The 72,089-nt window shown below is 39.3% G+C and overlaps 3 protein-coding genes across 4 annotated transcripts; 1 reads left to right on the top strand and 2 right to left on the bottom strand.

The window, feature by feature from the left end:
* Window positions 1-13,896: 13,896 nt before the first annotated feature.
* On the bottom strand, window positions 13,897-17,395 carry LOC135698428 (probable ATP-dependent RNA helicase ddx20). Its single transcript, XM_065218404.1, has 2 exons — window positions 17,089-17,395; window positions 13,897-17,022 (listed from the first exon to the last, which is right to left on the bottom strand). The coding sequence occupies exons 1-2, from the start codon at window positions 17,267-17,269 to the stop codon at window positions 14,120-14,122; spliced, it is 3,084 nt and encodes a 1,027-aa protein (XP_065074476.1). The 5' UTR covers window positions 17,270-17,395; the 3' UTR covers window positions 13,897-14,119.
* Window positions 17,396-19,663: 2,268 nt separating this feature from the next.
* On the bottom strand, window positions 19,664-31,343 carry LOC135698456 (zinc finger protein 436-like). The gene is made up of 6 exons (XM_065218455.1): window positions 31,263-31,343; window positions 21,371-21,729; window positions 21,154-21,307; window positions 20,975-21,094; window positions 20,623-20,917; window positions 19,664-20,559 (listed from the first exon to the last, which is right to left on the bottom strand). Exons 2-6 carry the CDS (start codon window positions 21,719-21,721, stop codon window positions 19,740-19,742), a joined length of 1,740 nt encoding a protein of 579 aa, XP_065074527.1. The 5' UTR covers window positions 21,722-21,729; window positions 31,263-31,343; the 3' UTR covers window positions 19,664-19,739.
* Window positions 31,344-31,570: 227 nt separating this feature from the next.
* Hsepi (D-glucuronyl C5-epimerase) lies at window positions 31,571-53,547 on the top strand. Of its 2 annotated transcripts, none has more exons than XM_065218454.1 (4): window positions 31,571-32,170; window positions 46,056-46,218; window positions 46,292-47,707; window positions 47,878-53,547. In XM_065218454.1, exons 1-4 carry the CDS (start codon window positions 32,114-32,116, stop codon window positions 48,027-48,029), a joined length of 1,788 nt encoding a protein of 595 aa, XP_065074526.1. In that variant the 5' UTR covers window positions 31,571-32,113; the 3' UTR covers window positions 48,030-53,547. The 2 variants fall into 2 exon arrangements, with proteins under 2 accessions (XP_065074526.1, XP_065074525.1); XM_065218453.1 differs by having other exon boundaries at window positions 46,289-47,707.
* The last annotated feature ends 18,542 nt before the right edge of the window (window positions 53,548-72,089 follow it).

Below are 72,089 nucleotides of genomic sequence, written 5' to 3'. Positions count from 1 at the left end.
GCCCTAATTTTGTTCAGATTTTATTTTCGTTAATAGGGGAATTTACGTATTGTCGGCAACCTAAGCAGCGACCTTCTTTCTATAGTCTTTTTCTCTATGGAACGCACACATATGCAGTATTGGTTTGTTTACAATCTTTTGCTGCCAGCTGCTCTAACAATTTCAGTCGAAAGAATTGTCAAAAATTGTTTTGAAACGCTTTTACAAAGCTCCAATCTTCTTTAGTGAGAGCGAGTATTGTCGGCAACCAGTTTTTCTTCGGCAACCGTTCCATTTGAACTGCATGTAAATCTGCTGTTCTATTATCGGCAACTCGAAATCAGCTACAATTTGTAGTGCGTGTGTTTCATGTCAAGAAAACCCTGCTAGATTGCTTTTTCTCAGTGGTAAAAATATAGTCAAATTGAAGCTGAAAGCATAAAGAATCGTTTGCATGCATTCAGCGAAGTGTTTTCGTAAGAAAATCCAGTGAAAATAGTGTTTCAATTTGGGTTGCCGAAAATAGTCTGTCATGCCGAAGCCGTCATTTCCCCTATCTAATTTCGATTTCCACTAATTCAATAATGATTGTGCTACATTTCCCCGAATGTCGTTTTCCCGAACGCCATTTCCCCGAATCCCATACAAACATATACCCCATTTCCCCGAATGTAATTTCCTCGAATGAAATCCAAAAATTTATAAAATACCTTGACTGTACTACCAACAATCAATACGAAACTAACGATTTTAAATTGGCTCACCACTTTAGTAGCCTATTGGTCCCAAGCAAACGATTAACGTACCCTATTCTAGACGAAATTCTAGTACTACGCAATGTTTGTTTTGATTCGCTATGAAAGTTTGACAGATAAAATGAGGGGTTATTGATTTTTCCTATGTTTCGAGGGGTGATTCGACAAGCATGGGACCGAAGATAGTACCAGAGGTGAGCCAAAAAGTTGAGCACGTTTCTTTGGGACCTACTTGTCTTAGAGTTACCTCTATGGTACTACATTTCTTAGGTTGGTTTCGCGAGCATTACGAAGACATCTTTGAATATTGCAACAATTAACCCTAAAAGAACAGCTCATGATTAAAAGAAGGGAAAATCTATGTTCAAAGTAAATCAATGGGGCGAGAGTGTTTTAGCCATGGACCCAAAGGTCAGGATCGTGGAAGGAATTTATCGAAAAATCATGGTTCTCGGTAATAGAATGGAAGTGCACGCCGAGGTGCACGCAGTAGTTGTTGGTAGTAGGTTTTTTAGATTTGTGGGTAGTTATATTTTTGAGTGCATGGGGGAATGCTGTCAACAATGCTGTCGGTTTGTTTACCAACAATAGCTGACGTTTTGTTTTAACCTAACTTTTTTCCTAACCTGAACTTCAGAGCTAGGATTAATGTCATTGTTGATGTTGAGCAAAATGGTCAACGCGAAAATGATTTTAACACATCAAATTTTTCGTAAAAACACTTTCTCGGTTTAAATTCGCAAAACGACCCTTCTTCTTCTTCTTCTTCTTCTGGTTATGGGTGTTGTCAAAACAACCCACTGATAAATGGCACAGCATTTTCGCTATAACGCCAGTCGGTTTTTCATTGGGAGTAGCTTTTTTGTTTGTGTTGTCATTTGAATCAGTGCATTACAATCTTATAGCATTATATGTTTAGACTGATTTCCTTAAGAAACTTACATATATCTTTCAGAGTATCAATGTTTTTGTCATCGTATGCTTCTTGGATTGAGTAATATTTATCAAGGTTGTGTTTATCTCTGGGTATTAGATATTTTATACAGTGGAAAATTATGTGTTCAGAGGTGTTTAAACAGTCGCATAATTGGCAGTACATCTCATCTTTAATTTTCATCCTGCTGAGCCAGAACGGCGAATAATCGTGACCGGATAGCAGCCTGTTGAGTGTTCTTACTTCGGAATTGGTTAGCGGCAGGTTGTGGTACCATGATTTCAAATTTATTCCTGTTTGAAATTTAAAGAACTTCCTTCCTTTGCCATGTTCCTGTGTGTAGTTAACATACCATTGTTGAATATTTTCAGTGATATCGCTTTTAATCCAATTGATGGCATCGTGTGGTAATATCCGATTGTTGGCTATTTCTTTCGTATGGAGTGCAGCTTTCGCCAGTCTATCTGCAATCTCATTTCCTTCCAGGTTCACATGTCCTGGGATCCATTGGATACAGGTGTTACTTATTGATGCTTTTTCAATGATGGTATGTATAACTTCGTCTCTTTCAGTTGATTCAAGTTGACTTTTTATGAATTCGCATCCCGACTTCGAATCGGTGAGAATTACAGCATTTTCGATTTGATTCCTTTCCACGTATTGTAACGCCACTACAATTGCTTCTAGTTCCGCTGACATCGTACATACAGTGTGTTTCAGCTTCAAGCTAATCTTGCATTTGTTACTCTCATCGAAAATACCCACGCCGCAGTGTTCGTCGTCCTTCGACGCGTCCGTATAGATTTTCCGGCAATCCTTATATGGTCCGTGTATTTTCCCCAAAGCTAGTTGTTTTAGTGTTTTTGCGGATGTGTTCCTTTTGGTCCATGGCTTATTGTCCAATTCGGTTTCGACTCGTATGGTTGTTGAGATTGGTTGAATCAATACTGTATGCGTGACCTCGTTGAAGACATGTTTGTAATCCTCGAAAATCTCTTCTTGGAAAGTTAACTTATGTGTTGTTGCATCGTTGGATACATTCAACTTTTGTAGTTGTGACCAGACCGGAGTCAGAAATTGTGCGTGTCTCACTATTTCATTAGCCGTTATCAACTTTCTACGAAATTGTAGGGGAGGTTGGCTAGCTATAGCGCATAAAGTATTAATTGGTGTGGTTTTTGAACATCCTGTAATCTTTCTCAAACACGTGTTGTTGGTTATCGTGAGTTTTTCCAGGCTACATTTCGATGTGTTTGCATACACAGAAGCACCATATTCTAAGTAGCTTCTTACTATTGCATTGTAAAGAAGGCTTAGAGTTTGTGGGTGACCACCACACTTCGTGCTGCTTATTACCTTCAGCATGTTGATTCTGTCAGTAGCGCGACTCTTAACTTCTCTGATATGGGCTCCATATGTTAGCGATCGATCCAGTGTAACTCCTAGATATGATATTTGTAGGTGTTTACTGTTTCCAAGTCCGTGTTTCCTATACTCAACTTTAATGATTTTTTGTTCCGTTGAAATAGCATGACTTTTGTTTTGCTTTTGTTTATTTTCAGGTTCAGTTGTTCCGATTTCTCCTTGAATTCATCTACAAAAGTCTGCGCCCGGTGTTGCACAGTTTCAACGTTTTTACCTTTTACGATTGCCATGAAGTCATCAGCATATTGAACCAAAATCACTCCATCTGTTGTTCCATTGTGTAGTTGTGCCGTGTAGATGTTGAACAATATTGGTGACAAGACATCCCCTTGAGGCAGTCCATCTTTTACTTTCCTTTCTAGATGTTGTGCGCCTACCTGTATTTGAATGGTTCTGTCGAGGAGAAAGTTTACTATCCAGCTTGTCAGTTCCAGTGGAGTACCGTATTCGTAAAGCACTTGTTCAAGTGTCCCTGTTTTAACGGTATTGTATGCATTAGACATATCTATGAAGATCGCCGCTGCAACGCTACCTTCTCTTTTAATAGAGTTTAGGCTGTTGATGACGTAGTTCAGACATGTAGTAGTGGAGTTGTGCCTTCGGAAACCAAAAGATGTTTCTGGTAATATTGCATTACTCTGTATGAATTGATTTAGCTCAACTAAAACTGCCGTATTGATCATTTTCAATGAGCAGTTAAGCATAGAGATCGGCCGTAAGTTGCTGATAATTTCTGGATTTCGTCCCGGTTTTGGAATTGCAATCACTTTAATTCTGTTCATATTTTCATCAGTTCTTCCGCATTTCCACATTCTATTGAGATCCTCGATTACGCTGTCTCGAACATCAGATTTTAAATTTCTCAGCATTTCATAACTGAGACAGTCCGGGCCTGCCGCAGAGTGTTTTTTCTTCTTGTTCAAAATTTCGTACCATTTTTCGACATTCAATATGTCATAGGTTGCCTTCGCGCTGAAGTTTGCATCGTAATTGTCACTAAAAGGGAAGTTATCATTCAGGAATTGAATTGCTGCCTCTTCGTCTTCATGTGCGATCGTGGGCTGATTCCGTTTCTTCTTTTTTCCGGTTAAGTTATTTATTTTCCTCCACAATTCTTGGCTGCTCGTACTTGGATCAATTTCTTTGACATAGTCTTCAAACTTCTCTCGCATGAATTTATTTTTGCTCTTTTTGAAAATTCCTTCACGTCTTTTCATCTCCATTAGATCATCTAGTGTGCCACTACGGTTGAATTTGGTCCTAGCTTCGTTTTTACTTCTCCATGCATCTTCTATTTCCGCGTTCCACCAAAACTTTGGCTCATACCGGTTCTTCTGCTTCGCGTTTATCATACTTCTTCTTGCCTCCTGCTGTAGTGCTGCTAGTCCTTTCACCTGATTCGTGTCCAGCTTCCCTACTTCTTCCATAACTTTCTTCCGGTTGACGAAAAATCTGTTAGGCGATACTTGATCGTTCGAGATTGCTATGTGTATAATTAGATGTCTACCGCCTATTCCGTATTGCAATACTTCCATCTTCGTATCTTGAAATAGCCCCGGAGATACCAGAACTAGATCAATTACAGAAGGCTTTTTGTTTAATTCCGCTTGAATAAATGTCGGATCGCCATTGTTCATCAAAATTATGTCCTCGTCATTGATGATGTCGAACAGAACTGCTCCTTTTGCATCCGAATGATGTTGATCCCATAAATGGTGGTGTGAATTAAAATCACCTCCGATTAATACCTTTCTGAAACCTTCAACGCATTTGAACAGTTTCGTCAAGAAGTTTTTCAATTCGTACGCCGATGTGCTAGGTGCAACGTATATCGAAATTACCGCTAGATCCATTTTGGTTATATATCTGCCTACACATTGTATATTCTCCGTCGAATCTAATTCAATTTTCCTACTTTTAACTGCTTCATGTACAATAATCATTGCACCTCCATACCCATCTAACCTTGAACAATAGAAATTGTTGTAATACGGAATTTTGTATTTGGTATCTTCGTATTCTATTTTAGTCCAACATTCTGAAATTAATCCTATTGTGTATACTTCCTGTATCATTACTCTGGCTAACTCTGATTTATTTTTATCTAGACTTTGTATATTACACTGTATAATCTTACATGCCATTTCTGTTGTTAATTAGCTTTATTGTAATCAATTCTTTGTTTTATGCTACTCTCAACCGACTGGCTTACCTGTGCTAGTCCTGCGTGGTCTCCGTTGATCTGATCTTCTTCATCATCATCCATACTGAGCACCTCCTGTGACGTGTTAAACTGCTGTACAGCTTCATGTGTCTTCTGTGCTGCTTCTCGCATGTGGTTAAGTTTCCACTGGAATTTTTCGAATTCGTCTGTCTTGTAGCGATTGAACAGTGCCACTCCGTTCGTGGTTTGTTCATGATCCGTTTTTCGCTTCTTGTCGTAGATAATTTTTACCTGGTTTCCGATGTTTTCCGTGTTCGTTGCTTCTCCTGACGATCGCTTCGGTGTGTGCACTTTTCGGTTTCGCTCAATCTGTCTTATCTGGCTTTGGTTGCTTGTGAGTTGAGATACCTTCGCATACGATTTAGATAGCGTTGGGAAATCCTCAATGTTTTCCAACAGGCTAAATTGGTTTTGGGTGTAAATTGGATATTGTTCTTGCGCTTCCAGTGTCGTGAGGTTTGTTTTCGCCATTATTACTTTCAGGTTGTTCTGTCGCTCGCGTTCGGGGCAATTAGCATCGCCTGATTTGTGACCTTCCTGTCTACAGTGTAAGCATCTTGCTGGCATGGCGCATTGTCCATATCCTTGTTCATCGTGATTTCTTCCACATGTTTCACATCTCTGTCTAGATCGACAGTTGTTCGTCCGGTGATTATATCGCAGACAGTTTTGACAAAAAACTGCCTTGCTAACAAATGGCTTAACTTGATTTGTACAACAGAACATTCGGACTTCCAATGGCAACTGATTGCATCTGAATGTCACAGCGATCCGTGTGGTTGGGATTTTGTTGTCATTCTCATACTTATGCAGTCGTGTTACACTCAGAATTGGCATATTGCAGGTTATATTTTCAAAGATTTCCTCCGGTGTCATCTCCAATGGAACTCCAGTAACAACTCCTGCTACCGTCATGAAGTGCTTTGGAATGTACGCCTTGTAATTTTGTGCCCGTAGTGTTTTGTCAGCCTGGATTTTGTTTGCCGTTTGTGGAGTTTTTACCAATACCAGCACTTTGTTTTTTCCCATAATTTTGAGGTTCAGTACGTTTACCTTGTATTCCTTCGTCTTTGTTAGAATTTTACCCACTGCTAGCTTGTTAATTTGTGCGTCGTCACGATTTTCGTTCAGCTGAACGATCACCCTGTATGGTCCGGCGTCTGTTTCGTTGTATTCGTATGTCAGCCATTGCTTTCCATTAGAACCACTTGGTATCGTTCCGCCTCCGCCTCCTGGATCCGGATCGCCCGGTCCAGTCATTTCTCCAATCTTTCTACTCACAGGTCTCCTTTCAAAGAATTCGCTCCTTTCAAAATAAAAAACTTTTCTTCAATCGGAATTACAAATTTCCACCTCAGTTCGATCAGCAATTACAAAATGTCCGCTCAACACAACACGTGTAAACTCGCCGATGGCTTAACCGCGAATCGCAAAACGACCCTAAAACCAACAATCAATACGAAGTTGAAATTCTATTACTACACTATGTTTGTTTTGATTCGCTAGGAAAGTTTGACAGATAACATCAGGGGTGTGTGGATTCATGCAGAACATGCAGGGGTGAGTGAAATAGCTTGGGACTGCTTGGGACCGTTGTTCTGGTACTGAGTGAGCCAAAAATAATAATGATTTTCTTCGGGACCCAGTGGTCTTAAAGTTACCTCTATGCTAAAACCTGCGCAGGAATAAAGTTATAAAACAGCACAAAAACGTTAAAAACAATCTTAAAAATGCCAGAATAGCCCAAAAGTTGCAAAATTCTCTTATTTAAATAGTTTGAAATTTAAGCCATTTTTTCCAGCTTATTAACTCAATTTCGAAAACACAAGACCAAGTTTCCTGAGTTTCTGTGACCCACCAAATCACAGCTCACGACCCACCAGTGGGTCGCGACCCATAGATTGAGAAACGCTGCTATAAGTCATGTAGTGATTTAAATTTTGAAAGATCTTACAGTACATATTATAATTTCTAGAATTTTCCAAAGACTTCTAAGATTCATTGGAGCTCCAGCAGATCCTGGCAGTTCTGAGAATTCTTGCAGTTATAGAGCTCTAGAATTTCTTGGAGTTTAAAAGCGTTCTGAGGGTTTCAGGTCACCAAGAAGATCTTGAAATTCTGTTTTGAAAGTTCTCAGAGTACAGATAGATCTCGATTTTGGCAACATGTCTGCTTCATCTATGTTGTCAAAGTTGAGATTTTTTTGACATGTCACAATTGAGTGCTAAAATGGCTTAACAATAAGAATCAATCCTAAGTGGAGTGTTGAAATTTTTTAGAAAAAAACCATTTATGATTATCTAAAAAAAATCGTGTTGCCAAAATCGGATACCTTTGGGTCTCGATTTTGGCCACATTAACAAATAAAAAACCTAAAAATGACGTAATATCATTTATAAATACTCCCCAGTATATAATTTCATCAAACGTAGCATTGTTTAAAAAATATAATTTTAGATTTTTCAGATTTTTTTGTGTTGCCAAAATCAAGATCCATCTGTACTGGAATTCCTTAGCCTGCTCAGAAGTTCTGAGGTTGCTGAAGTGTCAGAAGCTTCTGGAGTTTTGAGATCTCTTGCAGTTTTTAGCGCTCCAGTATTTCTATAAGTCTTTCAAATGTAGAGTTATTTAAAGTTTTCATAGTACCGGAATTCTCCAGGTAAAGGGTCCCAAGTAGCAATTGGGGTTTTATGAGGGTTCTGTAGACCACAATTTAGACTTGAAGAATGCTTTAAAACCTCGATAAAACTTGAATTGTTACTTGGGGTACCGAGGGAGATCCAGATATTCGAAAAGATTAAACAGTTCCAAGTGGTTCCAAAATTGCCCTGGAGTTTAAACACCTTTTTACACAAACTAATCTATTGTTGTTGAGAAAATCAAATCACGATGTCCAGTATTGTATATTTCAGTTAGTTTTTCAAAATAAAAATTGTATTTGCGCAATACACCTTGTGAACATCGAGTTTTAATGTAGGGCGAGTTGATTTCTTGCTTCGTTTACGCGGTATTAGAAAAGATTAAACAAACAACGGTCTCACTAATTTCCATTTGGTCACGTTTTTGAAGAACTGCATATTAATAACCGGGAATATTCTGAGGAACCGGGAAAACCGGGAATTTCAAAATTAAAATTCACTAGCCACTCTGCCAGATGCCGTGCTAAGGGATATCACACACCTCAATCTAACTGCCACGGCAGCGGGTACCGCGCTTTTTTTTTTGTTGGCAGTTGTGCTGTCTGTGTCACTTTTGACACCTGTTCTGGTACAAATTGCTGTCTTTCGCTCTAGTACCATAGAGGTAACTCTAAGACCACTGGGTCCCGAAGAAAATCATTATCATTTTTGGCTCACTCAGTACCAGAACAACGGTCCCAAGCAGTCCTAAGCTATTTCACTCACCCCTGCATGTTCTGCATGAATCCACACACCCCTGATGTTATCTGTCAAACTTTCATAGCGAATCAAAACAAACATAGTGTAGTAATAGAATGTCAACTAGAATAGGGTACGTTAATCGTTTGCTTGGGACCAATAGGCTACTAAAGTGGTGAGCCAATTTAAAATCGTTAGTTTCGTATTGATTGTTGCTAGTACCGAGTGCACCAGGTACACTTAAAAAAACAGCTAGGTGAACAAAAAAAAAATCGCGTGAAGGAGGTCCTTACCCTTTGGGTCCATGGTACCAACAATCAATTCGAAACTAACGATTTTAAATTGGCTCACTACTTGACTAGCCTATTGGTCCCAAGCAAATGATTAACGTACCCCATTCTAGTCGAAATTCTAGTACTACACTATGTTTGACGATGAGGGGTTCATGGATTTTCTTATGTTTTGAGGGGTGCATCGATTAGCTTGGGACCGAGCTGAGCCAAAAAGTTGAGGTCGATTCTTCGGGACCTTCTGGTCTTAGAATTAGCTCTATAGTTGTACCAACAATCAATACGAAACTAACGATTTTAAATTGGCTCACTACTTGACTAGCCTATTGGTCCCAAGCAAATCGCAAACAACAGTGTACCATAGAGGTAACTCTAAGACAAGAAGGTCCCGAAGAAATGTGCTCAACTTTTTGGCTCAGCTCTGGTACTCTCTTCGATCCCAATCTAATCTATTCACCCCTCGAAACATAGGAAAATCCACTAACCCCTTATTTTATCTGTCAAACTTTCATAGCGAATCAAAACAAACATTGTGTAGTACTAGAATTTCGGCTAGAATAGGGTACGTTAATCGTTTGCTTGGGACCAATAGGCTAGTCAAGTAGTGTGCCAATTTAAAAGGTATTAGACAGATAAAATTAGCGGTTCGTGGATTTTCCTATGTTTCGCGGAGTGCATCGATTAGCTTGGGACCGAATAGAGTACCAGAGCTGATCCAAAAAGTTGAGCACGTTTCATCGGACCGTCTGGTCTTAGAGTTACCTCTATGGCCTTAGGCTCTGAACCATTTGGTAGATTTTTTTAACTTTTGGTTAAAATTTGACAGATAGAAAGTTATCGATTAACCCTGCTATTCGAGCGTGGTTATTTCTGACGGACAAGAAGTTAAATTTTGACGACCGTGACTGAGTTCTGCTCGACAACCGATCGATCGGTAACACAGGGATTTTCGAACATAAGAAATAAGTTATAACTTTCGAAATGTCACTTTTAACCAGGCTTGTAATTGCTCATTACAGCTAAAATGCTATATAGTTTTCGTAATTATTACGCTATGAGATACTATAATAATAATTTTAATTTGTAAGAAGCAAGAAGAGGTGGAAAAGTTTGTGGTTGACATATAAAATCTGTCAATTTTGCTTTCAGAAGGTCACAACTAGCGATTTTATGATCGCTGATTGCTCGCTCATCGTTACAGCTAATCGCTATTGTGACCCTCTGAAAGCTAAATTGACAGGATTTATGTGCTATACACACACTTTACCTTCTCTTCTTGCATCTTGTAAATAACAATCACAGACAAACAGACATAACTCATTGAATATTTCTCACTGTAAAACATCGTCGCTAAAACATTACCGCCATCTGTTGAGTACACTATGGTGGGCACTACGCTGAACAGATGGCGGTAGTGTGTAAACGTCAAACCTGTGCGCGCCACAGGTGGTGGTACTACCAACTACGATACTTTTAAATTGACCGTTAAATGCTTGTTCGATGAACAACTTCCGAGTGTTATGTCTGTTTGTCTGTGTAACAATTATGATTAAAATATCTCATAACATCATAAATCCGAAAAATATATTTTTAGATGTAATGAGCATTTGCAAGCTTGCTTTTAACCACGAGTTAAATTTAACCCGGCAAATGGTTAACAGCCTTCGGCTGTGGCATATTCGGTGAATGTTCACTTAAATTTGACAGATGAAATTTTTTCAAATAAACCTCCCATTCCACCCATTCTACCAGACCTATTTCTGACAGACCAGCAATCAATTTTGACAAACTATTTCTCGAAAATCGGACGATCAACAACAGAGGGATTTTCGAACATTATAATTTATTTTCGAAGAGTCAAATTTTAGTGAAAATTCACTAAATTGTGTACAGCCTTAGGCTGTGAACCATTTGCCGAGTTAAATTTAACTCGTGGTTAAAAGTGACATTTCGAAAGTTATTTTCTATGTTCGAAAATCCCCGTGCTGTTGATCGATCGGTTTTCGAGCCAAGGTTGTCAAAATTTAACTTCTTGTCTGTCAGAAGTAACCACGCTCGGATAGCAGGGTTAATCGATAACTTTCCATCTGTCAAAATTTAACCAAAAGTTAAAATAATCCACCAAATGGTTCAGAGCCTTAGACTGTAATCGAGAATTTTCGAGAAGGTATTTTTTTCAATATGGATTGCTTGTCTGTCAGAAATAATTCTGGTGCAATACCAGGGTTATTTGAAAATTTACCCATCTTTAAAATGTAAGTGAACATTCAGCAATGGAACACAGCCAAATTGAATCCAACATGTGTTCGATTTCGACGTTCTATGGGATTTTAGATTTTGGTTTAGAGTCCTATGCTGAATCAATGATAAAATGAACAAGCAGCTTAGATGTTCCATTTTCATGCTGGTTTCAATCAGCGATGACATGAAGGCACAGACAAACAGACATAACACTCGCAAGTTGTTCATCGAACAAGCATTTAACGGACAATTTAAAAGTATCGTAGTTGGTAGTACTACCACCTGTGGCGCGCATAGTCAATTCCCTTGCGTTTGACGTTTACACACTACCGCCATCTGTTCAGCGTAGTGCCCACCACAGTTTACTCAACAGATGGTGGTAATGTTTCAGCGACGATGTTTTATGGTGAGAAATATTCAATGTGTTAAGTCTGTTTGTCTGTGATGAAGGTATCATGATTTTGTGCATGATAAATGGATGGGTTTGAGGCTGTAAAGCTGTAGTTTTCATGCAAAACAGCTAGACTAGATCATTTCCAAGTCTCGACAATGAATTATGAAGGCTACAGCTCGGGCTATAGTATGTTGAATATTTCAGAAGTATAACGAAAAGTTCAATTCGTCTAACGACTACAAGTTATGAACAATCTCAATTGAATCTTTGAAAACCATGAATTTTGTGATAGCACACATATTATTAAAACGTTAGATAAAAACTCATTGTTCGCCATTAATGTTAAGGTGATACTCTAAGGAAGCCTTAGCATGAAACTTTAAAGGCACAAATGTCAGCTTCCACAAAACATACAAATTTGAAATTGCTACTCCTTGTTTGCTGTGCTACTACAAACAAAGAGTAGCAATTTCAATTTTGTATGTTTTGTGGAAGCTGACATTTGTGCCTTTGAAGTTTTACGCTAAGGCTTCCTTAGAGTATCACCTTAAGCAAAGCAAACATTGTCCTCCTTTATCTCCAAACCTCAAATGAAATTCCCTCTTTTCAAGTTTTTGATATGGTATCCCTAATAAACAAATACCATAAATGAACTGTATCTTGGATGGGTAAACTATCTCACAAATGGTTGTGATGATACCCCGAACACGTCGTTAAGCTCTCTTTTATGGTTATTTGTATTAGGGATGGTAACCCTAATTATTATCCTATTCTTAAGAATCGTAGAAATTTTTTGAAATTCTGCCATTTTCAGAATATTTGTTGTTCCATGTTTTGAAACAGCAAGTTGAGAAAAACACTGTCGATGATTTTTTTTGGGGTTGCATTATAGTCGCTACACAGACAAACAGACGTAACTCTTTGAAAAAGTTTTTCTTGAAAACATAGTATCTCAAAAGATAGGACCTCAGTAGCGACATCTTTCAGGCTTCGCGCGGAAAACAAGCTTGCTCTCTAACTCGCAAACAATATTGCATAAAAGTTCTATAGAATGTATAGAAACGTCAAAGTGATCCGATGCCAGCGCTGCGGCGAGTAGTTCGCGGAACAGATAATATTCAAATCAACCGTTAAATGCGTGAACGAAGATACACAATGAAGAGTTACGTCTGTTTGTCTGTGGTCGCTATATTAATAGTCTGGCGGATAGAATTTCTATCTATCAAAAAGCGGAACCATTTCAATATATTGTAGACCAACAATTGAAAAGGTACTATCAACTTTTATAAATAAAACGTTAATTATTATTCTTTCCTCGCCAATCGAACGCAAATTACCAGTATCATCGGATAGGGGAAACTTTTCCCCAACTCAAAGATGGTGTTAGTTTGCGTAGGCAAGCCTTGAGTCACCAGAAAAGGGTTTCCAAAGTTTTGATCGCAATAACTGATGTGATCTTTTCTGTTGTTGCTCGTGATTTGCTCGATTGGTTCCGCTATTTGACAGCTCAATTGGTTCCCGAGATTCTATCCGCTAGACTATGAATATAGCGACTATAGGTGGCATGTGTGTACGGCCCATACAAATTTCCAATAAAAAAAAATGTATGGACGATTGCCTACACGGGGGGAAATTTTAATCCAAACGGCATGGCTTCTAACAGCACTTTTATAGTTTAGTTATGGTTAGGTTTCTTTATTTAAGATTTCAGGCATTGGCTTAAAAACTTTTATAGTTTATTATAGCTTTATTTACGATATTTTCGTGATTTAATTGATTTAACGCTCCATACAGTTAAACTGTGCGTTGAGAGGGCCTATCATCTTTTGAAAACAAAACTTGTAGGCCCGGTGGTGTTGTTGGTTTGCGCGGAAAGGGCCCTAACAAGTTTTGTTTACAAAAGAAAATTCTCTGATTATTCCAGAATTTTCCATGCAACTTTAAATTTCTTGATATTTCTATCTGGGCTCTGGACTTGCCTCACCGAACTCGCCCGCCATGCAACGATCAACACCGATAGACGACGCACCCAATTACCTGCACACTAAGATGTCGCCTCTTTATGAATTCAAGCTCTTTTACTGCACACTTGTTTTTGCCGAGATGGGCACCACCGAGCAGCTCGGCATTTTATTTTGCTGGATCTCAGTGAAAAACTTGCCGAGATTCAGCTAACCCATCTCGGCAAAAAAAAAATCTAAGTGTGGTGGGTCAATTTTAAGTCCATATTTGTGACAGAAAAGGGCATACTTTAAAACACGGAAGCGACATTTTAAATCCATTTTTATTTCAACTTGTGTTTAGATTACTTCTCTCTCTCTCTCTCCCTAGCTCAAAAAAAGCCTTCATGGCGAACAAAACAAAAAAGAAAAGGAAGGAAAAAAGCAACTGAAAATTAATTCGATTATCGTAATAACATCACATTTCGAAGAAGATCATTACTACTTAGCTACGTTCTCTATCGTAAAATAGTAGTCAGGGCAAATGCAAACGAAGAGGTTCAATTTCCAAAAGCGTTGTGCCGGGCGTAGGCCGCGAATCGCACGTAATCCTGGATCATCGTCATCTGGTTCCAATAGTGGGACGTCCAGCTGGCATACGACCGATGGTAGCGATTGGTGGCATTCTTCGATCGCTTGGAAACCTTCCGTTTCTTGGCTCCTGCCTCCTGTGTTTGTGATGCATCATGCTGCTGCGGCTGCTGTTGTCCCGCTGCTGGCACATTGGCAGCATTTTGTCCGGGCGCTTCCGTTTCCCATACCCGTTGATCGAAGAATGACGAGTTAGAAGATTCGCTGTCATACTGAGAGGAGTAGGAACTTGCATCATCGGCTTCCTCTGTGGCGGATACGGTATCGGGAATCGGGGGCAGAGCTTCCGGTTGATCGCCCTGCTGGCTTACTCCACCGGGGATTACACCGACGGAGTTCGATTGCAGTTCCATGGAATTGTCATCTTGCTGCTGGAAGCGGATCCGCTTGGGGCGGTTATCCTGCGGGACAACGGCTTCTTCGGGTTCGAAAGCGGATCCATGGTTGGAACCGCACGTGTTGGAGTTAAGATCGAAATTGGCAGCTTCCTCTTCTTCCTCCTCGACGGATGGTTGCTGCTGGAGCCGGGATGGATCAAGCGTGATAGCACTTGGAACCACGTCCGGAACGGACCCTTTGCGAGAGTTGATGTCCCGATCGCTGATCGGATCATCGTGCACTTCCAAGCTGCAGCCGTCAATGGAGAACTGTAACGGTCGGTGTTGTTGACCAGCTCCCAGTTCCTTTTGTTCCATGATCTTGGCAAACAGGGCATCGTTATTCACCTCCAGGGGAAGGCAGTTCTGTTGAGTTGGGATTCCTGGGTCAGAAGCTCGATCGATTTCCGACGAATTGTTGGAGCTCGATGAGCTCACCTGATGATCCGGGACAGCACCGCGGATTTCCTGGACTCGAGAGTTCGGGGTGGTGAAATTTGAGCCAACTTCAACCTTTTTGGTGGCGTTTGAGCTGAAAGAACTGTCTGTAGTATAGCAAGATTCGGGTGTTGAACAGCTGAGTTCCGATGATGGCGTGGATGATTGTTTATCCGAAGCTTCCGCTGATGTTTGCTCAAGATCAACTTTCTGCATGGCTGCAAGAAAAAGATCATCGACATTTTTCCCGTTGGAAATAGGGCATTCGCTTTCATCTGCCACCATTTCGACGGGATTTTTGTCCACATTTTGAGATTCTGCGGCATTTCCATTCTCAATGTCGAGCTTTGCTTTTTTCGTTATCTGGATGTTGTCTTCGGACGTTAATGGATCACCGGATTTATCGTTGGCTTCCTCCAGCTCCAACCTGTTCATGGCAGCCAAAAACAGATCATCTACATTAGCCACTGGCATTGACGAGCTTGCTTGATCATTTTCATAGGCATCAAGTACCAGCTGCACTTCACTGTCTCCGAATTGGAGCTTGTTTTGGGAGACCAGCTCCAGATGGTTATGTTGCTGCCCCTCTTCGGCGTCCACCTTTTCAATGGCAGCAAGGAACATATCGTCAATATCATTGGTATCATTCTCGTCCGGGCACCCCAGAGGGAACCTTCGAATTATCACCTCCTCTTCTTCTTCATCTATCTCTTCCGGTTCCTTTTGTTGCTTGGACTCGAGCGAATCAGCTGACATGATGGTATCGACTTTTTGGGCTTTCTCTTCCAGACTATCCTCCAAAACAGATTCGGTCGACTTCTGTCCCAATTCCGTTTTGGAATCCACTTCTATAATCGTTTCCAAGAACGTACGGTCCGCCCCTTGATCACGGATTTCCTGCTCCAATGCCGAAGCGTACAGCTTTGCATATTTGTCGCCATACTGCTCAAAGCTCCAAATTTCTTCCATCTTCTCTGTTGGAAGATGATAGACAAACGTTTCGTTACCGCCAATGTTGTGTAGGATTTTGCGAAAACGTTCCATCTCTTTGGCCGATGATACCAGTGTGATTGAGACGGCTTGGGTGCCGAAACGTCCAGCACGTCCAATTCGGTGGAGATAGATCGAATTGTCCTTCGGAACATCAACATTAACCACCAGGTTTACATTTTCGGCGTCAATTCCTCGTGAGATGACATCCGTCGCGGTCAAAACTCTGCATCGAAACTGCTTCAAGTTTTCAACTGTCTTCAACCGAACCCGTTGCTCCTGTCCACCTCGGATAACTTCCGCAGGCCATCCAGCTCGACTCAAGTAGCTACAATAAGTCTCAGCCTTGGTTTGTGTGTTGGCAAACACCAAACATTGTCCGTACGGAACCTTCTTCAGTATCTGATTTAGTTCGGCAATCTTTGCCATCATCTCCTTAATATTGTCCTTCGCTTCGGGCAATTCCCGGACAAACTGCCGAATTCCTTGAAGCACCGGTATCTCCTTCTTCGGGGTCACTCCGATAAACTTCTCGTTCAAGTATGTACACAATTCGCGATCCCTGTTGTTGTAGAAGGTGGCACTGCACACTACCGTTTGCCGTTTGGTTGGCACCATTTTGACAATCTGATTCACTTCCGATTTGAGCGTCCCGGAAATCAACGAATCCGCTTCATCCAGCACTAAAATCTTGATCTGGCTCGTATTCAACACATTACTCTTTATCAGATGATTGATCCTTCCCGGAGTTCCGACCACTGCCGAACAGTTCTGCAAGTTCTTCCGGTCCTGACTGATGTCCAATCCGCCGATGAAACTTTTAGCCCGGAAGCCCGGAACAGAATACCCGATCCGATTCAACACGTCCTCAATCTGCACCGCAATCTCCCTTGCCGGTACGATCGTCAACGATTGCGGAAATGTGACATCCGGGTTGTGATTCTCGACAATCATCACGGCAAACACCAGTGTCTTTCCGGTTCCGGATTTTGCTTGCACCAACAAATCTAGAAAACAAAACAAAACAAAAATCTCCAAGCACACAAAAATCATGAAAGCGACCAATTCCATACCTAGCCCGAGCTTTGCAAGCGGGATTGCACGTGCCTGGATGGGGGAAGGGTGGATGAAGTTGTTTCGCGTCAGGCCCCGTACCACCGGTTCCGAGAGGAACATTTTCGAAAACTCCAAACTCGGATCAAACTCGACATCTGCCGTGCGAGGCCGTTCGTCATTCAGGTTGTGAGCGGCCATCCTGGATCGGATTTTAATCTGGATTTCACTTTTCTGATTTTAGTTTTTCGCACTTTTTTCTTTGATGGCAGCAAAAGACGATGGATCAAAAGTGATTTGCGTCTGTTTGCTCACACTTTTGCTACTGGAATGAGATGGAACAAGAAAAGAGCTGATTGGCTAGTCGTAGTGCGTGTCATTTGGAACGGTGGTGATCATTTCGGAGAAGCGAAAGAAATTTTTATTATCGATTGTTGTGAGTGGGGATAGGAAACCGAGAAATAAATCATTGCCGACATTTCATTAGGGCGAAATTGCCTCAATGAACAATGGCTTCAACTGCCGATTTCTCGCAAATAATGCGATTCCTTTTTCGGCGTTCATTCTGTCGATCCAACCTACACGAAGAGGCCAAAAAGCAGGTAAAATGTAACATTGTTTTAGATAAATACAAAGATCTACATGTTTGTTTGAAAACAGGTTATCGAGCAGATTTAAACTCGCCGTGCTGATAAGTTTAGTCTCATTCTAGACGAGTGGACTACCCTAATAAAAATGCTATGGTTAATTTGCTTAACGACGTGTTCTGGGTATCATCCAAACCATTAGTGGATTAGTTCAATCATTTGGGTTATCGTTCGTTTATGGTAATTTTTTATTAGGGTAGTCTCCAAAACAGGAGATATCTAAATTGTGTCTAAATGTTAACTTGCATTGTGCAGATGGAACGTCGTTCAATCTTGGATTTGCTAGAATAGAGGGATCTGGTACTGTTGAACATATTGATTTGATTCAGGAGAAATTGGTAGAATTTGATATGACCAGCGCAGATGCTCGCGCAGATGTAATTGGGTCAACCACAGATGGTGCGAAGGTGATCCTCAAGTTTGGTTCTATAACAGATTACCTGCAACCATGGACTTCATTTGGCTTTTTCGACGTCCTTTAGGAAGACGTGTTGTTCAGTATACTGATTCCAGTTCTGATGAATCAGAATCTAAATTCTATAGTGTATGTATCTCAAGATGTATATATACCTGCCGTATACCCCAAGTCAAATCGATCTTGTTGCGTATCAGACATATAGTCAACAATCAATACGAAACTAACGATTTTAAATTGACTCACTACTTGACTAGCCTATTGGTCCCAAGTAAATCGATTAACGTTCCCCATTCTAGTCGAAATTCTAGTACTACCCTATGTTTGTTTTGATTCTCTATGAAGGTTTGACAGATAAAATGAGGGGCTCGTGGATTTTCCTATGTTTCGAGGGGTACATCGATTAGCTTGGGACCGAAGATAGTACCAGAGCTGAGCCAAAAAGTTGAGCTCGTTTTTCGGGACCTTCTGGTCTTAGAGTTACCTCTATGATATAGTGAAGCCAGGGTTACTTCCACTCACTTGCTATAAAAAAATGTTTTTCGGAATTATGTAATCATGAAATAGTTTAATGCTAATAAGTACTTGTAAGTTACAAGAAGAGGTCATGAAGTATATGTCTGACACATAAAATCTGTCAATATTGCTTTCAGTGCGTCATAATCAGCGATTTCACGACTCGTGAGCGCTCACTCTGAGTGAACGTTCACGAATCATAAAATCGCTGATTGTGACGCTCTCAAAGCGAAATTGGCAGGTTTTATGAGTTAAACACATACTTTACACCCTCTTCTTGTTACTTACAAGTGCAACATAGCATTATAACATCTAATGATTGTATAATTCCGAATAATATTTTTTTATAGCAAGTGAGTGGAAGCAACCCTGAGTGAAGCTTTTTAAACGTTCGCCTTTGAAAAATGGACTTCTTCAAAGAAATGTTTCGATAGCTCATGGAAAGGAACTTTTATTGGAAGTATAGACCAGATGGAACAGTGTGGAAACCACAAACGAAGTGACAGACGACTAACTGGCGAAGAAATCCATTTAAATAATGTGGTTCACTGTAATAGAATTTTCTTGGAAGCTTGTGCCATCATCAACCAGATGGGTTAGTTTTTTTGTTTTGATTTGAACGAAGTTGATTTTGTGTACAATGATTCTTTGACAGTGTGCAAAGAGTGCGTATCATTTTGTCATTTTTTTATGCATTTCAGTTTTGAGTAGAGTGAAAGAGATAGAACCAAAACATTCTTGTACATTTGGTGAAAATGCTAGTTCAATCTAGTAGTAGTGTTGCCATGTGGTACAATCCAGTAGTAGTGGTGTTGCCATGTGGTACACTGAAAAATTGCAATAGCATGTTAGTCACCAAAGTTTTCGAGCCGCTCCGTCTGTCACTTCGTTTGTGGTGGAAACTATGCTAGCACACTCATGTGTCGAAGAAACTCTCGGTGAGCTAAATCTCAAGCATCTCTGACAATCTTTATTTTTCTTGGGAAAACATCATCTATATGTTTTAATAGAGCACAATTCAAAAATAGCTGCATTAGGAATAACAATTACCATTATTACTTTAATCACATAAATTCGAACTTCACATGCTCATTTAACTTTCCGTAATTAAAGTTGGTCCAATATCAATCAAATCTTCTTCTTCTTCTTGCTTGATTTCAGTAACCGTGGCTGATGTTTCCTTTGAGTCATTTTGCTCAACTGAATCCGGGTCTTTCTGACACACCAATGGTGTTATAGATGGGTCCGTAAATTGCCCTACTGCAGTAACTAGCATCTTCTTTGGACGACCTCTATTCTTAACATGCACCGGTTCGAGCAGGCTTTCCTGATCATGACTAGGTGTTTCACCTAAATTTCGATCACATTCTCTTGCCACAATCCTTTTCTTGATCTGTAGAGCATCAAAAAGTTGGCAGTTGGTCTGACTTACCAACGGTTTTTCGCATGCATTCGATGTGACTGTTGCAGTGACCGGATTCTTCTTAGGACGACCTCTTTTCTTAACATGCAGAAGTTTGAGAAGATTTGATGTTTCGCCTGATTGTGTAGGATTTGTCCCTTCATCCTGTAGCATAACTGAGTTGGGATCTACGAAATCATTCAACTTTTGCGGGGCCTTACGTATCCGTTTGATCGGTTTGATAAACTCCTTCAAATGACGATCCGGGTTGCGATGGCATTTACTATGGTTGGCAAGGCTTTGCAAGTGAGAAAAGGCTTTCTCACAGAACGAACACTTGTAGGGACGATCGTTCGTGTGTTCGGTCTCTCGATGGGTGCGCAACTCATCGGCCAGTTCAAACGTTTGCGAGCAGTGCAGGCAAAATAAACGACCATCGCGCATGTGCATTACCTCGATGTGTCGTTTCATATTGCAGTCTTGGGAGAAGGATTTATCGCAAATTTCGCATCTTAAAAGAAAAAAAAGGGGCGTTGCGAATAAGGTTTTCAATAGCTTAAGATCTAAGTGATACCTGGAATGTTCTTCAATTCGATGGGATCGCAAATGCTTCCGTAAGCGTGGGATGGTATGAAACCTCTTCGTGCAGTGTCTGCATTGAAAGTTGCGCTCTCCATGAGTTAGGTAGTGATTGGAATATTTCGTCTTAGAATTGAATGTAGCATTGCAGAGCACACAAGAAAAAGTTTTCTCGTTGGAATTATGTGGATGGACAGTTTTCACATGTGCACGTTTTTCTTCTATTTGTGCGAATTCTTCCTTGCAAAACGGACAGGAAAAACGCTTCACGGTGTGAACAATCATGTGACCTAAACCGAAAACTTACATTGATAAAACTCGTTTTGATTGTGCACAGAGCTGCTTACCTTGAAGATCTTTTTTCTGGGGATAACTTTTTTCACAAATATTGCATTTAAATGGACGATCTTTTGAATGTACTTGCTTCTTATGTTTAACTAAATTTCCACTCTCTGAAAATGCTTTATCTGAAAAACAAAATGCACCATTGCACGTCAATAATGTGCAAACAGTCTCATTTACTCACCGCACATGTCACATTTGAATTTTTTTTCATCAGAATGCGTACGCAAGTGACGCAGCAACCTCCAATGCTCTATAAATGTTTTGCTACAAATTTCGCATTTCGGCATCGTTGAACCGCTGTGCTTTTCCATTTGATGTTTTGTGAGATCCCATGGCTGTAAATAGTATTCGTTTGCCAAGCATGATTCACTTCATGTTCAGTACGATGTCATACGAACCTTGAAAAACCGTTCCGAGCACATGTCACAGTTCAAAGGCTCTCCATGGGTTATTTTATGTTGATAAAAATCGGCTGTCTTGCGGAAACGTTTCCCACATAGTTCACATTCATAATGAAGTTCCTTTTTGATGGAGTCTAGTGTGACAATTGGATTTTTTTGGCCCCGTGGTGTGTTCATGTACATGGGATCCGGTACGTTGCGTAACGAGTCCACCAAGGCCTCACTGATGAATCCATCGTCATAGGATGCTGATTCCGAGGCTGATTCGTTGACAGTAGGCTCTTCGAAGGGTTCCTGCTTGATTACCGGTTGACCATTCGAAGAAGGATCGTTTATGTCAGCATCCATGATGAACTCTGATTACACATTAAACAACAACAATAAGGGATTCGATCAGACTATTTTTTAAGCTTTAGTTTACCGTGATTGCACATATTTTGTAATGTGGGCAATATCGAGTAATTGGTGTATTTTTCCTTACTGTAGATTAATGATTTAAAAAAATGTTACTTACTTACTCATCCCTTTCTTATGTTTTTATATAAAATGGGAAACAATCGATAGAACTCTTTTTGCCAGTGGTGGCGGGGGGGAGGGGTTTGGGGTATACCCCTCACCATTCCTCTCCAACGGGGAAGTTTGGTAAAGAGAGATGATCAAACCGGTTTGTACCTTCCTAAAAAGTTGTCCTTGCTCGCTTTCTACTCTCTATATATAATTTTCACACTGCCGTTCTCTAACAGAACTATCAACTCTATACTTTCATCTTCTCATCTATCGTATAAAAATTACCACTTTAGTTTGTTATTTGAAATAAACATCTTCAACTATAGATTGTCTGTTTATTTATAGAATATACAAATAATACGTCCCTATATACACCTCGAGTACATACGTAACTCCATGGCCTACCGATCGGTGTAATTTAAAAAATCATTTTCATATCGTTTTTCGACTTGAACTTAATGATAACCGCTAGCTCCTTTCTCCTCTTCAATCCTGTAAGTTGCAACAATCACAAAAACATTCGCATTCAGTGCTTTCTCGTTTTTGTTCGAGTGGGTTGCATTTTTTTTAGTAGGTACATCGTCTCATGACTAGTTTTAGTTTTGCTTTGATTCGCCAATTACATCTAGGGCATCCCATTCTAAACTTTGTATTCCTTGCGAAATACTCAAAAAGATCTTACTGATATCTAAGATATCTAAAAAATACTTAAAAATACTTAAAAATACGAAATATTTAGCAGTTTGTTATTTCATCTGCTAGGCAAATTTCATTTGATTGTTAACACGATGACATTAGTATTTTATCCAATTTTATATTATTTATTGATTTTATCTTCTTTTATTGTAGAAAAAGAGGAGGAAACCATTTCGATTAAAAAAAGTCGTTAAAATAACGATTCACGGTTCCTTCAAAGAACAGGATAAAGAACTATTTGGGAAGATACTGTGGCAGATACCCCTCTAAATATCACCATCCCTTGATATTGCTGGATTTTTGTCCATTAGGAATTTGACCATGATACGATAACTCCTGTATTCCTGTTGTATTTATTTATTCTAGAAGTGATCCACATTTTCTTGCATATCGAAAATTCAACGCTCTTCTGCTAATCGATCGTTAATGCTGGACATAGTCGAGTCAACGTACCATAAAGTACCACAAATCTGCGCAGTGCCTAATTTCGCGCATTTAGCCAACATGTTGCAGATATTACGGTTTCGTCTAAATTTTTCCTATACACAAGTGGCCAATACCTATTTACATGTCGAATTTAATTCAAATTATTGCAATTAATCATGTTAACGTGCTTCTGTGTTAATTTCCCTTCAGATGTCATTGCTGTTCTTAATGGTGACATCTCAATACGTTTACACTTAGGTCTGTTAATTGTTAACAGAGGGCAGTGTGGTCAAAACATGTATGGTACCTCTATATATATACAGCTAGATTAACATCCGGAGTCCCTCCTTTTTTACATATTCTTCGACAAAAATAATTGCCATGCTCCGCCCCTGGATGGGAAATCTAATTGCATAAATAAGGGTTTCAACTTTTTTTCAAGGCTACACACAAAAAACAAATATTGTAGCTCTAAAAATTATGCAATTTTATATTAAAAGTTTCGCAGATTTCGTAGTTTTAACTAAGAAAATATTCAAAACGAAACTTTTTTTTTCGTTCAAAAGTGTTTCTTTCATTTTCGACTTGTAATTTTAAAAGTGGATTTTTTTTAAATAAAAATTGTATAATTGTCAAAAATACCTCTTAATTGCAAAGTTTTGGCAGCACTGCACCTTAGCTAAATTTTACACGTGCTAAAGTAAACAAGACGTAGCAGTGAGCAGCAGGAGTGCTTCCACTTGTCCAAATTTTTCTTCCGCCGGTTTATCTATGGCATTGGAATCGGTTCCTGCTACTAGCAGAGCGGTACACCACAACTCGAGCCACCACTAATTTCAACAAATTTCAGGTGTCAGCAACCAACGAAATAAGCTCAGTGTGCCTGAATGATCAGCGAGCAAGGGTTCCGCAAGTGTGACGTCCGGCTCGAACAAACATGCATTCTGATCCTGACAATTGGAACTGCTTATGGATCAACGCCACGAAATAGCTTCTGGAAATGTCGAAAGCTGCAATAAGTAAGAATAGATTTTAAAACCCTCACCGTCAGGAAATAACACAGTTTTTGTTGTATTTTTGAAGAAAAAACGAGCTTATTTCAACGGAAAAGGTAGGTTGTGAATCGGGAAGCGTACACGGCTAGCAAGCTGCTGATTCAGCCACGCTTGAGGCAGGAAGAAAATTCTCCGATGTACAACCCAATTGAGAAGCATACCAGGACGTTTATGCTAAGAAACTCGACTTCCTTAAGGAGCGAATCAGTCCGTAGAAAGGAAATCTTTGGAGGATTCCAAGGCCACTGCACCGACGCTTTAGGAAACCGGGTGGACGAAATGGTCCCAATAGAGGATGTCCGCAGCATCAGCTGATGAGATCAAATTCTTTCGGATAAATCAGACGGATGACCAGAGCAGCTTAGTCCGGAACCAGATAACGGAGTCCAGTTTTAATGTAAATAAAATATATTTAGTAATAAATCATTTGAATAGTAATAATTTTTAATGTAATACAAATTAGGTCTTAAAATGAAAATTTTACTGTAAAAATTAAAATACTTGTTTTTAAAATGAAAATATATATTTTTACGATCCGAAATACCATAGTTTCGTATTAAAAGTTGTTTTAATTAAAAAGATCTAATCCGCTTTTAATTTCAACATTCCCACGCTTTCCATTTGACAGTACAACAATTCATTTTGAAAGTTTTAACTTTTAAAAGTAGGGAACGAACAACTTTTGAATTAACAGTTGACTGAGTTTTGTTTTGAATGCTGAAGACTTTCTACCAAAAAGAACCAACGCAAACTTTTAATTTCACCAATGCTTTTTTTAATTTGATTAACGATAATTTTTTGTGTGTAGGTACTATATTTACTAGTCTGTGAAAGGAAATCACATATTTTGTGGTTTCAATATACATGGCATGTTCAGAGATTGAGCTCGTGAGAGCAAATTTTCGCTATTTAACTGTTTTGTCTTTCTTGAGGCTGTAGTAAAGCCGTTAAAAATAAATAATCACACTAAAGCTTCATGTTAGATAGCATTTCCAACCAACTCAGAAAATCGTAAACTTCACCTATGAAGCAACATTACAACACTTTAAATGACGTCACAATTGATAACAACTTGTGGTGCGGAGTCGATCACTATAAATTTTCAAGTTATTTTGCTTGAAAAATATAAATTTTCTTGCCTTTGTTTACATCCTCTCAACACAGCTCACTAAATCTTTTTTCTAGAGCATAAATGAGAATACGTTCATCCCAAGTAACAATTCAGTAACCATTTAGCATCCACTCTGATTTATGATGGTTTTATAACGGCAATGAACAATCCATTTAGTTTAAATAGAGCATTTTAAAGTGTAAAACATTCCTGCTTAGAAATTCAGCTTTTTGTTGTTTTAAAAACCTTTCATAGTCTGGCAAGAAAGTCAAAAACTGCCTTCTTTTAAAAATAAATTTAAAACAGTTATCAATCCCTCCTTAAAGCTGTTCTGTAATTCAAGCATAAACGTCATTAGCAAAAAAAAACTTTATAAACGTGTTCTATCATTATATAAGCAACCATAAAACAATTAGGTTTTGCATTAGAGAAAAAAGCATTTATTGTTGCTTTTTAGCCGTTTTAAAGTGCATCATTAACTCACCAATTACTTTGTTTACAAATTGAGCTTAAAAGATAATTCCTCATAGTTAATAAATGCCAAATTAATGACAAGGAAATCTCGAAGGATAGACGAAGTAGAATGAAGAAATCAAGTCAATTTCAGATAAATTTACTTCTTTAGAAGAACCAGCACACCACCAACGACTGACGATCTGTCGGACAAGAGTAAAGTGAGCGGGGCCCTCGAACTCATAAAACATTGTCTAAAGTTGAAAAACATACCAGCCTTCTCCAGATCTTGCGATGACAATCGAAATAACAACCGACAGCAAACCACTGAATCTGTTGGTTAGCGTAGATCAGCTGGTTTCCGATCCAACGCAGCGATTTTATTCGGCGAAAGACTCTTCGAAAATTTCATTCAACCGTACATCTCTGCATCATTGGATGGTGCACTTCTGTAACCATCCGGAAGAAGGGGATCTTTTTCAGGAACGATTGCGCTTCCAGCTGTTCGAAAAGCTAGTAGCTGCTCCCAATCCATCGGGAGAAAACCGTCTGGAAGAATCCTGGATCTCACAGCGCAACTATCGAAAGATAAACAAACTTTGACGTTTAACTTTTTGCAGGCAACTTTGCCTCCATTAATGCTGCCATAAATCTGAACGGGTTAGGATCAAGCAAAATGGCTTTAGATAAATACAATTCAGCCTGCAAGTTTTCTTCATAAAAGCCATTTTAAAACCTTATGAATTTGTTAAGGAATTCTTGAAAGCAAAACAACTTTTTCACAAATGACCCATGAAAATCAACTTTTATGCCACCGCCATGTTACAATTAGTTTGCTTGTTTTTTACAATCTTCGATTTTCAATCAACATTTCCTTAGATATAACTATATTTTGGTAAACTTAGCAATGAGCAAACATTTAAATGCGAAAATAATAAAACAAAATCTCGGCCAAGCTCGATCTGAAGAATATATTGTTTTTACAATTTTAAATAATTGGTCAAATCGACGTTTTACGAGGGTGGACTTAATTTTTTCGATGTTTTCACGTACATTTCACATACAATTTGATATGGCACTTAAAACTAGGCCACTTAATGAGAACTATTGTAATAAATTTGGATATTCAACAAGATTTTTGTATCATCAGTTTCTATTTTAATTATTTTGAAAAGATCGGATTCATAAATCCTTTTCTATCTTGATTAATGCTTTCCTAGCATGCGGCTAGGAGAAACGGCTCGGAAAGGGTTTTTATTGTTGCTAAATAGCTTTTATTTTAGCTTTCAAATGGTTCTCAACGCGTTCGTCATACAACCTTTTGCAGTAAATCAATCTTGAAGAGCTTCGAGAATACACCCTTCAGAACCTTCTCCAGGGTGGGCAAACTAGACATATTCTAATCTTAATGAGGTTATGGTGGATGCATTAATGACAAAATAGCCTTGACCAGGGTTTTATGAATGTTGTTTTATAGTTGCTTTGCAGTATTTCATAAAACTTAAAATGTTACTTGGGATGTCTTGTACATTATTTTATTACAATTGCTTGAATTAGCCAATATTTTGCATACTTCGATATAAGCCAAGGGGTGGTCACTCTACACACTTATTTTGTGCCAACATTTTTCTCAGTGTACCTCAGTGTGCCGCAGCTGTACAGGCAGTGCCAAGAAGTCATTGAAATGACTTTTATTTGCTTGTGAATACTGCCTTGTTTGGCAACCCGGTATTTTAACAGCTCTTGTTTTTGTTTTGTTGTTAATGTTTTCAAAAACGACACGGACTCCAGGTGAGACTACACACTGGTTGCATCCGTCTCTAAGGATGCCTGCAACGGACAAGCTACACACATAATCTAGCTCGGTAAAATCTCCAACAGCCGATTACCTCGGCATTTACTTTTGCTGATATCTCTGCAAAATATCTGTTTGTTAGCTGATATCTCAGCAAATGTTATTTGTTAGCTGAGTCTCGGCAATTGTTTTACTGAGTCTCAGCAATATAAATTGCAGAACTACTCGGCTGTTGGAATCTCGGCGAAAAAATTTAAGTGTGTACGTTGCTACACGAACCTTCCATCTTCGGCAGCCCTTCTGGGAGCCGGTGGAGGAAACGGATTTGTATCGATTTTTTTTACCGCCCGAGTATCATCCGTCGGTAAACTGGAAACCAACACCGGCCGGACCACACGTCAGACTGACGAAGGGCCCGACCCGATGATGGGAGACGCCATCGCAGTCGAACCAGTCGAACGCAGCATCCAGCACTTGAACAACATTGAATTAGCAAAATTCAAATAGCATTTTCCAAGCAGAACTACTTGTCAAAGTCCACCAACCCGTATACTCTGCCGGAAAATTCGATCATTTTCAAGGTTTACAGCACCTCCAAGAACAATCGCTTCCATTCCCGAGCAAGCTTCTCCACTTCTTCAATACCCCACCCGGTATGTCCGAGGATCTGCTTCTGACTGCATTCACCACCTCCTCCTTCCTCTTTCGGATTAATCGAGTTCCCGAGTGAAGCCCTGGCGGTGTACGCTGATGAAGTGCAACCACAGTGCGATCGACCACAAAGGCACAAAATTCCCATTTATTATGAAGCTGTGCTTTTCCTCCTCCAAGTCTATGAAGGGTGCGTGGAGCAACGAGAACATCGAAAACACGTAAGCTTGGAAAGGGCGGAAGCTTCTTTTTCTGAGAAAAGAAAGAAAGGATTTTCCTTTTTCTGGGTAGTTAATGATTCTTAATTATAATTTCTTATTGTGTTAGTTGGAAGTGTAAAAAGGCAGGAGAGTAAAAATAATTTGTTGAACTATTTGAGATTTTGACAAGACGGTCCTCCAACATTATATATTGGACGATGGAATGGTTGGTGTAGCAGCCACCGCCATGGATGTATTCGAGCAGTTCGAATGGTCGAATGGTATAGTTTTTGTTGGTTGTTGACTTTCCGATTAAAACTCAAGCACGATTTGTCGTGACCGGCCCAAGATTTCCAGCACCGGCCACGGCTACACGAATTAGCGATGCAGCTTCCACGGCTGCGGGTGCTTCCAATGCTGCTGCTGCTGTTCCTTCTGCTGGTGCGTCTCCTATAAAATTCGTCAGAAAAGTCGGACCAGCAGGAGCATTGGAAGCAGCCGCAGCCGTGGGACCTACATCGCTAGTTCGTGTAGCCATGGCCTGAAACCTCGGTCAGGTCAAGATACCGCTATCAGCTGTTCTTCGTCTAGGAAGAAATGTGGACGCGACTGCCGTCACGGGTGTAACGATTGTGAGACTTGGTTGTTGAGATTCACGGTTGTGTTTTGAAAATAATTTGATTATATTGCGGCAACATCAATAACAAATTATGACACATGCAAACTGCGCTGGCACAGAAAAAATTCAGTGTTGCCAGTTACTTTAAAGATCAAAAAGAATTGTAACCATGGGTGCCAAACAGCTCCAATGACTACACCCGGCTGTGCCCAAGTTTGATTTTGGCACACTGTGTAGAGTGACCAACCCCTTGGCATAAGAAGAAATATCATACCATAAGAAAATCATCCGAAATTCGAATGCATATTGTTAAAGGGCTCGAGCAATGCAATAATCATTCGAAGTATTGCGGATGTTTTGGTTCAGTGTACGTTAAAGGGCTGGTACACTGAACCAAAACATCCGCAATACTTCGAATGATTATTGCATTGCTCGAGCCCTTTAACAATATGCATTCGAATTTCGGATGATTTTCTTATGGTTGAATTCGTCGTCAGATGATGAACATCCATATGACTGTCATCCAAATACAGGATGATTTTCGTTTGAAAATTAGCTATAAAACATACGGCACTCAGAGGACAAACATTTAAGAATGTTGTGACATGCAAGTGCTTTTAATTAGATTTATAATTTGATTATCTACATTTCTATGCTGAATAGCCATAACAACCCGAAAAAAAAATTACAGTGAAATTTTCAGTGGAAACAATGCTCTAACATTAATATTTATTGTCGACAGTAAAAATGATTGTTATAATATTGTACCCTTTCGAAAACGGCAAAACTCCTACCTATAATTTTCGTCTTATTGTTACATTGTTTTTTAATGTATGTTTGTTGTTATTTTTTTTCGGGAAGCCATTCCATTATGGATACAAAATTTTTTCGTGGTGAAGGAAACCTCCACCACGAATTAGCCAAACATTGGTTTTCATCCTTTACCTATGTTCGAAACAGCTCTGATAGCGATGCATATGCTTCCACCTCTTTTGTCAGCTCAGATCAGCAAATGACATTCGATAGAATTATTTACATCATCGTTTTGAATGATTTGCGTTATGGGGCTGAACCAATACCATAGGCATTTCCATTTAGTATGACAGTCATTCTGAAGAGAGCATTACGCATTTCAACTGAAGGCCCTATCCCTTCTCATAACAATTTTCATCCTGTATTCTAGAGGAAATCTCGCGTAACATTTGAAAAGGGCCTATGATCAAAATGTAAACAAACAGATTTTTGATACCATTCTGTACCACTGGTAATTAGCTACCAGTCGTATAGAGATTGCTAAAGTATGACTGTGTAAGTGATTTGTTTTCATCGGGAAAATTTTCCGCTATGAAGTTTTTTTTCCCGATGAAAACATTTTCCGTATACGTATACGTGACGCACACTACGTACGATAAACGTCAGCAATCTCTATAGGAATGTTCCGCATTATCGATAAAAATCATTAAAAATAACTTGATTTTAAAAACGGCCGATCCACGAAATTTTTCCAATCATTCATGCTAAAACGGCCTAACCTCGGGCCTAACATATATTTTTTTTCGTTCGATGAGGTTCCATTCATAAGCCTAGCGACGTAGAAGGGCCGATGATTGAAAAATTTCAAATCAAAGCTAGGCCCTACTGCTTGAGGCAGGGCCGATGATTTATTTGACGTTAAGAAAAGGCTTAGCAAAGGGCCTACAATTTATGATGACAAGCACAACGGCTTAACAAAAAGGGCCTAACCTTTTAAAGATTCACTAAAAGGCTTATTACTGTGATATTAATTTTTTATCGATTTTCATGTATTTTTGAAAACGTTTCGCATGTTTTGGATGTTGTGTACTGAGATATAGTTACTATTGTTATTGTGAACAATATAAATGCCTAAAATACTTAAATTTATTTATATAGGAATTAAATACTGGCGGAAAAATTTACAATTCATTTTCTGGATTGTTTACATTTTGGACATAGGCCCTTTTCAAATGTTACGCGAGAAATCATCTGATTTCAAAACAACCGTCATCCGTTGCAGGTATCATTCGAAAAAGCGATTTCGGTGATTTGTTTTGAATGGTCTGAGGTTTCATTCGATCAGAGGATGATGTTTGTGTACAGTGTACGTTGGAATTAATAGTACGTTCAGACTACAGAGTTATAACATGTTATAGCGCTATCTTGATGGTGGTTTCTATGTTGCAATTATTTGACAACCGTTATAACATGTTATAACTCTCCAGTCTGGACAGCGTTTAACATTCTGAATTATTTTGAGATTCCTACCCCTTAAAAAAACTACAATCGAATGTCTTCTTAATCATTTCCCAAAATACGTTAGCTTGCTTCATAAAACATACGCAAGTAGATACTACTTACCGTTCGTGACATGCAGGTAGTATTTTTTCCCAATTTTACTCTTAATTTTCACAACGAATTCACAGAACAACTTGTGATCAAATTCCTGGCGAAAACTCTTTCAACTTTTACGAAACGTCAACAAAACTTGTGACATCGGCCAGTGAATCGTAGATATTTCTTTCGATACATTCCAGATCCGTTTCATTTGTACTGGTCCATTTGTTGTGTTTGTTGTTTCTTGCTTCCTTGTTCCTCGCAAGCCTTCGAGCTTTGTGTGAGCGAGAAGGAAACATCGTTTGCGGACTAGCCTGGGTCTGCGCCTGGATGGAATCGATCCGTAATCCGGACCCGAGAAGAAAACAACACAAAACGTCAAGGAAGTTGGTAGTAAAAAAAAGTGTTTCGATCCGCAGGAAAAACGCAGTTCGCAGGATTCCGGAAGTGGTTGGAAAAGTTTGCCTGTTTTTCTTCCCAAATCGCGGCGGTTGATCGGTTAGTGATGTCGAATGTGTGCCGGGGGTAGCGTTGATTGGTTCCGTTTCCGTGGAGTGAGTCGGGGAAGACGAGTCAGGTTTCGAGTTTGCTGCCCTGGGGAGACGACATTCTGCTGCAGAAGCAGTAAGAGTAAGGACGATTTTTGTTTACAAGAGTTTTTACACCGAAGGTGTAGAGGTAAAAACAGGACACGCATCGCCGTCGGAGTAGGTGACAAGGAAACAGGAGGGCGGAATCGCAATCGATTTGTGACGGAGTTGCCGAGTTTACTCGTGAGGAAAATGATTTTAGCCGGAGTGAAATGTTGCCGCGGAATCGTCATTTGCTAAAGTGATTGCAAAATCGACGGGAACGGGTTGGATTTGCGATTCTCGATGACCTCCATCAACACACTGAGGAACGGCTTTAGCGCTCCAGTTCACCATCACAAAGTGAGTATACTGTTTCTTGCTACTAGCTGGTGTAGGGGAAATAATATTTTTATTTATATTGCGCTTATGATCCGTGACCATCAATCATAAGAAACAGTGTTTTCGAAGAAACTGGAACAGTCGGCGATGGTGTTATCTGAATTAGATGAACTCTATTTTTAGATTTACGTCGGAAGTCAGTCTCGGTTTGCCATTCTGCAAGTGAAACGATTATCCCAAGGCTAGGAAGTTGTCAAGTGTCATTTCAAGTTTTCCGGTTCTTCTCGTTTGTGACAGAGACGTACATTGAAAACGCCCCTTTCAGGTACAAAATTTGCGGTAATAAAATAAAGTGATGACTAACGAGTGAGATTATTACTGAAATATGTAGCACATTACACAGTTATTTTTAAATTTGGTAGCGTTAGATTTAATACCCAAGGAAAAGGTCGCCCTTCCCTTCGCAGTCTCTGGGTTCTGGTGCAGGTACTACCTACGTGTATGCAGAATACATCCTTTCCTTTTGGTCCAATAAAAATGTTCCTCTTCAGGTAACACTGCTCTCTGCAACGTTGCTCTGGGTTCACATCACATCATTGATTTATTCATGTTCGTTTCCTTCCTCCTACACTGCCTTGGGAGGACGAAAGAAAATACTGCAAAGTGAGTGAGGAAAATCATGCCGGGACCGGTGCGCCGCCGGTGGGCCGGAAGGGAGATGACGAGAAAATCGAAAAAAAAATCGTTGTTTTGATACATGTGCGCACTGTGTTGATGATGATTTATGACTCGAGACTTGGGCCATTTTATGATTTTTCGTGCTGTCGTTTGTTACTTTAATTATAAATGAGCTTCTTTTAGGTTTGTCACCTTTTGATAAGTTTTGCGTGATTGGAAAAGTTGCTGCCGGGTTTATCGCAAAATGTGGTAAAAAATGAGCAGCTTAGTTCTGTCTTCCTATGATATATGTATAGCGAATTTGTTGTTTTTGGTTGGAAGCCGAACTTTTTATCAGTGCGAACCTCAACTTGAGGTATGTAGGTTTAAATACATAATAATCAAACTGACGTTTGTCAGGAAACTGGCCGACATAATCTTGAAACCTCGTTCCAGGTTGTAACTGAATCACAAAAAAAACGGTAATAGAGAGAAGCAACTAGGAACTATGATTAGGAACAAAATTTACGGAAGCCTTTTCTCATACGATACACCAAAATGCGCTCGGAATTCTTCCTAGAAGCTATTCTCAGATTAAGGGTTTCCTTTAAATTAATTGGGTTTGTTAATTTTGAATTATGTACCTACCGTCTATCAGTTTTTAAGAGAAGATACTGAGAAGCGATTATCATGCCGTATCTGACAGAGCTACTTTTTCTGAGCTCAATGGATTTTACATAGACTTTTGTCTCGATTTTTAAATGAATTAAGCGATTTTTTTACTATGCGGGTTGGAACTGATTCCTAACTTTCTGTCAGTGCTAACCTCGATCTGAGGTATCTAGGTTTAAAAACGATCAAACTGACGTTTGTCAGAAAACAGGCAGATCCAATCTTGATATCTGATCCAGGTTGGACGTGAATCAAAAACAAATTCGGTGTAATAAAAAAGCTTGGATTATTCCAAAACATGCATAACTAAAGAATTGATAGCTCCCCTAATAGAGTATCTTACTGCCTATAATCGCATGTCAGTTCCATATGGATTTTCGTCAATTTTGAGATAACAACGCTATCCACTATTAATATTGATGTGATAAAACAACGGACTTTGATCATGAAAAATGTGAAAACAACATCAAGTCAGGTGTCCCATCAAAGTAATCGCATATCAGTCCTATTATGATATTCAATCGTCCAGAGGCCAGTTACAGACGCTGCTTTTTGAATGGATCACTTTGTCAAGCAGTTTCAGTGGTAAAAAACCGGGGGGGGGGGGGGGGGGCGACTCTATCTAAGATGCTGGAAAAAATTTGTTTGCTGTTGTGAGATACGCCCATACTAAGTAGATAGAAAGAAGATTGATGAAGATTTTAAAGATTTTCTGCAAAAAGATGGAAAGCGATGTGAGTAGATGGCTTTAGATGCAAAAGATGAAAAAGGATTTTTCGTGTATTGATTCGCTTGTGTGAGATTTTTCAACCATCCAAAATTGAGATTTAGATGTGTTGCACCCTCAGAAAAAAAAGCACACATTTCTCGCGTCACTTTTCAAATAGACCAATGTAACATATCCACCATTTTGAGAAAATCGAAGTTGAAGTTCGACAGATTATTAATTTAACTGTTTAGAAACAATACATTTTGCAATACTATTTTTAATGTAGCCAGTGTATAATAAAGTTGAAAATTCAGAAGAAACGGTAAAATCACAATTTTACTTTGAATTTCATGCTACAACATAGAAAAAACCACATAGGACGTTTTGACAAGTAGAGTTGTACATCGGACATGTTACATTGGACGATTTTTCTCAATGACATAATCAATGAGTGTTACATTGGACGTTTTGTCTACATGATACTAGATTCCCTTGCACAGATTTCAGAGTATAGTACCTAACTTTAGATTGGCCCCGCCTTTGAAAAATGAGCACCAATCATGTTAGGCAGTCCGAATGACCGAAGTAACAATCATGTACCCATCATTTCAAACTGTACATTGGACAATTTTTTACCTATGATTATCTTAAATAAATGAAAGTGAATTTGGATGGATGTTTTTGTATGACATACAATGATAGAAGAGCAACAGTTTGTATCGCTTAACTCGGTTTGTTTACATTTGTTACATTGGTCGATTTGAAAAGTGACGCGAGATTTTGGCTACTTTTCTCGTGGTTCTAGAAGAAAAATCTCAAAGTATTTCGAAGTTCGAGTGGTAGTAAACGTTATTTTAGTTGCTCGAATGAAGAGGGCAATTGCCATATTGCTCGTCGATATAACAAAACATGCAAGCTACATTGCAACTGATTTTAGCTCGAAAAAAAGATTACTCTAATTTTTCAAATATTGCGCTTTGTAAGTTCACCACCGACAAACCGACATGACACTTAATCACCGACAAACCGACATGAATGACTATACAAAGTATCATCACATTTCTGATCAAAGCACAAAACTGACATCTGTCTGTTTATCTAGATAAAAAATTTCTATTGTTTTGACAGATGGTATCGCTGCACATTTGAATCCGCCGTTATGGATTCTCGATCAAGAGTTAAGTTTAAGTTTCAAGACGGTTTGTCGGTGACTTAATTCTGACTTATGCCCGAAAATTGTAAACGGCCGATTTAAATGTGCAGTGATCCGAACTGTCATAGGATTACATAGGATTTTTGATCTAGATAATAATAATAACAAATAATTTGTCCAGAATAGATCAGACACGAATCAATTTATAACTTTTGCATGCGGGTTCATGGCTTAGCTAAACATGTCCCGCGAATATAGAGATTTTCACGTCCAGTTGTATTGGTACGATATATGAGAGCGTGTTAGTGAATATCCGAGGAAAATACATAACAAATCGCTGTCAAACTCATTTTGACAGATCTAATATCATACATTTTTTAGGTTATCCAGAGGACAATAATAAACAACTTTACACAGCGATCCACCCGCTAGTGTGCGTGCGTTAAACGTCACTAATCTCTATGGAGCCAGATGTCAGTAGAGTGCTTTAGTCATAAATCAGGCGTAACATTTGATAACGGCACAAAAGCATTTGTAGACATACTTTTTAAGACCCTTTACACGCGAACCAAAGTACGCCCACGCAAACCAATACCACTTTCGAAAAGATCAGAGTTGCCCCTATCCGATAATGTTGTTGGTTTGCGTGAACGTACTTCCACAGACAAACAGACATAACACATTGAATATTTATCACTATAAAACATCGTCGCTAAAACATTTCCGCCATCTGTTGAACACAGTGTGGTGGGTAGTACGCTGAACAGATGGCGGTAGTGTGTAAACGTCAAACGCAAGGGAATTAACTATGCGCGCCACAGGTGGCGGTACTACCAACTACGATACTTTTAAATTGACCGTTAAATGCTTGTTCGATGAACAACTTGCGAGTGTTATGTCTGTTTGTCTGTGGTACTTCGATGTATGTAAAGGGCCTTAAAAAGTTTATTTACAAAAGCTTTTGTGTCGGTATCAGATGTTATGCCTGAAATTTTATTGTTTTTGTTATGGTCATTCATGTCGGTTTGTCGGTGAGTTCACTGCCATTTTCTCAATGAAAACTTTTTTCATATGGGACAGATATGCGATTGTATCTGGGGGTGCAACACATCTAAATCTCAATTTTGGATGGTTAAAAAATCTCACACAAGCGAATCAAAACACGAAAAATCCTTTTTCATCTCTTGCATCTATAGCCATCTACTAACATCGCTTTCCACCTTTTTGCAGAAAATCTTTAAAATCTTCATCAATCTTGTTTCTATCTACTTTTCTTTTTTCCTTGATTTTGTTTTCCGTCGATCTTGTTTTCCGTGCTGAGCACCAACCAATGCTACCGACGCCAGGGAGGCAGCTCCCACACCTGGACCCTACCTATCGATCCATCAACTCATGAACCGGGGACCAACGGCTTTACTTCCCTACCGAAGGAGGGCGTGATCAGAGGTGTTATGCCTCAGAACATCCCGGTGGCGCAGACTGGGATTGAACCCAGGCCTGCTGGGGTGAGAGGTAATCAGGCTTACCACTACACCACCAGCGCCGCTTATTTCTATCTACTTAGCGTGCGCGTATCTCACAAAAGCAAATACATTTTTCCAGCATCTTAGATCAAGCAATCAATTTTCTATCTCTTATAGTTTTTTACTGGTAGCACAGACAAACAGACATAACACATTGAATATTTCTCACTGTAAAACATCGTCGCTAAAGCATTACCGTCATATGTTGAGTACACTGTGGTGGGCACTACGCTGAACAGATGGCGGTAGTATGTAAACGTCAAACGCAAGAGAATTGACTATGCGCGCCATCACTGGTGGCGGTACTACCAACTAAGTTACTTTTAAATTGACCGTTAAATGCTTGTTCGATGAACAACTTTCGAGTGTTATGTCTGTTTGTCTGTGCTGGTAGTAGCTTAGGGTCGAGTTCAGTATGTCCCTAAAACCTCTATGAGAAATCTGTGGATGTTTGTCTTTTTTTGTATAAATCAATTACAGATTTCTGTGGCGCAACTTTTTCGGAAAGGAAGAAAAATGAAACCATTTAAATAATTATATTTTTCAACTATTAACTCTCAGACGACTACTATCTTAAAAAAAAAAAAAAACCGGAAAACCAGGAATCATCAGGAACAAGAACCAAAACCCGTCATGCGACATATAAAACTTCATGATTTTACAAAACTTGGCCGGTAATGGCCATATTGACAGTCCACGGTCACATTAGCCCTTCCGGGCATGTTCCGGTGCGGGAAGTGGTCAATCCTCGACAAAATGCAAAACCCGTTGTGCTACATCAAACTTCAAACCTCGACCGGTAATGGCCTTATTGAGAGTCAACGGTCACATTGGCCCTAGAAATGTAAAGGCCCAAACGCAATGTGGGTGGAAGCGGAAAGTTTGACAGTTGTCACAAATGACATCAAGATGTCTAACCGAAGTCGATTTGATACTAACTAGCTTTCAATCCGACAAATACGCTTACTCAGATCGGGCTTTTTCGCTGCCACTGCCGTTCCGCTTCCGCTGTCATTCCGCTTGGGCCTTAACGGTGACGTCGGGGAAGTAAACAATTCTCAACAAGATTTAAAACCTGTCGTGCGACACATCAAACTTCATGATTTTACAAAATTCAGTCGGTAATTGACAGTCCACGGTCACACATACCCTCTCGAGCATATTCCAGTGCCTCCAATGACGTACCCAATTCTCAATTCTTGACAAGAACCGAAACCCGTTGTGCGACATATCAAACTTTACGATTTTTCGAAAATTGGCCAGTAATGACTTTATAGATGTATCAGGGACACATTGGCCATCCCGGAAATATTCTGGCGCCCTCGGTGAAGTGGTCAACAGGTTTGCTGAAACTCCTCAAATTCACTGGACGTTTTAAAATACTCTTGTCCTGCGAGTTTAACCAGCCCTAACCTCGAGTGAGTGGCGGCAGGAATATGGAAGGAGTAAACAAAAACTCCTCGAGAGAGAGGATGATTTGACGTGAGGTGCATTTTTCGAGACTCCGGACGAGACTCCGGATGACTTTTTTGTTCGATGCAAGAAGCTCAGAGTTCACCCATAGTGAGAGTAAGAGCACAAACGAAGTGACAGACGGAGCGGCTCGAAAACTTTGGTGACTAAATAACCTGCTATTGCAATTTTTCAGTGTACCAAATGGCAACACCACTACTACTGGATTGTACCACATGGCAACACTACTACTGGATTGAACTAGCATTTTCACCAAATGTACTAGAATGTTTTGGTTCTATCTCTTTCACTCTACTCAAAACTGAAATGCATAAAAAAATGAGAAAATGATACACTCTTTGCACACTGTCAAAAAATCATTGTTGATTGTGTGAACTTTGTGCAAAACCAAAACAAAAATACTATCCCATCTGGTGGATGATGGCACAAGCTTCCAAGAAAATTCTATTACAGCGAACCACATTATTTTAATTGATTTCTTCGCCAGGTACACTGAACGAAAACACCCGCAATACTTCGAATGATTATTGCATTGCTCGAGCCCTTTAACAATATGCATTCGAATTTCGGATGATTTTCTTATGGTTGAATTCGTCGTCAGATGATGAACATCCATATGACTCTCATCCAAATACAGGATGATTTTCGTTTGAAAATTAGCTATAAAGCATACGGCACTCAGAGGACAAACATTTAAGAATAGTGTGACATGCAAGTGCTTTTAATTAGTTATAATTTGTTTATCTACAATTCCATACTGAATAGCCATAATAAGCCATTCCATTATGGATACAAAAAAATTTCGTGGTGGAGAAAACCTCCTCCACCACGAATTAGCCAAACATTGGTTTTCATCCATTACCTTTTTTCGTAACAGCTCTGATAGCGATGCATATGCTTCCACCTCGTTTGTCAGCTCAGATCAGCAAATGACGTTCGATAGAATTATTTACATCATCGTTTTGAATGATTTGCTTTATGGGGCTGAACCAATACCATATGCATTTCCATTAAGTATGACAGTCATTCTGCAGAGAGCATTACGCATTTCAACTGAAGGCCCTATCCCTTCTCATAACAAGTTTCATCCTGTATTCGAGAGGAAAATCATCTGATTTCAAAACAACCGTCATCCGGTTGCAGCTAGGATTCGAAAAAGCGATTTCGGTGTTTTGCTTTGAATGGGCTGAGGTTTCATTCGATCAGAGGATGATGTTTGTGTACAGTGTAGTCGTCTGTCACTTCGTTTGTGGGAAGAGCGTGTGATAGAAAACATGGACATGAATGGCAGCAAACCTTACTCTGATTTTATCCCCCTTCGCTCGCAAGCTCTGAAGCTCAGTGGAATTAGGTACTGCAGCGTGACGTCACAAATGAACTTAGTGTTAATCGGCTGAACCTATTTGACAGTTTAGTGGTACTATTTACAAGCACTTAGTCGTTTTTTCGAAAAATATATATTTTAAAATTTCCAAATTTTAACTTGAAAATTGTCGAGGAACACGGACAGAAAATTGTTTGCATTGAACCAAAAAAAAACTTTATTTGTATTTACACAAACAATTCCGGTTGAAATTATATTGCATTTTATTGTTTCGATAATATTTATTCAAATAAATTCAAAATAAGATTCTTTTTGTTTTCATAAGCCACTCTTCAACTGCAACTATTGTAAAAATAACAATATTCTTTTATCAAGCCAACAATAGTTAATTTTAATTTAACATTTATTTGTTGTGTCAATTCCCCGGGCCATGAATGCAAAAATAACTACCAACCATTCCCTCGTAAAAACCCGGACAAAAATGTAAACAATAACAAAAAAATTCTCGTTTGATTCAGCTCTAGAGGTAAGTAAGTATGCTGCTGTTGCAAAATATAAACAGTTTTTCTTTTTTTCCTTGATTTTTTCCGTCGATCTTATTTTCAGTACTGAGTACCATTGCTCCCAACGCCAGGAAGGCCGCTCCCACACCTGGACCCTACCTATCGACCCATTAACTCATGAACCGGAGAGATTTTATGCATCAGAAAGTTTTTTTTTTTAATTTAATTGTAATTCTGTTGGTAACAAATAGAAAACAAAACATAAAAATAATCGCAAATTATTAAAAATTGAATCAATAAACATATTTTTATTTCTACTGCGTATATTTTTAGGCTTAATAAAATAAATATGATTGAATCAACAAGAAATCTCTTTTAAAAACAAACATATTTTTTGTTGACCCAGCTGCCAAATTTGACAGCTTACGTCAAAACCATAAAAGCTCTTGTAAATTCAAAAAGATTTTCTTTTTGATTTAACAATCCATGGGTTTTTAAAAACAAAGATACTGGATTGTTGAAATAATAATGATTTCATTTTGCAGCCAAAACAAAATGAAATTCTTATTAAATTTACGTCAAATATTATTACGTTTAAAATATTTTTTTCTGCGTGAACAGCGCGTTGAAAGGATGTTGCTCGTGGACATTGCAGAAATGTGGTTTACGTAACCGAAACGTAGGGACAAATTACAAAATTAATTTGTTCTGATTGAGTGATTGCCAGACTGCCAAGCCGAAACTGTTTATTGTAAAACCTCACAGTCGAACACTCCAACACAATACATCTCAATACAGTCTGAAATTTTTTCGAGAAAATCCACCCAAGAAAAAATCGACTAAGTCCACGTAAACAGTACCACTGAACTGTCATCAGATTGAGGTTAACCCCGACGGTGCAAAACCTAATTATTTGGCAGTAGGCATTCTATTCCTCAAAAAAATGCTACGCTCTGCTCATTTCAAACTCGCGAGCGAGGCTCCATCAAGCCTGGTGGTCAATTATCAAAAATAATTAAAACTCGTCGTGCGACGTATCAAACTTCATGATTTTACAAAACTTGGACGGTAATGGCCATATTGACAGTCCACGGTCACACTAGCCCTTTTGGGCATGTTCCGGTGCACCCGGGGAACTGGCCAATTCTAGACGAAAATCAAAACCCGTTGTGCGACATTAAGAGACCACGGTCACATTGGCCATCATAGGAATGTACCAGTGCCCTCGGGGAAGTGACCAATTCTCAACAAGATTTCAAACCCGTCGTGCAACGCATCAAACTTCATGATTTTACAAAATTCAGCCGGTAATGGCCTTTTTGACAGTCCACGGTCACACAAGCTTTCCCGATCATGTTCTGGTGCCCCCAGAAATGTTCCATAAAATAAACCTAATTGGACTTATTGCTAGTTGGGTCAGACCTTGGGTAATTGTCACCGCATTCATGCAACATGAAAAGTAACAAGATGACAAAAACTTAATGTCCTCAAAAGCACTCCTATTAGTCCGCAAAAAGGGTGGATAACCGACCATCACCCGGAAAGGACCGATATCGTCGAGAATGTAGTGTGCAGTTCGTTGTCTCCACAACGCTCATCATGGCTGGTACCAGGAGGCTGGCAACCCCATATCAATCCTATACGTTTGACAGTAGGCAACATCACAGACAGGGGCCTGACTGGTGGTCATGTTTTTGCAGGGTTCGTTTTGGTAAACGATAAGCTGAATTCATGTCCTAACGATCATATGACGCGGAGGAGCTTGGGATTGAACCCACGGTCTTCTGCTCAGTAAGCAAAAACGTTTACCACTAGGTAGACGAGCTCCTTTTTAATCATCGAGTTGCTGTTATTACCATGTAGTCATGTTAACAAATAAAACGATTGACGAATCTTGAATGTGAATGAGCTTGAGATTAGACTCATGATGTTCTGCTCAGTAAGCAAAAACGGTTGCTCTAAGGCCACCCATCCCCTCATATCACATCATATCGTTATTCAAGTTGTTATAAGTATTCAAACCCGGCACCGACGACAACGAAAAGTTTTACAAAATACACGATAAACAAGCGATATTACCATACATTTTTAATATGAAAGGACCTGGGACTGCGTTTTTTTTGCTCAGTAAGCAAGCTACTGCAACGGACGATCTTTGAAATACTAAAACTTAAAGCTACGAAAGAGTACTTGGGCCTTCAGTAATCACCACTTTCACGCGATGTTCAATGTTTCGATTTGCTCTTTACGCATGGTTCAGGCAATCATAGCAAGCTATGACCGACGTGACGATTGTTTAAGCCCTGGTTAAAGAAGTTATTTAAATGAAATTACGTTCTCGCATTTCACTTGGTATGTAATGAACAACAGAAATACGCGATAATTTATATAGTTTCAGCGGTTGATGGTTAATTTTAAGTATACTTAACGGTACTGCCTACGGCGACTACGATGGCGAATAAGACGACAACGACAGTAGCGAATTTGTAACTTACCATTTGTCCTTTGCCCGGCACCTTCACTTGAGCTTCATGTCAGCTATCTGTCACTGTTTGCAAAAATATCTAATAGAAATTACCTTTGTTGTAATACTTCCTGCATTGCCATGGCCATCTGGGAGGAGGTTTTCGTCTAGTGCTTTCCCCAGGAACCGTTCACGGCCACCAGCTACCGCCCGTCCAGTTTTGGGAGTATCCAGCGAGGCTTCCTTCAGCTTGCTAACAATCTCCGACACTGGCGAGAGACCAGTAAACGAGCACTTTTGCACGCCGTAAACTCGCTGATTCACAGCAACGTCGGCCACCGAATCACCACCAAAACTCGCGGTGGACACATTACCAGCACTATCCCCAGCTAATTTACCAACCGGACCGTGTTCAAACTCGTACACGGTGACGAGACTCTCAATAGAACATCAAGTCGAAAGCGTAACATCCGAACACAGTGAACCGGCCTCCCGGTAGGCAATGAAAATCACAGGCACACTTACACACCGCTGGTTACAAAAACACACCCGTGCAAAGAAACGGTGGCAATAAACGTCACTCTCGCGAAAGCAGACCCGTCATCTTCGAACGGCAAAAAAAAGGAACTCGGTGAGCAGTTTTGTGATATGGAATTTCCACTGAAAATCAACCGGGAATGCACGAATTTCACCACACCCAACCGCGAAATACGTTCAGAAGCAATTTTGATACACTTTCGGTCGAAAACACTTAATTGTTTGCAAAAATAGCTTATAGCGCGTAAATATCAGCAAAATGTGCGCCTTAAAAAGTTCAAAAAGTGTCTAGCACGAATCATTTACGAGAAATAGGGGTAAACAGGTGGGGCATGGTGAGCATTCGGTGCACCAGCTTGGACTTCCGGCCGTTCGGAACAAATTTATTGGTGGTAGGATCAATATCATAATGATATTGAACCTACTACCAGTTGATTTGTTTTATGCAGCTAGAGATCCAGGGCCAAACTGCGGGATGCTCACTATGCCTCACCTGTTCACTATGCCCCTCCTCTCCCTACATTGATTAAATTTAAAATATATTTTTCAGGAGTCTTGCTATGGGCTCTACCCGACCAACCATTTCGTTAATTTTCTTTAATTTTCTATACATCGTACAGCCATTCATAATAAAAATCGATAGCGATCGTCACCATTTCATGAATAATTGTAAAGATGCTAAAAGTCTAATCGTGAATCGTTTATAAAGATCTTTCTCAAAATATTGCTACCAATCGTTACCAATGTTAAAATATCGATTGTGTTGCCAGATCAAAATATCGATTTCTGTTGTAAAATCAAAATATCGATACACAACTGCTGATTTTATTTGTGGTTAACTGCATAATTTCTAGTTTCGATCCCATACCATATGGGGTGTACTGCTTTCGTTGTTGGTTGCTTATCCTTGGGTCCACGGCTGCTGCTGATGAGCTTATCAACGACAGGCAAACACACTCTAGTATGTGATGTATTGAAATTTCTGTAAATCTTTTCATACATGAACTCAATATTTATTTGTCATAACCATCAACCAGTCAGCCATGTAGGTGTAATAGAGGTCAAAAAGGTATCAATTTTCCTCATTGGGTTCCAAATGCCGAGAATCCCACCACGCATGCTATCACGGGTTATTAAATATATATATAGACAAAAACTTGAAGAACTATAAAGATAAACATTTGCTGCAACGTGGCTATCGGTCTTCTCGTTCATTTACCGGTAGATTGCTTCTTCCGATTAAATGCCGAATGTGTCGATAAATAATATAAACATTGCCATCTGTCACCTGGTATGTCTCGAACTCTCTTTAACCAGCGATGCAAATCGATAACAAGGAGATTATAAATGTGCATCGATGGCAATCTTTGTTGTTCTTTGTCAAAGTTCAAAGTTATGATGATATCAGTATTTAAATATTTATTGATGAATATTTGTAAAGAATACTAAAGTCCATGTGACATATCGAAATTAAAAGAAATTTAGTATGGTACCTTTATAGATTACTATCATCTGACCGATGAAGAAATAATCTTAAATGTAAGTATCGATCAATAAAGATTTTTAAATGTGTACATCGAAATCATAGAAAATTTAAAGTAAAGAATTGCCGACAATAAACCTTTATTTCTATATTAAGAACTTTGAAGAAGTTTCACGAACGGTTGGTCGGGTACCCAGTTTGGCCAGAAAATGTATGAAACTGAAATGTCATTAGCCAAATAGGGGAAAGTGGGGCAATTTCGCTAATGTGGCCACCCGCTTAAAAATCAACTTATTGAACATATTTAAAAAAAATCTGTTGCAGGCTTAATTTTGAAGCCTTCTGGAACTATCAATTTAATTTTGGTGTAAAAAATACTTTTCAGTAGTTTCTTATAACTTATCGTTAATATTCCTTCAGCAGCTATATAAGTTGTCATTGGTTTCTGATATGACACGATGTTTTTCTAGTTTTCATTAAACATCAAAGTTTTTTTTAGCAAAATATTACTTGAGTCTTTTCGGGGCAATATGAGCACCACTGATATTTCAAACATTTTCTACTTAAATTCTTTAAGTAAGCATTATTTCTTTTATTAATATGACTGTATCATAAAAATCACGTTTTGAAGCAGCTGCTTTGGTAAAAAAGTAATTCACAAGATTGAAAAAATATAGCCTTAAATAGGCAGAACTTCTTGTTTGTTTTTTATTCTACCGAAAATAATTGTTGTTTTTAAATCTGTTTGTGTTAAAACTGTTCATTGTTGACCCTTCTTAAATCCTCATGAAAACATAATATTCTTACAGTTGTTTTCTAGGACACTCAGACCAACCCAATAGGGTGCTTATCTCGGTGCTCATTTTACCGCAACGGTTTTATTTCGGTAACAAAACGAACAATTTTTAAATCTTCTTTCAAAAGATTCAAAAGTTTACTTTTAGTATTTAATATGTATTCATAACTTAAATAGGGCTATCAATTTGGTTAAAAATCATTCGAATTTTCAACTGAATTTGATATCATTAGTGTTGATTTTCTTAATGTGGCCAAACTGCCCCACTTTCCCCTACGTCCGAAGACCATAGGTCCACCGTTGCATACACTATATCGTATATAATTGGCAATGCACCCGTATACTGAATGGGAATTGTGGATTGTGGGTTCGAATGCCACCGGTGCCCTTAGATTTCTTCGCAAAATTTTCTCTCACTCACGGCTTAAATTTATATCCCTTACATCGCTCTTAACTTTGGTTTTAGTTGTCCAAACGTTGAAAAAACTAAAACAAAAACTCTTCCGACAATGTCCTTGCTATTACATTCCAACTGCAATTTTACACCTGCCATCCTTTGCTTATGGATCCCTTATTCTTCTTAATGCTCAAGTTCTCCACTTTCTTTTCCAGACAAGGTTCTTTCTTGTAATGATGCGGCTCAACCTGAAGTTTCTGCTAATATGCCTGTGCTTCGCCGTGTTCCTGATCACGTTCACTCTGTGGACAAACTGCGGTGGCGACCTGCCGTTCGCCCGCGGCTTAGTCCCAAAGTGGAACCATCGATACGAGAATGGTATGTACCTATATCACGGCAAGTCAGACATAGGGTGGTTCAATAATGGCATATTATTCCCATCTTTCAGTAGACAATCAACTGGAGCTGGCGGAGGAAATCGACTGCGTCATCAATCAGGAGTATACGATCGGGTGCCGGCGCGAAGGTGACGAGATCTATCTGCCATTTTCGTTCCTGAGCAAGTACTTCGAAGTGTACGGTTCGCTCAATACGGTGGACGGGGCGAAGCGGTTCGACTGGTCCCACAGCTATGGCAAGGTGAACCAGCCGAAAGGGGTGTACGATCCGAAGGGGATTTTCATGTACTTTGAAAACTACAATGTGGAGATGCGGGACCGGGTCAAGTGTATCAGTGCTATCGACGGGGTTCCAATTTCGACGCAATGGGAAAGTCAGGGCTATTTCTACGCGACCCAGATTGCGCAGTTTGGACTGTCTCACTATAGTAAGAATTTGACGGAACCGGAACCGAGGCGGAAGGTGGTGGAGGATGGTGAGAAGGACCTGGCCGAGTGGAGGATACCGAAGAACAGTTCACTCAGCCGGTCATATGTCAAGGATAAGGACACGACGGTGGTACATTTCTCGACGGGGAAGCATTTTGACAGTGCGATAACGCTGCCGATGGATCACGTGTTGGATTTGGTGTTGAGTGTGAATCTACTGCTGAGGCCAAATTCGAGCTTTACGGTGACGTTGCAAAATCGGGAGACGCAAAAGTTGTACAATGTTATCTTCATATTGGCGGATTTGATGATGAGCGTGCAGGATGATAATATCTACTATGGGATTGGGCACAATAGTACTTCGACCTGGCGAAGGTTGACGAGAGATCTATTTGTGGATTTGCAGAAAGGTCTACCGCAGTATATCAATACTGAGAAGCGGAGGAAGATGCGACGAACTGAGTTGAAGGTAGTGGAAGTTTCGTTTCTTGGAAACGGAAGCTTTGACAATCTAACGTTGTCGACTAGTGAACATATCGGTCATTTCTACGATGCGGCGGAGTGGTTGATTCGCCATCAGGATCAGAATACCGGTGGTTGGCCGATTCCCGTGCGGCGGAAGCTGGGAGTGGGTTTTGGGGAATTGTCGCGAGGATGGTACTCGGCGATGTCGCAGGGACATGCAATATCGTTGCTGGCTCGGGCGTATCATCACTCGAAGGGTGACAAGCGGTACCTAAGGGCGGCACTGGATGGGTTGAAGCTGTTCCGGATACCATCATATCAGGGTGGAGTACTGGCAACATTCCTCGGCAAGTACGCCTGGTACGAGGAATACCCAACGACACCGCCGTCTTTCGTTTTGAATGGATTCATCTACTCGCTGTTGGGGCTGTACGATCTGAACTCGACGGCACCGGCGAACCATTCGAATGAGGCAGCGTCGCTGTTCGAGCAGGGCATGATTTCGCTCAAGAAAATGCTACTGCTGTTCGATACCGGGTCCGGAACGAGTTACGATCTGAGGCACTTTACCTTAGGTATGTTTTGCTTGGTTTTGATGCCGTTTGCTGGTTTGGTAAGGTACTGCTTAATATTCAGACGCGAAGTCATTTGGTCTAGATATCAAACGGTCCCACCACAGGCAAACACCATCAAGTTCGATCTCTAAATGTAATTAATTTGACTGACATGTCACGTCTTTCCGTAGGAATCGCTCCCAACCTGGCGCGGTGGGATTACCACGCAACGCACGTCAATCAGCTGCTGTTGCTGGCGACGATCGATTCCGATCCGATCATCTCTCAAACTGCCGAACGGTGGAAAAACTACATGCTTGGAAAGCGAGCGCAGCACAACTAGGGTTTATAGCATATGTAAGCAACAATAAGAAACAATGGCTCTTCCTCTTCCTCCTAATGCCTTACACACACATTGAAACAAAAACAAACAAAAATGAAAAATACAAACATTATTGTACTCTTTGATAAATTACAACCAACACACAAACATTCACACACACAAAAGACATTTTTCGGAAAACATTACTTCTTCATTGTTGTGTCCCTGTTTAGAGGAGATTCCTGAAAAGAAATGGCAGATTGTTATGCAGTAGTGATTATCGAGTTTTATCACCAAAGGACCACGATACGAAGCCGAAGAAGTTGCACACACACTGGTAGTACGATGTGCGTGTGCGTGTGTACTTGAGAATCAATGGAATTTATAGAGACACGCGTGCAATACACAAACACATTCACACCACTCACACACATACGGAATAAGACTACCGTCTATTATCTTGATACCAGAATAAGACTATTATAATTAGTGAAAGTATGGAAATAGCTTAGGGCACACCACACGGTTAGTAGGGTAGTAGAGAATAGTGAACACTGGAAATGATAGTGATTGTGATCGTTAAACTAGAAGAAGCAGCAAGAAAGCACCTAATGGCACGCATACGCAAACTATGAAAGTATTGTAAATATTGTGGATTGTTTTCCGTTGTTTAGGAGCAAGTAGAATGCTGTGCAGCATATGATTGGAACGAACATGGATTTAAAAAAAAAAGTTGCAGTGGTAAAAGGAAATGAAGAGTAAGATGATAGAAGATGGTGCATAACACCAGGGAAGAAAGACCTTAAAGAAACTAATTTTCTTGCCGTCTTATGTTGACGATTTTTCGTGTTTGTAAATGAATAGATAGTTGACTTCTAGAAGCTTTAAGCTTATACATTACATATTCTTTTTCAGCCAGTTGTATTATACGTTATTAGGTACCCGTAGGCTATATCAGTGATCTGTTGTAGAAAGTACCGTTGCTTTTTATTTATTAACCTTTCTCTTTTTGTGCGTATTCGTTTACTTAAGTTTTCGTTGAGCGTATGCAAAAAAAAAAAAAAACGGCACCTTCACATAGAGGTTTAGACGACACGACTTTAAAAAAGCGTTAAATCCCGAATGCACAAAAGGGCATAGATTGTTAGGTTTTAAATATTGCGTTAGAATAACAAGTGAATGGTGAGGAATTTAAAATGTGTTGTCGAAATAGTAGAGTTGATCATCAGACATCGTTGTTCCTAACGAAATATGCAGTATTTGTAGGAGTTGGCTGAACTCTAAATGCTGTACCCACTGCAGTATGAATTCGCAATCGATCCGGAAAGGCCGTACCATCCGTTACGTCACGAACACGGTTTGATGCTCAAAAGGTGGTAGGTTTCACGCCTGGAGAGATTTCTTAGTATGTGGCGGACAATTTCCGTTGTATAGATTTGTTCCTTGAAGTCCAAACTGTATCATACTATCGTTGTTTGGGTAAATGAGCAGCATCAGCGGTGGAACCTATTTACTAGTTATATTACCAACCAGTGGCAACTAACGATTTTAAATTGGCTCACTACTTGACTAGCCTATTGGTCCCACGCAAATCGATTAACGTACCCCATTCTAGTCGAAATTCTAGTACTACACTATGTTTGTTTTGATTCGCTATGAAAGTTTGACAGATAAAATAAGGGGTTCGTGGATTTTTCTATGTTTCGAGGGGTGTATCGATTAGCTTGGGACCGAAGAGAGTACCAGAGCATAGCATAGCATAGCATATGCGATTGTACAAATCGTGGGTGGCTATATAATGGTCAACTAATACGTTTTGCAGAAAATATCGAGTGTTGACGCAGAAAATATCACTTGGGATTAGTGATTTTCCCCACACGAAAATAAAATCTACAATACAAGCATCGCATTATACCCCTGGCCACATCCTTACAATCGCAGGGGAAGGGAGGGAAAGTTAATCCAACATCTACTTAAGAAGGTGCAGGGAACCCATACTACCTTCATAGGTGTCACAGGAAGGAAAGAGTTGTGTTAGTGGGAGGGTGAATGATTTGGCAACTCTATTCGTCAATATAGAGCATTTGATAATTTGATAAATCAGTGACAAAAAATAAAATATAAATAGATAAAATGGAAAGATCTCACCCGACCGGCCTAGAGACTTTGCAGCGTCATGTTTTCAGAAATGCTTTATTTAATTTTTCTTGAACCACCGCAATCACTGATAACGCTCTTCTCGGGACCGAAGAGAGTACCAGAGCTGAGCCAAAAAGTTGAGCACGTTTCTTCGGGACCTTCTGGTCTTAGAGTTACCTCTATGATATTACCATAGAGGTAACTCTAAGACTAGAAGGTCCCGAAATAACGTGTTCAACTGTTTGGCTCAGCTCTAGTACTCTCTTCGGTCAAAGGCTAATCTGTCAAACTTTCATAGCGAATCAAAACAAACATAGTGTAGTACTAGAATTTCGATTAGAATGGGGTACGTTAATCGTTTGCTTGGGACCAAAAAAATAATTCCCTGCTAGCATCGCCGGCTTGGCGTATCCTATGGCTTACCCGACCCTACTAACAATATTTCACCCTACTCGTGACATTTATGAGAGGTCGTAGAGTTCTCTGCATCTCTCTTAAGTAAATGTTGGACTAACATTCCTTCCCCATCCCCACCAGTTGCAAGGACGTGGCCAGGACAGATCTGAACTGTTGGAAGAAGACACATCCTTTATCTAAGAGGTAGTGATTAATCCCAAATCACTTCTTGCAGTAACGGATAAAGGTGAGCCTTCTTCTTAACATCAGTTTAGAACTTTATTGTGTGCAACTTGAATTATGCTATGCTATGCTATGCTACAGATTTGTTCATTGAAATCCACATACGATATCAGAACAACCGCAATGCAAATTCTAATATTGATCAAATTAGAGAGCAATAAAGAGATTGAGTTGATAATTCGGCAGTATTCGTTAGATGAACAGAATTGCATTTAGGGAAAATTTGAGCAGCACAAAAGATCTAAACGATTAGTACAACAAGGTAAAATTTCAAATTGCCTGAATAAATGGTTATATGCTTTCATTTGCCACCCTAAAAAGAATGCCACGTCACTCTTTTAGGTGCATAGAAGTAGAGGTGCCGAAGTTGCTCTGGGGAGTAGATTTCGCCGACAATGATCTCAACAGTGAAGACAGCTTGAGTCTTACTTTCACGGTTTCAATTCCAATTAAGAGACAGTGGTACAAGTATGATGGCAAGTTAGATGCATCACGCAAGGGTAGATAACGTATAAACTTCTTTTTTACACTCTCAAAGCTATTCAGTAGGCCTGATAAGAGACAGCACTAGACTATACTCTAGGAATGAATGAACCACCGAGCGATACAATAGCAAGCATAATGGGTTGTGAAAGTCTTCGGCCTATTAGCTTTGTTCAAGAGGTCATTGGAATGTAGATAAATGCGAAACTCCCAAGTCCTTGATTTGACTAACTTTCTCTTAAGTTTGGCTGGGAATAGAATAAATAAATTTGATTGGCTTTCGTTTATGGTGGAAGGTGATCACGTTGCACTTGGTGATGCTAAGCATCAAGTAGTTACGGAAGCACCAGCTCTGCATACGATCCACAATCCGGTGTAAGTCTTCGCAGTCGTGCAGTTGATAATCATGTACATTTTATCTTTGTCAAAGTGTTTCGAGAGATTAGATGTGTACCAAGAAATCATCGTACCAGAAACTCCACTAGTTTGCCTAGTAGAATTTAGTGATCACCTCGATCGTAATTCAGCCTTGAGATCAGTGCATATGGTATGGAAATGTCCAGCAGACTCCATGGTGCGATCACAGGGTGACACGAATTTGGTGAAATTTGTCATTACTGACCGTTTCGGATAGAATACGTGCTGAGCCTTGGAGATGAAGTTTTTACAAGAGTAATTGTGTCTCATTGATGATGATTTCAAATACTTTGGAACAGCTGTATAATGAGATAACTTGCTCTGTTGCTCTGTACATTCCTTATGCCGCCTGTTTTGTGCACTGGACACATGTACGAGAGTTCCCAAGCCTCTGGAAACTTGGGGCATCCCTTAGCTCAGTCAGTAAAGGTGCAGCTATCAAGCAAGACCATGCTGGAGGCAGCTGGGTTCGATTCCCGGTCTGGTCTAGGGATTTTATGGGTTGGAATGAGAGAATGATTGTACTTGCCAAACAATATACACGAATGAATAGTACAGGATTAGAATGCTCTCAATTAATACTTCGAACACGATGCCTCCGGTAAAATGTGTAACGACAATCTCGCAATAATAAAAAATCATAGCGCAGCCATTTATTGACGTATTTCAAATCTTTTAGCGTCATTTGAAACTACATACTTTAAAGATTTATTCGGTATCAATAGATTTAAAATTCATCGAAAAATTTCTGAGCAATAATTTTTCAAACCTTACTAATTTGATATTACACATTTTACCGGAGGCATCGTGTTCGGAGTGTTAACAACTAAAGAAGTGTTCAAACGGCGTGAAGTTCCAGTGAGGACGTATTTATGCCAAACAATAGGGACACTTATTAACCAAAGGATCCAACAACTAGCCGGAATTTCAGTTCCTCCTGAAATCTCATGCTGGTAAATGCTGACTACTTTTTAGTACGGTTTTAGTTCACTAGCACCAGCACACCAGCACTGATGTAAACACCCCATTACCGCAGCATAGTCAACTCTTCGGAAACCATATGTACGGTTATCTTCGGAGTATTCCTCAAAAACGATTAACGATGGTATGTACACCAGTTCGACCAGGGCAGGGTGATCAGGATGCCTATCCTGCGAGGCGTGCGGGGTGAGGTGACAGTGAAGTGTTGACAAGTGACAATTGTCACCTCGGGTGAGGTGACTCTCCATTTGAGTTGCACGGAGAGTTACCTCACTAGTTACAGCGAGTCACCTCAGGCGTTTAGGCTCAGAATGGGCCTAATAATGTTATCAGTGGTCCAACAGCTTTCGAAACAGCACTAGCTGGAGTTGCAGCTTCGTTTGGACAAGGCCTATTCGGTACATCCAGAGTTGCGACCTATCACAATCACGATCGTCAAACAGCTGATGGTAGTAACGCTTAATACATTCCTATCAATGTGCTTGTCGAAGCACCCTACATGACCATCCAGCAAGTTGACGAAAGAAGTAAAAAGCAACTGGTGAATGTCGTCTTCGGTGTTGATCCATCACCGATCTGGTCATTCCCGACAATCACGACACTCAACTGTGCTAGTTTTGAAGCAGTTGCTGCTTTGCTTGCTTATGTGAGTGAGTTGGTGAGTGTACCCAACACCTTCCATTTAATTTTGCCAGCTTTGTTTGCAACTCACACGTACCGAGACGAACTTCGAATGCGTAGGCATTGTTTTCATTTTCTTCTGTCATTTCGCTTCTTCTCATCATCGCACTGCAGAAGTTTTCACTGTTGTCGTTGTGCTTTACATCACCAGCAGCGAGTGTTACGATTTGCCTGTGGGCAGCGACCATTACTGGTGATCATGGTTCTGTCAGCGACAGTCGGTTGATGCGTTGACGAGTGAGTGTCATGATATTTTGCATCACTGGGTACATCATTGATCTGCGCGATGTCATGTAAAGTGAAGCCATTGATAAGCGTTGAGCAAGCAGCTGGTTAAACTGCTGGTTTGAGACTCAATCTATAAAGAGCCCGAACTGCAGAGCATGGTCAATGAATTCCAAATTGTAGTTGGGTTAAGCCGCAACTATTGGCGATATCTATCCCCTCTGCTGGACACTTGAACAGTTGCTTACCGAACGCACTGTCTAACTGGTACGTTGGTTTGGGTATTTTGATAATATATTTATAGTTTTGACGTCAAATCCGCCATCGATTTCTCACATGATCCACCAATCACTCGCGTCAACTCTGAGACCCCAACACTGAGAAGCAGCTATCGCAAGGATCATATTAGCAGAGATGCTTCAAGCTGACCACATGTACTCCTCACAAATGTGGCATGAAGTATTCTTAATATCTGGGACACCGCCTTTATTCCGGTCGACTGGATGTAAGGTGTCTAGTAAAGGTCCCAGAGAAGGGGAATCTAACTGTGTTCGACAATTGAGGAGGCATTATGTAACTGTGCTTTGATACTGGAGGAGATCGGCGTGACTCTACGGTGGAAGCAGGCAGTATTCCGAGACGGAAGATCTTGTGTGGACCATATTGCCACAGCCCATATCATTCTGAAACAGGCCAACGAATCCCACGAGTCCCTGAAATTGATATTCATTGACTACGAAAAATCTACAGACAAACTCTATTAAGGGCTGAACACAATGATAGCGGCATGGCGACATAGCGGCACAGCGGCAAACGCGCAATGTACTAAAATCGCGCTAACCGCTGTACCGTTGCCGCGTTGCCGCATTCCAATGCATGCGTGCACAATCTATTTATTTTTCCTCTTCCGCTGCATGCTGTACGTAAACAAACCACGTAAACGGGATTATTTTGATTGCAGTTTTGAGTTATTTGTTATTTGAATAATCTCTGATTCAGTGAACGTCTCTGAATTTGCATTAACTTAAAAAAATGTGGCACTTTGAAGAAGTATCTTGAATCGTGAGGAAATATCGAGAGCTTCGGAGAAGAGTTATGAATATCACGAAAAGGGCGGGAGCTTAAGAAAAGTTCCACGAATCTTAGGAAAGTCCAGACAACTCTAATTTATTGAGAAGTTTAAAGAACTTCTGGACATGCTTGGCATGCACAGTTGTACACACCAACTGCTCATTTGATAATAACTTTTCACTTTGTGTGCAAAGTTATTAGCAAATGAGCAGTTCGTGACCAAAACTGTGTATGCCAAGTATAAAAAAATAAGTTTAAAAATCTTCAAGAGAATATTCGGACAACTTCGTACATGTCTGGAAAATGTTGAAAACTTCATCGAAGATCTAGAGTAGTTTTTAGGAGAATTTCAAAATAATTCTGAAGAGAGCTTAAGAGTAGTTCTGAGGAGAAGTTCAAAGTAATACTGAGGAGAACTTCAGAGTAGTTCTGAGGAGAAGTTCGAAGTAGTTCTGACGAGAACTTCAAAGAAGTTCTGAGGAGAACTTCAGAGAAATTCCGAGGAGAACTTCAGAGTAGCTCTGAAGAGAATTTCAGGGAAGTTCCGAGAACTCCAGAGAAGTTCCGTTGGCCTCAGGGAAATTTCCGGAAATTTATGAGACCCGGGAGCACCCGGAACATGTATGGCCAGTGTGGTCCTGAGTACTTAATATTTTTGAATTCTCATATAGTTTGTTGTGTCACATGAGGATGTAGGTTCAATTTTCACTTCTCCAGGGTATCCGGAACATGTTCGGATCTGGCCAACGTGGTCTTCAGCACTTAATATGGGCACCAATAATCATATTTTTGAATTATCATGTAATTTGATGTGTCGCATGTAGGTGTTGGTTCAATAAGAATCTGACCAGTTCACCGGGGGTACCCGAAATATGTCCGGCTGCATGGTTCTAATTACATATTACGACCTTAGATGATTATTTCGTTCACGTCTTGAAGGTTCTGGTTGACTCAAAAACTAAAAAAATACAACTGAAAATGTTGAGCACTTCTCAGGCTGCCGCTCAACCGCACCGCGTTTTTCCAAAATGTTGAGAAAAAAAGCGTTTTAGTACAATGCCGCTTTTGCCGCAACGCGCTCATTGTGGGTTGTCAAACGGATTTCAATGTATTGGAAAATTTGCGATTGCCGCTATGCCGCTATCATTGTGTTCAGCCCTTTACATATAATCTGTAGAGCACCCTGAGTCAGCAAAGAAAGTCTCGGGAAAAATCGTCAACCTCATCGAATCGCAGACGGAGCTTTCACGCGTAGAGTATTGCATAGCGAAGCCTTGTTCAATTGTAATCAGGTAATCGCTGGTGTATGTGTTAAACACACCGCTACGCATAATCGACGAGATCATGGTAGGAGCAACCAACCGTGTACCTAATCCAGGAACTGCTCGATCGCTGGTCTGACCACCAACGTTAACAAGACGTCAAATCATCGTAGCTAGGCAATCAGTGGAGGAAGTTGAAAGTTTCCAATATCTTGGAACCAGATAGCGTCAAACGTCGGGACCAAAAGCGACATAGGTACATGAATCAAGAATACAAATCAAATGTGAAATCTGAGCCTGAGAAGTTGGTGCGTATCAGTGGATAGCACTCATAGGATACCTGCGGTGTATAATTAGTGCTTGGTGGTCTCCCAACTAGACCTAGAATTCTGAGCGAACTAAACTAAACTATAAAACTACGTCACAACTATGTTTTTCGGCTTGAATTAAGAATGTTAGAATATCGCATCGTGAGATTTGACTCAAGACAGATCCTGGCTACTTCCCCCAAGGTATCGGGAACATGTCTGGATGTGGCCAATATAGCTATTACGACCCTCAGTATGACCGCCAATGGATATGGCTTTGAATTATCATGTGGTTTGATGTGTCACATGATGGATTTTAATTTAAAAAGGTTTTACCAACCGGTGGAAACTTACGATTTTAAATTGGCTCACTACTTGATTAGCCTATCGATTAACGTGCCCCATTCTATTTAAAATTCTAGTACTACACTATGTTTGTTTTGATTCGCTATGAACGTGTGACAGATAAAATGAGGGGTTCGTGGATTTTCCTATATTTCGAGGGGTGCATCGATTAGCTTGGGACCGAAGATAGTACTAGAGCTGAGCCAAAAAGTTGAGCACGTTTTTTTCCGGACCTGCTGGTCTTAGAGTTACCTCTATGGTTTTACCACTTCCCCGGGGATACCCGGAACTTGTCCGAGTGTGCATGGTGCTGGTTACTCATCGTGATTCTTATTGATCTTTTTTTTTCGAATTCTAATATGAATTGATTTATCGCATGGTAGGTTTGGTACGTTTTTGAAAATGTCTGGTCTCATTACCCATACTCGCCGGGATATGTTCCGACGATAGCTCCGGAACCAGCGGAACGGTTCCAAAAACATTCAATAACGTTGTTTGAGACCATAGACCATAAACATAGATGCATTCTACCACATTGCACGTTTATTTTCAAAATTATCTATCCATAATAAGGGTAAAATGAGAAAACTTGCGGTTATGGGTAGTTGGATCTTTGAAAATTTTTGAGATCTTAGACTTAGTAAAGTTTGCAATTTAGCGAGTTTAGCAAAACCTGATTCATAACGAATATACGTTGTATCCGGGGGAACATGAACTCATCTAATTTTGCATTGCAAATTCTATGTTAAATTAGATAAAGTATACGTTGTATTTATTCGAGGGACTGCAGATACTAAGTATATTCGTACTTAGAATTCAGGTAACACAGTAGATTTCTCTTCCTTTCAAATATCACCGTTTAAAAAATTCCGTTGTTTGTGCCAACTTTAGCTCAATATTAAACAAAAGAAGATTTTACGCAATGGTTAAAATTCTGATTTTTTTCTGTGTACCAGTTCAGACAAAATTTTGAACATCTCTATTTCGAAACCTGTCTATGAAACAAAGGGCGTTCTTTATAGATATCGTAAAATGCTGCCATCGTAATTGAAAAAATACGTAGTAAATTAGATTTTTTGTTGCTGCTTTAATTTTTTTTTTGTATGTGTTTTCTATAAAGTCAGTACTGGTTTGAGAGACACTTGTTAGTGAGTCGGATATACTGTAGTACTCTGGAGATGCTCAAACTCGAGTTTCGTTCCTCACCATTCACCAAACCAAATAATCATGCACCAATGGGAATCATTTGGTTTACGATAGCTACTTAATAGGATTTTGTTTTTTTTCTAAAAATTTCGTTGAATTGAAACCCGCTGTAGAAAAGTGTAGTATGTATGTTGTTTATTTTTTTATTCAATTGGGGGTAGCCTCATTAATTAATCGTTTTTGATTTTTAGAAAACTTTAAACTGTAAAAAAAAATCCAAAACATATTAGCAAAGAAAATTACAATTACAAAAGACTGTCGATTACTACGAATTAGATTTTTTCTATTCGAATGCTAACAGTAAATTTACCGATTAAAACCAATAAAAATCCAATCAAATAAGTTATTTCCTAACTTCAGTTATAAACTGATACAAAAACTCTCCGCAAAAGAATAGGCATGGTTTACGTTGGTACGAAAGTTCGGTTTGTAGTACACGTTGTAAAAAGACAATAAACCCCAGTTGGATGAACACAGATAAACCTGTAGTAGCAAGTAACACGTAGGATAAATAAAAAAGACACTGAAAACTAATGTAAATTTATTAAACCCCTTTTTCTATTGCAAACGATTGTTGAAACTAGCGAACTGTAGTAACGTCGGACACTCCTGTCAACCCGTAGTTGTAGAAATGGAAAGCATGTTGTTTAGCTGGGCCAGAGAGAGAGAACGACGGGAAAAAAACACAAACTGAATCACAGAGAAAAGCAAAAGTCACTCACTCACATTTAATCAATGACTGTGTACAAATATCAATAATTGAAAAGAAAGCTGCAAACAAAAGAAAAACTGATTTAATAAGTAGATAAATGTAATTTAATGCAAAAGTTTTAACAATTTTTTAAACAAAATCCTCGATTGGGATCTAGCAGCAACCAGCACTAATTAGAAATATGAATGGGAGTCATCTGGGAAGAGCGTTTATAATGTAGGCAAATTTTGACAGTTCCTTCCACCATAATCGGGATTTCTTTTCAACCACCACCACCACCACTAACGGAAATTTTTGGACCGCATATATAAATAGAGAAGAACTCACATCCTTTTGTCGAATGAATAAAGACTACCTATTACTACCTACCTACTATTATACTACTACAGTTGCATACAATAGAACCACCTCAATTCAAACTCAATCTACCGTCTAAATAGTCGTTAATTTTGCCCAGAATTTCCTCCTACGGTATTTAGTTTAAGCTGCAAGATTTTGATCCTGGACCGAAAGCAACAGTAGAACATTTGGTATGACTCCACACGGACACAGATTTGTTGTGCGGTTCAACTCAGAATAAACCGTCTCCCCTCCACTGGTAATTAAATGCACGATTCTACGAACGAATTATAATGCAACGTATCGTAATTGTCGAAGCTACAGTGTGAATCCGAATGTTCAAAATCACTACCAAAAATAAAACCATGAACACAAGTCAATGCAGAAAAAGTGAAATAAACACAAGTGAATTATAATAAAAAAAAATGTCGTTTGATTTATTTTGTATGACAAAAGGTTTTCCTAAAAATTTCAATAAAATATTCACCCTCTTCTCTATTCAGTTCGAATCGAATTTCCCATAAAAAACATATTTTGGATGTGAACTCCGTTTCGAATGGAATAGATAATAGGGGTGGTTATTAGTTAAAATAACATCCGATAAACAAATTGAGAAATGTATCGCTTCAGTTTGAGAAGCACTTCACTTCGCAACCGATGAACCACCCGAGCAAAGTCGGTTAACAAAATGAAAGTAAATCGATGTTAAAGTTTGCAGTTCGTATCATAATGAAAACTCATTTTGATTTCAATTGTCACGAAATTAGTCTGATATCATATTGTGCTTCCATTATGCAGTCAAGACTTTTTAAATGAAAGCAACTCAACTTGAAGTTCTGCTGTTAAAGTCTTGTTTAAAATTTAATTTAAGCTCATCTGTCGTTGAACTAACGATCATTGTTTATTTGTTTTGTTTAACACATTTTAGGTCATTCGTGACTTGCCCGGGGTGAGATTTGAGCTCAAGTCTTTCAACGTGAGAAGCATGGATTCTAACGATTTACGCCAGGCCCGTATTCAGTTAAACATTATGAATGCAAAATCAGAAATCAAATTGATTTCTTTGAAAGCAAGATTAGTTTTCCGTTTGATTCAACAGTGTAAAAGTTTGCTCTCATTTTTGCTGTGTTAACCGTTAAGTCAACCAAAATGAGATCAACTGGAGTATTCAAAATAAGTTACATCATAACAGCAAATTTTGATTTCAATTTGATCTCCAACTTTGCTCGGGCATTCTGACGGCCCACAACACCGTGCAGGCGCCGTGTGTTGGCAGGGTCCAATATTGAACAGTTTGATGTATTTTTGAGCTTTATCTCTATACATTTTTAGGTGTTTCTTAGCAGATTATCATGTTGGTGTACGCTGATTCAAAGAGTAAATGGTATTAACATTGAGCTGTCCATAGTTGGGCGTTGTTGAACTTGTGGTACTTGCACAACATTTCATGTGAGTACCAAAGTAACCATATAATCACAAAATAGCTTTAGGTGTGGGTTCAGAGTGGGGCAACGTCACTGAGATATGCTTAGTTGGGTATTCAGATGAAACTATTACTTTTAAAAACTAATCCTGGATGTATATCTTTTTTGTTTGCATGTAATACTGTTTGATATTACTAACCGCACCGAGCCTTCATTCCGGGTGGTGAGCGAACCTGAAGAAGTAGAAGATGACCATGCGCCCCTTCTCGGAACGAGTGTATTGTTGATGGACCTGGTCTACGATTCAAGGTTGGATTCTGTGATGATGAGTATCACATAAAAGGTAAAATAGGTAGCATCATCTTTATCGAAATGTAAGTATTCCCCCCTATTCTGCGAGTCACGTGACTCTCTCTCACCGGTGAGGTGACAATAGTCACCTCACCGGTTAGATGATATGCAAATTTATACGATAGGTATCTGGATCAACGTTATTGAAACATGCGCATTCAATCTCAACGACATCTAATTCTGCATTTCAACACCTTTGCCTCTCCTTTATCTTATCCTTCAGCTATGCATGCATCTACGCTTCTATGTTAACCCTCCGTTACTCGCGCCAACTTATGTAACACGAGTACTCGCGCGTTGTACCAGGGTGTCTACTCAATCAAAGGAATCAAATTCCCTGAGTTTTCCAGGTTTTTCCAGGTCGGATGAAAAAAATTCCAGGTGCATACAAATTATACACATTATTATTTTATCTATTTATCCATCTGGAATACCTTTTATGTACTCATTGATTTATGTTATTTTCGATTGTTCAAACTTGGGCGTTGGTACTTATAAGTCGGCACAGCAAAAAAGTTATTGCATATTACAGCAGAACAGATGCACATAGGTTGTTTAATATATACATTGCTTGCACATGTCGAAAGAACTGTCAATTTAGATTTCAACACAAAACTGTATCAGAAATCAAAAGTAAATACTTCCATCATGAATTACCGGAACATTGCTCTAGTTTCGGCAGACGTATTTGCTTTTATTATTTTAAATAAAATGAGAAAGAGAAGGTGAACTTTGTGGAGTAGGAAATGGTTACTCAGGAGGAACACCGGCAGGGATCTGGCTCATCTTGTCCTTCAAGAGCTGCGATATGAAGATGAAAATGGATTTCAAAACTTCGCCACGATGTCGATACCAACTTTAGACAAGCTAGTGGGAAAAGTTCTCACTAGATATAGGGGAAATGACGGCTTCGGCATGACAGACTATTATCGGCAACTCAAATCGAAACGCTAATTACACTGGATTTTCTTATGAAAATACTTCGCTGAATGCATTAAAACGATTATTCAGGCTTTCAGCTTCAAATTGAATATATTTTTACCACTGAGAAATAGCAATCTAGCAGGATTTTCTTGAAATGAAACACACGCACTATAAAATGCTACTGATTTTGAGTTGCCGAGAAAAAACAGCAGTTTAACACGCAGCTCAAATAGAAAGGTTGCCGAATAAAAATATGTTGCCCACAACAGTCGCTCTCACTAGAGAAGATTGGAGCTTTGTAAAAGCGTTTCAAAACAGTTTTTGACAATTCTTTCGACTGGAATTATTAGAGCAGCTGGCAGCAAAAGATTGTAAACACACAAATACTGCATATGTGTGCGTTCCTCAGAGAAAAAGGCTATAGAAAGATGGTCACTGCTTAGGTTGCCGAGAATACGTATATTCCCCTACATGATTCCTTGAGTTCTGAAAATTTCTGTTAACAACTCAATTCTGCAAGGTCTTCAAACCTTCTGACGTCCCTGAAGTTTTGTTTCTGTTCTCCGGTAAAATTTCTTTAAGATCAACAATCTTTCCTGACAATCTGCAAATGTCTCGGTAGTTCTACGGATTTCTTTGAAGTTCTGTGTGTTCTTCAGAAGTTCTGCAAATTTTCCTAAAAATCTACAAAGTTCCTGAATCCCTGACGATTCAAGATCCTTGAAGATCAAAAATTATCTCTGATGTTCACAAAATTTCTAATAATCTACAAACTTCTCGAAAGTTCTGTAATTTTCTTTGCAGATTTTTATGATTCAACGGATATCTGCAAATATCTCTGAACATCTACACAATTTTCTAAAGAATTAAAAGATTATCTAGAAATTTTTAAGCTTTCCGGAAGTTTTAGAAAGTATTCTGAAGATTTTATAATTTTTCTGAAGCTGTGCAAATATCTCTAAAGATCAGCGAACTTACCTGAAGTTCTGTAAATGTCTTTCAAAATCCAAGAACCGCAGTCAAATTCTGAAAATTTATTTAAACATCTGCTAATTTTTGAGTAGATTTACGATCTACCCTCTGAACTTTTCTGAAGTTCCTAAAATTTATTTCAAATTCTGTAATGTTTTCTGAAGTACTGTATTTCTGCTCTTAAGATCTACGAACTGCCCTGAAGTTCAATAAATTTCTCAGTAGATCTCCGAAATTTTCTAAAGTTCTTTAAATTTCTTTATGGATTCTTGATCTAAAGATCGGTGAACTTTCCCGAAGATCTGTGAGTTTTGCTGAAGTTTTGCATTTTTTTTCTAAAAGGTTCTTTAGATCTATCTATTTCCGACTTCCATGGAGTTCTGCAAAATTTTGTACTTTTGTACTTTGCTGCGATTTGTTTTTGGAATTGATATGCTTTTTCTGACATTTAACGAATTTTTCTGAAGATCTCACATTTGTGTGAAACTTTCTGTCAAATTCCTGCAAATATGTTTAAAGTTCTGTAAAGTTGTCTTAATCTCCGTAGTTCTATTCCCAAGAGATACAAAAAAAAATGAGGCTCAATAAATTTCTCAGTACATCTGCAAACTTCTTTGATGTTTTGTAAATTCGTCTCGGGTTACCCTGAAGATTTAAAAATTTCCTTGAAGATTACCTAAAGTTGTCAAAATTTATCTGAAAATATTTAAAGTTTTAAATGTCTCTCTTAAGATCTACAAATTTTCCGTGTAAATATTTTTTTTTAATCGCCGAACTTCCATGAAGTTCTACAATTTTTACTGAAGATCCATTAACATTTCTGAGATTCTTGTTATTTTTTTAGAAGTCCTGTAATTTTTTTCAAAGTTCTGTAGCTTTGTTCTGAAGATCTACGAACTTTTCTGATGTTGAATAATGTTTCGAGGATCTCCAAACTTCTGTGAAATACTTTATATTTCACTGTAGATTCTTGGACTTGTTTGAAGCTATGCGAATTTCCCTGAAGATTTGCAAAATTTCGCTTATAGTTTTACAAATTGATTTGAAATTGTTTTTGCTTGCTTGAAGTTTTGAAAATTTCTTTGAACATTTATCTGAAGATCTACGACCTCTCTTGTGATTTTGTTTTTATGAATTTCTGTTAATAACTTTTAATTTGTTTGTAGTTCTGTTCTCAAGATCTCCGAACTACCCTGAAGCTCAACAAATTTTTCAGTAGATCTTCGACCCTCTCTGAAGCTCAAAAAAATTCTATGTAGGCTCTCAGACCTGCTGTCTGGCATGATTATTCTTATACAATACATGCTTCGTATGCTTCCTTTTGACGGTTGCCAGTCTCTCTTTTTCGGCTGTTTCCTTTTTACGACGATTTTGATCCTCCACATACAAATCAGCGAAGAGCGAGCGTGACAAGACTCGCTGAATGAACTTGTCTCGTTCGCACACGTTGTCTTAGCTGCCAGATGCTTGTCAAGTTCAGTGTCCTTAAGAAACGTTTCGAGAAACAGAACGAAAAACTTCGTTTGAATTACGAATGAAGTGATAATTGGAAAATTCCCTGAATATTCCAGGTTTTTTCCAGAAAAAATAAAATTCCCTGTATATTCCCGGTTTTCCAGGTTTTTCAGGTAGTAGACACCCTGTGTACTTTGTACAACAGTGTGAGTTTTCCATTGCCATTTTGCAGCCGAGCTACCAATCGATATGAAACCAACGGGTATTCCTTAAAAAACTTGTTTTTAACAAAACAAGCTTAACTTTTATTACAGTTTACCCCCAAACAATGCGGATAATAGAGAAAATGTGAATGGAAACCGCGTAAACGGTGTCCGTACTACGTGGGATTTGACTTAATTGCTTACAACATGGAAAATCTCGGGATCCTGACCAGATAGAAAATTACTGTCTTCGGCAAAGCTGTTCTAGAGATCATAACCTTTTTGCTGGTGGAGAGTAATTTAGAAAATTCTCACTACGTGGTGCTAGTATATACGTACAATTTTCGCATATACAATAGCTCGAGATCCCAACCAGATAGAAAGGTACTGTCTTCGGCATAGTTGTTCAGGAGGTCAAGGCCTTTTCGCAGGTGGACAGTAATTCAGAATTTTCTCACTACGCGGCGCTAGTGTACACGTAAATTTCTCATATTTAATATCTTTAGATTCTAACCAGTTAAAAAGTTACTGTCTTCGGCAAAGCTGTTCAGGAGATCATAAACTTTTTGATGGTGAACAGTAGTTCAGAATCTTCTCTCTAGGTAGCGCTCGTATACATGTTAAGTTCTCGCATGTGATACATCCTGACCAGATAGAGAGTAAATGTCTTTGGCAAAGTTGTTCAAGAAGTCAAGATCTTTTCGTTGGTGAACAGTTGTTCAGAATGTTCTCACTACGCGGTGCTAGTATACACATGCAATTCTCGCATATAAAATAGCTCGAGATCCTGAGCAGATAGAAAGTAACTGTTCTGGGCAAACTTGTTCAGGGGGTCAAGACTTTTTGGTTGGTGGACAGTAGCCCAGAATTTTCTCACCACGTGGCGCTAGTAAACGTGTACAACTCTCGCGTATGCTATAGCTCGAGATCCTGAACAGGTAGAAAATTATTGTCTTCGAAAAAGTTGTTCATGAGGTCAATGCCTATTGCTTGGTGCACAATAGTTCAGAATTTTCTCACTATATGGCGAAATTCTCGCATGTAAAACATCTCGAGATTCTGATCAGATAGAAAGTTACTGTCGTCGACAAAATTGTTCAAGAGTTCATAACTTTTTCGCTAGTGAAAAGTAGTTTAAAATTTTCTCACTACGTAGCGCTAGTATACACGTGAAATTCTCGCATTTGGTTTGTATCGAGACTCTGACCAGATAGAAAGTGACTGTCTTCGACAAAGTTGTCCAGGAGGTCAAAGTCTATGGCTTGGTGTACAATAGTTGAGAATTTCCTAAGCGGCGCTAGTATACACGTGAAATATTCACATATAAAATATAACGAGATCCTGGCCAAATAGAATGTTACTGTCTTGGGCAAAGTTGTTCAGGGGGCCAAGGCCTTTTGGCTGGTGTACAGAAATTCAATTTTTTTTTTCACATCATTGTATTTGCGCTTGTATACACGTGCAATTCTCGCATTAGATATATTTCGATACCTGCTAAACTGTCATCGGAAAAGTTGTCCAGGAGATCAAAACTTTTTCGTTGATCGACAGTAGAGAATTTTCTCACTATGCGGCGCTAAGATATACGTGAAATTTTCGCATATATAATATCTCGAGATCCTGAACAGCTAGAAATTTACTGTTTTTGGCAAAGCTGTTAAGGAGATAAAGATCTTTTGAATGATGAAAAGTAGTTCAGAGATTTCTCAAAACTTGGTGGGCGATTTTCGCATATCAAATAAAAATACAATTTACATCATCCTAAGTGGGATAAGACAAATATATTCTGGATTTCTTTTACTAGTGAAGATTTTCATGCAGATTTGTGGATACATAAATTGGGGTGAGTCGTTCCACTTGTATACCTCTGATAAATTAGTGGTGACACGTATCTCAGATGGAAAACATTATCTTAAAAGATCAATATCGCTGAAACTTCCACCAAATGAATGTTTAGAGTCTCCCTTTCATTTTAGGCAAATTTCTAAGTGTCTTATCGAGGGGTCTAGGACAAAAAAATCCCTGTATTTGCGTGTGCACGGACAACGAGACTAACTCAGAGAGTGAGGCAGTTTTGCTCAGTTGAATGGAGAAATTTATAAAATCGTACACTCCCGATTATATGTTTAAGGACACCCCTAAAAACAATCCAAATGTGTTATGTTTATATCTTTGTCATTTTACGTCCAATTTTCGTCTTTAGAACATTTGAAAGATTTTGAATGGAAATACGAAGAAGCAAATTGCTCAATATAATTTTCAAAAAATGAGAGTGCTTTGAACAAAACACATTTGCATGTATTTTGGGGGTGTATTTAAGCTTATGAGCGGGAGTGTAGGTTACTCAGCGCTGAGTGAACTACGATTTTGGAAATTTCTCCAGACAACTGAGTAAAACTATCTCATGACTGAGATAGTCCTATGGCTCGACTGGCTAACTCGTGTGTATATATTTTATACATTTTACATTACATTACACATTTTAGACGAACTGAGTAGATTCTTCTCGTTTAGATTTAGGATAAGGTGTATGTAACCATAAATTCGAAGTCACACTCCTAGCAGCGCAGGAATAGCGGTATAATGAAAGAGATGATAATTTCATATTATCAGGCCTTTTCTTTATGACTTTGGATGTACCTACACAATTAGATTTTTTGCCGAGATGGGCACAACCGAGCAGCTCGGTATTTTATTTTGCTGGATCTCAACGAAAAATTTGTCACGTGGCGAGAAAATTCTTAACTACTGTCTACCAGCCAAAAAGTCTTGACCTCCTAAACAACTTTTCCGAAGACAGCAGCTTTCTAGCTGATCAAGATCTCGAGCTGAATATGCGAGAAATGCACATATATACTAGCGCCGCATAGTGAGAAAAATCTGAACTATTGTCACCCAATAAAAAGATCTTGACTTCCTGAAAAACTATGCCGAATACATTTACTTTCTATCTGGATCTAGAGATATTTTGTATGCGAGAATTTCACATGTATAGTAGCCCCGCGAAGTGAGCCAACTCTGAACTACTGTTCACTTGCGAAAAGGCCTTGATCTCCTGAACAACTATGTCGAAGACAGTACCTTTCTATCTGGTTGGGAACTCGAGATATTTTATATGAGAATTTCACGTGTATACTAGCGTCGTGTAGTGAGAAAATTCTGAACTATTGAGTACCAAGCAAAAGGCTTTGACCTCCTGAAAAACTTTGTGAAAGACAGTAACTTTCTATCTGGTCAGAGACATATCACATGCAAGAATTTCACATGTATGCTAGCTCTGCGTAGTGAGAAAATTCTGAACTACTGTCCACCAGCGACAAGGCTTTAATCTCCTGAACAACTTTGTCCAAGACAGTAACTTTCTATCTGGTCAGGATCTCGATATAATCCATGTTGCAATCAATTATCCCACGTAGTATGGTCACAGTTTACGCGGTTTCCATTTAAATTTTCCCTATTATCCGCATTTTTTAGGTGTTTACACTAATCAAAGTTTAGCTTGTTTAGATCGAAACAAGTTTTTTGAGGAATACTCGTTGATTTCAGATCGATTGGTAACTCAGCAACAAAATAGCAATGGAAAACTCATGTGTGTTGTACAAAGTACAACAGCGCGGGTAACGGAGGGTTAAGCGGGCGACTGGTGAGCGACTTCAACGCTGGGAAAGCTACGAACCCAACAGAGGAAACGGGCTGTGGTTAATTTCATCTAAACAAGACAAACAAATAATCGGCATACACACGGAATTCATTCCAGCTCAAATGTATAAATAGTTGTGATCAATGTCACCGATTTCAACCAAACTTTGCCCAGATGCTTATTTCGACATTCTAAGAAAACGCCTTTTAGGATTTTGCTCTAAGGTGCTAGAAACCCTCTGAGTTACAACAATGCCACTATGGTCCGAATCGACAATTTAGCAGGAAAAAATTGTTTTCTCCGTTGTTGTTCATTTTAGATGCTAAGTGTCGTGAGAGAAGTTGTTTGTTATCATACAATGCTTCTTTTGAGCAAAAAGCCGGTAAGGGTGGTCCTCGTTTAAATTCAAATTCTAACTTTTTTTTCAGGTTATAGGTTTGACTGTGTTAGAGCATTTATTAAGTATTTAATTAGGGTGTCCCTAAAAAACAGTTTTTTTATCCCATCTTTTTTGAACCATTTTCTTTAGGAAAATGGTCATAAAAAAACTTGTTGAACAAATATTGGCGCACGTTTTTGCTCAACAAAGCATGTTAATAAGTCTTAACGTTAAAAAATTAAAGACTATTTTGCTCAAAAAACCAAGTGGTGTTACAATGCTTATATCACATGGAGTTGGATCGCTAAAATTTTTCTTGTGGTATCATTTGAAAAGCCATACTTAAAGAAATATTTGAGGAAAAAACTACGAGGACAACTTTCTTTAAATTTGAATAAATCAATTTTAAAAATTCCCTAAAAAAACTTGAAAATTACCTGTAACTCAAAAATGTTTAAACATAACAACATACTGTCTTCATCAAAATTGTAGGTTTTGGCTAGATCTTAAAGTCTTCTTTGCTTAACTTTTTTGTAGAATGTAAAGTAAAAGAGATAGAATTAATTATGTTTTTTTGTAACTTAAAGACAGTAATATTCAATGGTTGTTTTTTTTTTTCTTGATTTGTTTTCCGTCGATCTTGTTTTCCGTGCCAAATATACGCGTGTTTTTACAGGAAAGAAGCTGAACGATCCAGTACGTCAAGAGGATGCAAACGATCCTATGCTCTATTCATTTGGGATGTTCCCTCTCCACGCATATATGCGGTGTATGGAATTGATGCTTAAAATTTCAAACAGGTTGGCCATGGAAAACCAACATGGAGAGTTAGCAAGTTGAACGAGACAGTGAAAGAACGAGAGCTCAGTATGAAAATTGCATTCAGGGAACAGTTGGGTTTGCGCATAAGTGAACCAATGACGTCTGGAGGAAACTCTAATGACGGCAACACTGCCCGAATTTTTTTTAAGGAATTTAAAATCGTTTCAGAAATCATTGCCCTTTATGAAAGGTTACTGGAGCGATTTTATGTGCTTCTCACAATAATTAACAGTAGATCTGACATTGAGGCATAAACATTGAAGCATGGTATGATAACAAACAACTTCTCTCATGACACTTAGCATTTAAAATGAACAACAACGGAGAAAACAATTTTTTCCTGCTAAGTTGTCGATTCGGACCATAGTGCAATGGGTTTTTGAGATTTTTGAAAATTATATATTTGAATAACGAATACTCCGCAGCCAAACAAGTGATTTGTGTCCTTGACCTGCCAATTTGAATGTTTTTTAATGTAGAATTCAATAAATGTACACACATTTGATTCGTGTTATTGAAACTACAGTATAGAAGCATATTATTGGAAGGTACCCAAATTATCCAGAAATGGCTTTTTTCATACCGCTCGGCTTTTAGTGTTTTTAAAGATATTGACCTGACATTTGTTCCAGTTATTATAATAACCATCTAAAAGATTTATTTAGGAAATTAAAGGATTTGGATGTATGGCTTATGAGATACAATCGAATGAGTGAGTACAGGTTTTTTCAGTAGTTCAGTTGAAAAATCATTTAAATTGAGATTACTCCGCAGCCAAACAAGTTATGTTTGTTCTTGACTCACCAATTTGAATGGTTTTTAATGTTAAATTTAACTGATGTACACTAGGGTGTTTCATTCTGGAAAAAAAAGATTGTTATTTTTGATAGGCCACCCCCTAGTTCAGTTCATAACACCCAGTTCAACATAACGACCGGCACCATCAACGGCCAAATATACAAAGAAGAATGCCTTCAGAAGCGCCTGCTTTTTTTCCTCCAGTCCCACGAAGGTGGCACTCTGTTTTGGCCGGATCTGGCATCCTTCCATTACGCGAAACCGGTGATGGAGTGGTACGAAGCCAACGATGTTGTTTTTGTGCCGAAGGAGGCAAATCCGCCAAACTCGCCAGAACTTCACCCAATCGAAAACATTCTGGGTGATTATGAAGGGCAAGCGTCGGAAAACAGGAAAGGTCTTCAAAAACGACAAGGATCTGAAGAGAGGTTTATTGTTTATTGTTTATTGTTGCCATACATCAACAGGCTGGCTGTAGCCCAAATGATGTTAATAATACTAATCATAAAAATAATAATAGTAAAATTACATGTCAAATAATCACAGAAAGAAAAACAAAGCAACATGGTCAGAATGTAAAAAAAAACATAAATGGAAATATAGTAATTTTCTCTGTCAGTCACTGCGGCCGGCGAAAACAGATGAGAATCTCCGACGAAGCGCATCACGTGTGAGGTGAAAGTCGAATACAGATGCGACTCTATTGAACACACGCTGTAGTCCGCAAATCGCACCATATGCCCCGTAGTTCGTGCGACGCAGTGGCAGTCTCAGCATGAGGTTGTTACGGAGTGGTCGGGGTTGCACGTTTAGGTCAATTTGCCTTAGGATAGCCTCACAATCTATTCGTCCCTGTAGAGTGTCGGCGATAATCAAAGCTCTGTTGGTGTCCCTTCTAATCCGGAGAGGTTCAAGGTTTATCAGTTGGCAGCGACTCTCGTAGCTGGGCAGCCGAAGCGGATCTCTCCAGGGCAGTCTACGAAGCGCAAAACGAAGAAAGCGACGTTGAACAGATTCGATTCTCTCGGCACCATTGTTGTAATTCGGATTCCAAACCGCAGAACAATACTCAAGCGTCGATCGTACGAGGGAGCAGTAAAGAGATTTTAAGCAGTAGACATCGGTGAAATTCTTAGCTATCCTGAAGATGAATCCTAAAGTCCTAGACGACTTATTGATGACATAAGAAATGTGTTGCCTGAATGTTAGCTGTGAATCCAACACCATACCCAGGTCTTTCACCTGATTCACGCGTTCGAGTGTCGTTCCAAGCAGGTCATAGCTGAATACAATCGGTTGCTTTTTTCGTGAGAACGTTATGGCAGAGCACTTTGCTGGGTTCACTACCATTCGATTTAAAGTACACCAACTGGCAAAGACATTAAGCTGATGTTGAAGATTGTGGCAGTCAGCGATCGAGCAAATTCGTAAAAATATTTTGAGGTCGTCTGCATATGCTAATCGAGGTCCTTCGATAACCAGGTTCACGTCGTTGAAGTAGAGTAGAAAAATCAACGGTCCCAGATGGCTTCCCTGCGGTATACCTGATGTGGCAAAGAAGCTAGCTGATTTGCAATCTCCTATAGCAACCATAAGTTGGCGACCAGTAAGATACGAACGGAACCAACTCAAGAGATTACCGCTCACCCCAAGCCTGTCAAGTTTAGCAATCGCAATGTCATGATTCAACTTATCGAATGCCGCGGATAGATCGGTATATATAACGTCCGTCTGTACCCGTTCAGTCATACTATCGGTAATGTAGGATGTGAGGCATAGCAGATTGGTGGTTGTAGAGCGACCGCCAGTAAACCCGTGTTGATCAGCACTCAGATACTGCTTGCTGTGAGAGAGCAACGGTTCCATAATAACAAGCTCGAATAGTTTCGAAACAGCACTCAGCGATGTAATTCCACGATAGTTATCCACGGCTCGCTTGCTTCCCTTTTTGTGGACAGGAAACATGTGTGCACATTTCCAGAAGGATGGAAATATACCACTGGAGAGAGACATCCGGAATAGACGGTGAAGTGGAGTTAACAAGCAAGCAATATGTTTCTTCAAAAACACGGACGGAACTCCATCGGGTCCAGGGTTGAAGGACGATTTGAGCTGCGTTGCAGCGTTAGAAATCATCTCAACGTTGACATCAATTGCACTCAGCGTTTGACCATTTAGTGGGATGTTCCTGGCTGCGAGGGAAACATGGTCGTCACTTAGTCTCTCATCAGTGAACACACTGGCAAAATTGACAGAAAAAAGGCGACAAATATCCTGCGGAGTGGAAGCGACTTCACTGTTCAAT

This window comes from Ochlerotatus camptorhynchus, unplaced genomic scaffold (genome assembly GCF_037179485.1).
Source record: "Ochlerotatus camptorhynchus isolate MF236.1 unplaced genomic scaffold, CSIRO-AGI_Acam_v1.1 ptg000086l, whole genome shotgun sequence".
NCBI lineage: Eukaryota > Metazoa > Arthropoda > Insecta > Diptera > Culicidae > Ochlerotatus > Ochlerotatus camptorhynchus.
This window is presented reverse-complemented; position numbering and strand designations above follow the sequence as displayed.

Bases quoted from the DNA above. Each gene is read 5' to 3' on its own strand.
- Hsepi (XM_065218453.1), top strand. From the start codon at position 32,114: ATGACCTCCATCAACACACTGAGGAACGGCTTTAGCGCTCCAGTTCAC. The intron at 32,171-46,055 runs GTGAGTATACTG...TTTCTTTTCCAG, and splicing joins CTCCAGTTCACCATCACAAA to ACAAGGTTCTTTCTTGTAAT. The intron at 47,708-47,877 runs GTATGTTTTGCT...GTCTTTCCGTAG, and splicing joins TCTGAGGCACTTTACCTTAG to GAATCGCTCCCAACCTGGCG.
- LOC135698456 (XM_065218455.1), bottom strand. From the start codon at position 21,721: ATGGATGCTGACATAAACGATCCTTCTTCGAATGGTCAACCGGTAATC. The intron at 21,308-21,370 runs GTTCGTATGACA...TACTATTTACAG, and splicing joins GCTCGGAACGGTTTTTCAAG to CCATGGGATCTCACAAAACA. The intron at 20,560-20,622 runs GTATCACTTAGA...TTTTCTTTTAAG, and splicing joins CGAATTGAAGAACATTCCAG to ATGCGAAATTTGCGATAAAT.
- LOC135698428 (XM_065218404.1), bottom strand. From the start codon at position 17,269: ATGGCCGCTCACAACCTGAATGACGAACGGCCTCGCACGGCAGATGTC. The intron at 17,023-17,088 runs GTATGGAATTGG...TTTGTTTTCTAG, and splicing joins GCTTGCAAAGCTCGGGCTAG to ATTTGTTGGTGCAAGCAAAA.